This window comes from Stegostoma tigrinum, chromosome 20, assembly GCF_030684315.1.
Source record: "Stegostoma tigrinum isolate sSteTig4 chromosome 20, sSteTig4.hap1, whole genome shotgun sequence".
NCBI lineage: Eukaryota > Metazoa > Chordata > Chondrichthyes > Orectolobiformes > Stegostomatidae > Stegostoma > Stegostoma tigrinum.
In genome coordinates this window covers 43,481,975-43,542,922 of record NC_081373.1, presented here as the reverse complement: position 1 = coordinate 43,542,922, position 60,948 = coordinate 43,481,975, and the positions used below count along the sequence as shown (strand labels likewise).

Below are 60,948 nucleotides of genomic sequence, written 5' to 3'. Positions count from 1 at the left end.
CCAGAGAAGCCGAGTTCATGTTTGAAGTCGATGACTTTTTGTCCTTCCGTGATGTTTTTTGGAAAGAAAGCCTATCGCCATTGCGCCTTGCAGCAATTCAAAATGTTTCACAAAAAAAATTAAAGAAGGTTTTCTGGATGTCACAAAGAATGCTGCAATCTGATTTCTTCAAAATGCAGAGTTACATTTGGTCCAGGACGAGGCCCAGATGGTGTAAGATGTCCCCACCGAATGAATTGGCCTCAGTTCCCAACTGCAGTGTATACCTGCGTTTTGCGGTTCAAGTGCAGCCTATGGTATTTGCATCGATTCAGTAGCAGATGTTCAGATGGATAGCTACTGACGGTGGCAGCTCCGGTGTAGGCAGGGAGTGGTCAGGCTGGGCGAGGGGACACCTTGCCACATTTCCCGCTTCGTGGCAGGTCCTGTTCAGTCCTAACGGTGCCACAGTGACACCTCTCCAACACAACACTGCCCTCGCGGTTCAGCTGAGCTGCGGACCCTGGCGCTACAGGGACCAGCAATAGACCCTTTCCAATAGGACACTGAGCACAAACACAGAACGTGTAATGGACAGGGGCGAAATATAATTGAACAAATGAGTCTTCACACCCCGCCCCCACACTCCAGCTCATCTCAGTTATTCTTAACCCGTGAGGAGTCAGACTCTCCAGCCCCTCCGACACTCTCCCTCACAGTCAGTGCTCCTGCGCATCTTAATGCAAGCGGCACAATTCAAAAGTGGTTTCTCTCACTTTAATGTTGTGTCTTACAGGGTCGAGTTAAAAAAATACAAAGCAACAAACAAGTTATTAAAATGTTAAATTAACAGAGATAGCGTTCACAGTGTTTCACTCGACAGTGTGAGTCTATTTAGTACGTAAAAAAAAATCAGTTCTAATTCAGCAGTGGTTCTGTTTAGTATTAAAGGAGATCTCAGTTACAGAGGCGGGAAGGAAGAAGGGGTGGGGGGAGGGCGGTGCTGGATGGATGTACCTAAGACTATCTCGCTATGGTGTCAGAGAAAGCCTCCAACTAGCCATTCCACAGCCCGACGAAGAAGGAGCAGAGGGAATGCCATTTCCGGGCGCAATAAACCTGAGAGAGGTCTCCTTGCAAATCGGGATGGTCATTATTCATCTCGCTCAGTGAGCTCGGCTCCTCGCCCCTGACAGAATCCGACGCTTTGGATTTGCTGCTGGTCTTTTTCCGGGTTTTCAGAGTGGGCTCAGGCTGGCCCAGTCCTGCCCTCTGCTCCTTCAGGCGCCCGGTCCCTCTGAAACGAGCCTTTTCCTTTCTCCTGCCAGGCTCGGGGCTCTTGCCCTTCAGTTTCAGCTGCGATTCTGGCGGCCCCTGCTTGCAGACCCTCGCTTTTAAGGTGGCATCTCCTTGACAGGCGTGCTTTTTCCTCTTGACTTTACTGAGGACCTGTTTCCAGTACTGGGCCGCCCTGCTGCTGTAGGCGAGGCAGCTGCGTGGCGTGCCGTTGTACTGACACACATAACTGTTGCCTTGGTCCGTGCAGTTCAGCTGGAGGGTGGACTCTTCCTGCCCCTGCACCTCCCAGGAACACTCATGGCCCTCCCTGGTGGTCAGAACTCCTTTGTTCGGCAACATTTTCCCCTTCCCCTTCCTCCTGGGACGGCTGGCTTGTTCGTTCCCATCTCTGCCTTTCGCCCCTTCCCCGGGACAGCAGATAAGATAGGACACCAAAAGAAACCGAGTGAGTTCCCAAAAGCACCTCATCTCCTCAACACGAACTTCACTTCTCCTCTCAAAAAGGAAAAATCGAGACTTCACCCTGAAATATAAAGATTGAATCGTTAATCTAATGCAGATTTCATTTAGCTTCACTTCATTCAGTTCCAATCCAGCTCATCTAATCTATCTCCAAATGGAGTTGGGAATTATTTGGAAAGGGAATGATTTACTGTCTGGGAGGCGTGGGATGACAAAACAGAAACTGAGAAATAGCTGGAGAAACTCAGCAAGCCTGCCGCATCTCTGCAAAGAGAGAGAGAGAGAAAGCAGAGTTAACGTTTCGAGTCCAGAACTGGTAGTAGCTAGGGAGAGGACAAATTCTGTTCAAACTACAGCCCGCTGCAACTGGGGCAAGGTGCAGAAAATCCACATGCACACCACTTAGAAACAAGTTAACTGCGCTGGGGACGACAGTCTCTCTTCCCAGCGCCTAAGCTGTCCGGAAAGTTCAACCAGAAAGCATTCCATCGAAAGGGCTGCAGTGAAAACAGATCAGTTCTTCACGGGAAACCGATTTCGGGAGGATGGAGGTATACACTCCACTAATGATGCCGAAAAGTAACTGAGTGGGAATTTGCCGAAGAAAGTTTTGCCTGTGATAATCAGGCACACATCAGGAAATGGGGTGACTCACTTTTTGACCCCGGCGATGCAACGAGACGGCGAGAAGAGCTGAAACCAAAAGCTTGCGGACGTCAAGCTGGAAAGAAAGCCCTTGCAAAAGAGGCTTTTTTCGGTGTGTACTTACTTACCGGTTGTGTAGGAGGTGAATGGGACTGTCAGCCGCGATCCCACTGGCACTCACTGGAGGCGGTATCACAGCTGATCCTCAATGCGTCGCTGAGAGGGCAACTTTCCAGTTCAAACCCAGCCCCCTCACCCCCAAAACCCACACCCCCTTAGCCAAAGCCGTGAAACTCCACACTTAGCTCGACATGGAAGAGTCAACGCTTTTCCTAAAGGAATGTTCGCACTTTCCTGGGACGGTTGGTTTGATTTAACCGCAGTCAAGCTGTTTATTTACCCTGAGAGTTGTGAGCATTTTAAAGAATTCAGTTCGAAGTGGTCTCTCTCTCTCTCATTCTGTCGGTAGAGACGGTGTCATTCATGAATTGCCCTCGCTGCTGAAGATGTATAAAAATGATCGTTTGTCAAATGCAGGAGTAAAATATTAAAAGTAAATTTACCGTTAGCGAGTGAAATGTTAAGGACAAAATGGTTTGCAGGTGAACACACTTTCACATCTGGTGTAAACATATAATCACACACCGGCAGATCCCAGTGAACAGCAGAGTGAGAGCCGAATGGCCTCTTTGCACTCACTATGTTAGTGCAGAATTACTGGCTTACTCCGAAGCAACACACTCAAGTGTTGTTTCAGAGATAATGGGAACTGCAGATGCTGGAGAATCTGAGATAGCATAGGTGTGGAGCTGGATGAACACAGCAGCATCAGGGGAGCAGGAAAGCTGACGTTTCGGGCCTAGGCCCGAAGTGTTGTATTTGTCAGCGCTTTGAAAGCATCCCAGCAGAATGTAAATCGGGGAGTCGTAGTTGTAACTAAATTGCAAAACATCAAGAGCTTATTTATTATTTCACTTACAGAACAAAATTTCCCCGTTTGTCTTCGCAGCCTCGAGCACCGGTACACTGTGTCAAGTTCTGTAATAGTTTGTTGACACTCTGTGGTAAAATGCACCTTAAACCCTCCCCATAATGGAACACCCTGAAAGTCATGATAAGATCCCATTGATCAGATTAACCCGGCCTTTCAGTCTTTATGTGGACTGACGCATAATGGCGCAGAGTCTGGTGCCTGAGAAAGTTTTCTGTATAAAAGAGCCAGTCCCCATTAACTGGTGTTAATTTGCAGAATGTAAATCCTGGGGTGCCACTGCTGTCCCGTATATCTGCCCGCAATAAAAGGCGCACTAACCCACACCCTAACACGAATTTATGGCACAAATTAACTAAGAGTCAAAGTGCTGGAGGGACCTCTAAAGGAACGTGATCGCTTCTCCTGAAATGTGCCCCCTCCGTTTTCTCAAGTGCACGTTGGGGTGGTCCTTCCCGGAGTCTGCGGAAAGCATTTTGTCTCCTGGAAATTTACCATGTTGTCATCTTTCTAACACCTTTCATCTCTGTAGGGCGTGTGTAATTTTATAAGCGAGTAAATACAATGGGAGCCATTGTACTGGTGGTCACGTTTACACTCCACTGAAAACATTCAAAGATGAACAAAAAACTTGACAGCTGATTTGAAATATTCACTTTAGGCTCGGTGCTACGGTGCAAACTTGTCTCAGAGTGTTTTGAGTCTGCAAACAAACCTCTAAACCGACTTTTAAAATAATCACAAACAACTGCGGATGCTGGAAAATCAGAAATAGAAATTGCTGGGAGAACTCAGCAGCATCTGTAGAGAGAAATCAGTTAACATTTCGGGTCCTTAAAGAAGGGTCACTGGCCCGAAAGGTTAAGTGCGTTCTGTCTCCACGAATGCTGCCAGAGCTGCTGAGTTTTCTCAGCATTCTCTGCTTTTTTTAAAAAACAAACCCCTAATTTTGGATAGACCCTTTCAGCTTCCCTTGCCTACCACAGGCTGCCCAGCTTATACAGTACACTCAACAGATGGGACGCAGGGTATTTGTTGCTAATCATTGAAAAACTAAACTGATCCTCGTTAACTGAGGTACATTCAGTATCCCTCTGTCTATAGATTTAAATATCCCTTACCAGAAATTGGAATTTCTTCACAGATGTTGAATTCCTGAAAGCTGCCTGCCCAGCTGAAAGTCCTTGTAAGTAGTAGTGTCGATGTGAGGATGGTTAGAGGGCATATCAGCGTAAGTGACAGAAGAACTGCAGAGTTTATTCAAACTTGTGGCATTGTTTGTAGAATCCATAGACACAACTCAATGCAGCTATCTAAGCTTTTTTTTGTGGATGGTAGAAATATTTGGGAAGAATGCGTCTTAAAATATGGAGCAACCTGAATAAAATGTACAGCCCTTGAATTTTCCTGCTCCATTCATCACACCATATTTCTCCAACATGGTTGAATTATAGCAGAGGTTTTGGGTCCAGTATATTTTACATCCTTAAAACACTTCTGAAGTGCACTGTCCATTTAAAGGTTTATCATATTATTTGTAGAAACTCTGCAACTTTTCTGCACAAAGCTCAAAGCTGTTACATTCAGTTCAGCAGAGTCAGCCCTCCTCTCCTGTTTAGCACTTCAACCTGGGTAGGCTAGGAATCCCAACACTGGGAGCTGCTGGGAATGAGCAGGGGCTTTTGTCAGTAACTGCACTGTTGCAGAAAGGTCACCGTGGATTCCTAGATAGAAGTGAGTTTAGGCATATTGGAGGCTGAGGGAGGGGTGTCAAAAGAGAGTGGAGCATGGGTCTATGAAGGCATGGCAGCATCTTCTTGTGGAGTTTGTCTCTGTAATGCAGGGTCCCTCACTTGGGCTCAGAGTACCCATATCTGGTAGGACTGCTGCAAGCTTTCCTTCCCTGTGCTTGGTTGAAGGGAGGCCATTGGTTTTTTTACCTTGCAACCTCTCAAACGCTGATGATCAAACCTGCCCCAACCTCCATCCTTGGAATCTGCCTAATGGGATGGTGATGGGAGGGGGGAGTGGGATTCCATTCCACCCTATCATTCCATAAAATTCCAACAACTTTCTCAGCTGTCAAATTTTTCAAGCAAGAACATAAGCATCAAAATACCACAATTCTAAAAGTGAAGACTAAGAAAGCTGTTTAAGATGCCTCTTTGTAGGTTACGTGGAACAGTCCCTCTTCCGCACCTACACAGGCCCCAAACCCCACCTCTTCCTCCGGTACATTGATGACTGTATCGGCGCCGCCTCTTGCTCCCCAGAGGAGCTCGAACAGTTCATCCACTTCACCAACACCTTCCACCCCAACCTTCAGTTCACCTGGTCCATCTCCAGCACATCCCTCACCTTCCTGGATCTCTCAGTCTCCATCTCAGGCAACCAGCTTGTAACTGATGTCCATTTCAAGCCCACCGACTCCCACAGCTACTTAGAATACACCTCCTCCCACCCACCCTCCTGCAAAAATTCCATCCCCTATTCCCAATTCCTCCGCCTCCGCCGCATCTGCTCCCACGATAAGACATTCCACTCCCGCACATCCCAGATGTCCAAGTTCTTTAAGGACCGCAACTTTCCCCCCACAGTGATCGAGAACGCCCTTGACCGCGTCTCCCGTATTTCCTGCAACACATCCCTCACACCCCGCCCCCGCCACAACCGCCCTAAGAGGATCCCCCTCGTTCTCACACACCACCCTACCAACCTCCGGATACAACGCATCATCCTCCGACACTTCCGCCATTTACAATCCGACCCCACCACCATAGACATTTTTCCATCCCCACCCCTGTCTGCTTTCCGGAGAGACCACTCTCTCCGTGACTCCCTTGTTCGCTCCACACTGCCCTCCAACCCCACCACACCCGGCACCTTCCCCTGCAACCGCAGGAAATGCTACACTTGCCCCCACACCTCCTCCCTCACCCCTATCCCAGGCCCCAAGATGACATTCCACATTAAGCAGAGGTTCACCTACACATCTGCCAATGTGGTATACTGCATCCACTGTACCCGGTGCGGCTTCCTCTACATTGGGGAAACCAAGCGGAGGTTTGGGGACCGCTTTGCAGAACACCTCCGCTCAGTTTGCAACAAACAACTGCACCTCCCAGTCGCAAACCATTTCCACTCCCCCTCCCATTCTCTAGATGACATGTCCATCATGGGCCTCCTGCACTGCCACAATGATGCCACCCGAAGGTTGCAGGAACAGCAACTCATATTCCGCCTGGGAACCCTGCAGCATAATGGTATCAATGTGGACTTCACCAGTTTCAAAATCTCCCCTTCCCCTACTGCATCCCTAAACCAGCCCAGTTCGTCCCCTCCCCCCACTGCACCACACAACCAGCCCAGCTCTTCCCCCCCACCCACTGCATCCCAAAACCAGTCCAACCTGTCTCTGCCTCCCTAACCGGTTCTTCCTCTCACCCATCCCTTCCTCCCACCCCAAGCCGCACCCCCATCTACCTACTAACCTCATCCCACCTCCTTGACCTGTCCGTCTTCCCTGGACTGACCTATCCCCTCCCTACCTCCCCACCTATACTCTCTCCACCTATCTTCTTTACTCTCCATCTTCAGTCCGCCTCCCCCTCTCTCCCTATTTATTCCAGTTCCCTCTCCCCATCCCCCTCTCTGATGAAGGGTCTAGGCCCGACACGTCAGCTTTTGTGCTCCTGAGATGCTGCTTGGCCTGCTGTGTTCATCCAGCCTCACATTTTATTATCTTGTTTAAGATGCTTCTTCCTTTATCCTCATCTTATTTTATTCTGCTTGGTGATTGCTACTCTATAACTGGTGACTAGGTGTAATATTTTGAAAATCTATTATAAGCAATTATCAGTTCTTAACATGCTGCTTCAGGCTTCCAGAAATGTGCAGTGCCTTCCATCCCTTTGCTGTAGTTCACATTACGTTGCCACTGTGACATTTTCGCTGAAGGTAACAGTACGCTTTTCATGCTGTAATGGCCTAGGTTTCATGTTTCCTGCATCTGTGGAGGTAGAGATTGAGGTTAATAGGGGTCACCATGAAAAGGAGTGGATAGGAGGTGAAATGAGAAGCTGTAAATCAAGAGAAGATTTACAGTCAGAGTTCAGCTTCCTTTTTGTTGAGGCATTAGCTGGGGCCTACCTGGTAATCAACATGAGATATGCCTTGTAACCCTTGAAGTTGTAGAGAAAGACCAGAAATGGCAGCTGCAGAAGTTCCCCCAAGTACCCCCAACAACAACATGAACTGCCCGATCTGTGGACATCTGTATTGATCCCGTTTCAGACTCTGATGAGACCCACAGAAATATTTGCTCACTTGGTCATGCTTGAATAATAAGGTGTCTACCACCATAGATCAAGCTCAGTAGCCTAGGGTTTGGTACAAAGGATAAGGACCACCAAAATTCTCCAATGTGTCACCAGTACAAATGGTTAGTAATGTAAAATGAATCAGAAAAGCTTCTTAATACTGCTGCCAGAAGTAAGAGGGGAGGGCCTTATAGCTTGGGTAGTAGCACTCCTGTCTCTAAAATAGAATGTTTCAGCTTCAGGTCTCATGCCAGGAATTAGTTGGCCATGAAAGAACCAGCTACTGGTAAAACAGGCCACTGTATATATTGGTTCCCAGCCCTATTTAAAGGGTGAAGCTTAGTGACAGGAAAGGCACCTGTTTGTAAAACACTGAGCATCATCCAAGACATAATGTTTGGTGAAGGAGGTTGGTCAAACAGCATGAACAAGACCCAATGGGTGATGGTAAAAGCTTAAAGAGGAAGAAAAATCACCAAAACTGAGAGTTTTCAGCTATCAGGAAGAATTAAAATTGAAAGTTCTTTTCTCTAGAAAAGGAAAGACTAAGATGTGGTCACTGATTGTGCTTAGGAGCTGAATAGTCTGGATACCACAAAAGGCCTTCCACTTGTCAGCATCTCAGAATAAGACTGGCAGAAAATGATATAGTCACCAACTGGTCCAATATAATATTTGGGAGAAATTCCAAACAATGTGATGTGAATATGGAACTCACTGGCACATGGAGGAGTTGAAGTAGCTGGTATTGATGCATTAGGGGAGGGCTGGATATATTTACGAGGCTGAAGGAAATAGAGATAATGGAATAGGGTTAGAGGAGGTGCCTTTGGAGTCTGGACACCTGATATAGATTTGATGAACTGAATGATCTGATTGAGTGCTTCGAGTTGATGGCTGGATTCTTACAGAGCTGAAAAGATCCAATGGAGCTTCAATCGGCAGGCAGGGCCTGGATATAGGATGACTGCCTATATTTCTGATATATGCCACTTTTCCTGGGAGGGGGAAGGACATGAATTACAGGGAATCTGAACTTAGCTGGGCTACAGGAAATTAGCACTGAGTTCAAACAAATCCACTTTGACTGTTTGAAGAGTGATTCCTGACAATGGGCGTGATTATGAATTGATGGGGTAGAGATGCAGCTACTTTTGAAGGCTGGCTAATGTCTGATTCGGTGTACGATCTGAAATCTTTGTCATTGAATCGCCAGTCTCTTTAACATGAGCAATCAGCTGAAGCTATCAGTTTAAAGGACACCCTCTGCTGGATTCTTCAATTAACAGATCATCTGGTGTAAATAGAAAGAAAAGTACATTGCTCCTCCGATTTCAATTGAGCTCTTTGTAAGCATTTTCTGAAGGCTATTTATAATTGAAATGATTATGAATGTTTCACCACATTTCAAAATCTTAGTGGGGAAAGGCTAAGTGCATAAACAAGATCTGTATTACATTTTCAGAAGTTTAATTATTGTTTTCAGTTTTCTTACCTTAAGGACATGAATGAGTCACTTCGGATCCTCCAAAAATCAACAACAATTTAATGGTCATCATTAGATTCCCTATTCCAGATTTTTATTGAGTTCAAAATGCACTACCTGCCATGGTGCTATTCAAACTCGGACCTGGGTCTCTGGATTAATTATCTAGTGATAACATCCCTAAGCCATAGCCATGCCTAATGAGAGGCTATAGAGTTAGTGTGTGGGGGTATGAGGTGGCATGGGGGGAGAGAACATGAATGGACTTGGAAGGTTTATGGAGGGCGTAGAAGAGCCAGTGGGTGGGAGAATGCGGGATGATGGCTAAAGGGCATGAAAGCTTCAAAAACAACTGTGACAAAGTCCTAGAGAACAAAATCTTAAAACCAGTTCATTTGGCCATCTGTATTCTGCTCCTGGGAAGCCCAACTTTGTGCTGTGCACTCACTTCCCAAGAGTTAACATTGGGCATAAAGGCGGTCTTTTAAATGGGGTTATTATGCTGCGTTAACAAATGTCCCAAATTGAACAACATGCCTCAGTAGAGGTTACTCCTATTCACTTGCAAGAGAAATGTTAGATACACGGTACAATTGTGGCTTCAGATTATACCATAAACATGTTTCAAATATCCTTTAAAAGTCAATGTACTGTTTAGCTGGAAATCAGCGTTTAATTCAATTTCAGTCGTTCTAAATGCAGATAAGACATTTATATTTTTGAGCATCTTACAGTGAGATTGGGGCACATTAACTTCCATTTTCACACTTAACATTAGAATGACTTTTCATATGCAAAGTTTCACTGACTGATTAATGTATGCAAATGAGGGAGTAAAAATAGCACAAATCCAACACAAAGTTGAGATACTTCCTCCTAATGTAAAATATTACGTAAATTTCTTCGTGGAGCTGTTGCTCGACCAGGAAGATAGCGCCACCAAGTGACTATGTCACATATTACAGTTAGCACGGTGTGAAACTGGATGAACGCAGCAGGCCAAGCAGCATCAGAGGAGCCGGAAAGTTTGAAGTTTCGGGTCGAGACCCTTCCGAAATTATTACAGATGTTTGTTTTGCATCTATTGTTTCTAATTTCGCTGGTATCCTGCACCACCAGCCTCACCTTGTTCCATGATTTGTTCCTCAGCTGAAAAAAACATAACTTGCAGCACATCACACTGTCTTAAAGTGGTATTGTCTTAATGCTGTTGGAGAATCAATTTGAGACATTTATTCACTAAAATGCAATAAATAAGTAAAAGAATATAATATTAAAATCTACAATTTATTTCAAGAAACCATAACATTTTTCTGTAAAACAGAAGTTTTCTTGTTATGTGATGCCACCACACATTGGACCAAGTACCCAAATATGAAAGATATTTCTCCTCATCAGGAGACAAACAGATACAGAGAAACCCAAAGTTAACGAAGGTGCAGGTTGACAATGCTATGGGAAACACGGGTTACTTTTCCAGAAGGTATAGTTTTCATTGATAAATCTCAAACACAAAAAGTAGTAAAGGAAGACTCAGAAGTAGGTGGAGTATGGAAGGAGTAAAATACAGTCTTTGAATAAGCTCATGGATATAATTTACTGACACGGTCTAATAAGGTTTCAAAAAAGTCTTAAAAGCAACTGATGTATGCTAAAAACCTGATTTGTGGTCTCCATATAAAATTTAAAAAAAATTTCTGCTGTAATTAGTTTTCAAAGTTCGTTGAACTGATCAGAAGAAATGTGCTTCTCGGATTTTTCTTTGTCATTTTTTCTCTTCACAAAACAATTGTATGGGAAGGTAAATGATACCTAGATCACAACCAATCTGCAATGTACAAAAAAAACACTGAATGAAAGTGGTACAAAGCAATGTTTCTGATTTCCTTTCCATATAGAAAAGGCTTTAAATTTTCCAGAAGCTTGACTGAGATGAGGCCTGTATCATGTGGGTTAGCCCATACACATCCTGAGGTACGATGCACAAGGACATTCAATGCTATGTTAGTACATTGCCAAATTTTATTTCTGAAGTGAAAAACACTTTGCCAGCTTTGGCCTTTGGAGTTGTTAAAGCATCAGACTCTGTGGCCTGGATTTTAACCGTCCAACATGCTCAGAGCAGGGCAACTACTTTACTCATGAGAAGCCATTTAATTCGGCCAATACATTTACACCTGACGTCCTAGCTTCACAAAAAATTAATTGGAGCAGCACAAAAACAATCCTTTTCAGTACAGTTATTATCCTGATCGGATAAAATTCGAACGATTGTACAGGTGCTTAAACAGCAGCTGCTTTCTGCCATGGCCTTACGCAATTACAAAGCAGAGCCTTGCTTCATTGCTGTCTCCCTGGTGATAATGCTCAGCTGTAAAGGACTACAGGCAGATTCTGTTGCCTGCTGGCAGAAGAAAGAATCCTGCCGTGGAGGACAAGTCAGAGTTTGCAATTCCCAAGGAAATGACCATCAGAATGTGGCGCTAAGCCTTTGAGACTCTGTTGGAAGAGTTTCCCCGATGAGGGAAAGTTAATGACACAGTAAAGTATAGCTTGATGCATACCTAACCTGACTTTCCCCCTCCCCCAACTCCACTCATGCAGCATTCTCAACCTACTCCTGCAAGATCATTTCTTGTACAAACTTACAATGGTGTCATGCCTGTTGCTCGTTATCTCAGTGTTTTCTCACATCTCTTTGATGAACATGCAATTGTTTGGTCTACTTTTCCTTTTCTCCCTCATTTTTGCCAGCAGCCAATGATCTTTTCCATTATGAATGATGATAAAACCAGATTTAATATTCAGCTGCATCAATGAGTAATGCCAATGAAGAGCAGCTGCACAGAAAATTGCGGTTTCCTCCCACAGTCCAAAGATGTGCAGGTTAGATGGATTGGCCTTGGTAAATTTCCCATAGTGTCTAGGAATGAGCAGGCTAGGTGGGTTAGCCATGGGAATTACAGGGTAGGGGAGCAGATGTGAGGGGGATGCTTTTTGGAGGGTTGATGGGCTGAATAGCCTGTTTCGACACCATAGGGATTCTATGATGATGAAGGCTGAAGAAGGGTCCCAATCCAAAATGTCACTTCCCTGCTCCTCTGATGCTGCCTAGCCTTCTGCGTTCCTTCAGTTCCACACTGTGTTATCTCTGTCAGTAAACTCTGTTTTGAGGGATTCAGCTGTGTGAACTGAAGCTCTATACTCTCAAAATTAACATACCTCATTTATGAAAATAACAATCCTGAACAGTCAAGAGACAACGTAGGGGAAAAAAAATCACCAGAAAGATGCTCTTCCATTTCAGTGACAGCTGGAGGTGAGCTTGATGCCAGCTGGGAGGGGTGACATTACTCTTTGTGCCATCTCATTGTCAGGGTCATTGACCACCCGACTCAACAAATATTAAAGGAAAATCACAGGGGAACCTGTAATGTTACTGTTCCCATTCTTACAATGAGAACATTCTCCTGAAGAAGACCTCAACATATATTCACTATCCTTAATAGCATTATTCAAAAGGTGCATACTTGCTTCTTCATATCTTCCTCACCACCTTTACTCTGTCCTGCAGGGAAAGGAAGTTAACTTCCTATTTTCAAGAGAATGCATAGGCTGCTGTTTGATTTTGTGAAGGTTACAACTGTAGGTTACGCATTCAAATTTCTCACCAATTTAAGGCTGAGTCAAAGGTTTGAGACCTTCAGAGACCCTTCGGATGCATTGCATTCATTTCTGTTCACCGCAGCTCAGGAAGGATGGATTGGCACAGCTTCATCGGAATGATTGAAGGATTGCAAGGATTGGTTACATGGACTGCAGTTCTCCAGCAGCAGTCTGTGGATCTCTGAGGGTCCATGAATACTTTCAACAGGGTCTGCGAAATCTTTGAACGGCGGCAAGATTTGGGCTTGCCATGCGCCAGACAGCAAACATGGCGGCAGTACTGAGTGGGCTAGCTGTCTTACCTAGGGCACATGGAGCCATACTGAGACTGTCAGAGAGATTGCCAGGCAGGAGAGCTGTTGTTACCAAGCCTAGTGGTGGACATCACGTGAGTTCAGGTTGTTGAAGAGGGGCATTTATTTTAAATATGCAAGCAGAACATACTATATGGTAAAAAACAGATACCTTATCACGTCATATCTGTAATTAAATACCTGTTTTCTGAAAAACATTAGTAGAACACTCTTGCCATGCAGCACATTTTTTATTATCAGTGAACAGTCACAGCACAGAAGTGGGTCATTCAGCCTCCTGGCTCTCAGCTATAGCAATTTACGTAATGATTATTTGAATTTCATTGGGAGGGATTATTTCCAGCATTACTGGTCAATTTATATGGGGATCCTTCAACCAAAAATATTTGAAGATTACAGTCTTAGTCCATAGTTCTTAAATCTGTTTACATTCAGTAATTGGCAGTAGGTGGTACTGATTGCTAGTGACAAAATATTCATAAAACAGCTTTATCATGTTACATATTAATAACCTGAACGTAAAAGATAGATAAGGCACCGGCATGAATTTGAAAACATGGATGACCAGGTTGTCAATATTAAATCTTCAGTGGTGTTGCTCTAGATATTCCAGGGTTTGGAGTGGAATTTTGATGTTTACCAAGGGCCTCCTGCAGCTCAAATGTGCCATTAGTTTTGACTATCAATAAAACAAACTACATATGTTATTGGCACTAATATAATTTACCAATCAATGCAAAACTTAACTTTCCCAAAATTCCAATCCTATTAACACTCTAATTAAGTCAACACAGACTCCAATTTAGCCCAGATAATTGTCAGCCTATTTATGTGTTATATCTTATTTTTGATAATGGAAAATGATTCAATGGTGATCATTTTGGTGGCAGAGATTAAACTTTATTAGCAGAGATGAAATTTAATATATTCCAGTATCTGAACAGGAGTTTCGAAGATATACTTGAAAGTTATTTTACTCTGTTTATGGCTTAGGCAAAAAGTCACAGTAACAAGCCCCTCCAACACTTGACCCAAATCCCTAACTCACCATCCACCTGCCGCTTGAAATCTTTTTCACCACTGGACTCCGAATTGTGCCATTTTTTTAAAATCACGTACACAAAATTCTGACTTTGCTTCAGTTTGTTCAAGACTCTGATATATCATTTTTTCCTTCAGTGTCGGATTTATTATTAGTGCAGCTGTAGCAAAACATGGAGGCTTTTTTTTAATTGGCCATGGCCGTCAGATACACTGGGACACAATGTCCAGCCCCTCCAATCATGTTCCGAGTCAAAATGTAGCCTGCCAATATTGGACAAGCATATGGACATTCATGGAATAGTGTAGGTTAGATGGGCTTGAGATCGGTATGACAGGTCGGCACAACATCAAGGGCCGAAGGGCCTGTACTGTGCTGTAATGTTCTATGTTCTATGTTCTATATTCTAATACACATCCTCTGTTGTTAGTCACTAACAGTCCCCATTAACAACTATTCCCCCTCCCAGCCCAATCGTTAGCAACTCCTTAGTCTGTCCAACTGTCTTTCTCTCCCTTTGGGCTCTATCCTATCATTTACTCCCCACCCCATCCACCTCCCTATCTTCTGCATATAAACAGACATTTTCCCAGCCACCATCAGTATTGAGGAAGGGTCACCGGACCCAAAGCATTAACTCTGTTTTTTCCTCCACAGATGCTCCCAGACCTGCTGAGTTTTTCCAGCAACTTTGTTGTTGTTCATTGTTTATGTCCCAAGTCAAAGCAGGCTCCTCTCTTATACCATGTTGCATTCCGATTAAACTGCCCAATCTGTATTCCCATAGAAACTGCATCTGTTCTTTTATTTCTGCTGTTCTTTCAATTTAATTAGCTGTATTACCCATTGACTCTTTTAATTGTCCTGTAACACCTACCACCTTCATTTCCCTCATGCTATCGGCACCTGCAAAGCATAACTGTCTTTGGTTCATATAGAATGAAAAGAAAAGTAGAAATCGTGTATAGAAATCTTTGGCTTTGATTGGTAGCGGTACAGCATTTTAACAGAAACATGCTGTAATTAAGCACTTACCTGAACAAGCGTCTAACGAATATAATGGAGGCTCCAAAACACTCTAACACTTCACATGGTGGTTTTGCAGCTATCAGCAATATAACAATGTTTAGTGAGGTTTCATTGAATGTTGAGTCTCCAAGTCAGTACAAACCAGATATTTATTCACTATGGTTCAGGTTTGGCTGCTTAACTGGCTGTAGTTATTGTGTCTAAATCCATCATCAAAATACTGCATAAATATCCTCATCTGGTCTCGGCACAATTGCACAAAGAAATTCTTATCTAAAAAATTCTGATGGCTCAGAACTTTTCTTTAATTCCCGAAGTGCATAAAATATACAATACTTCCCCGACACATTATGTCTCAGCTGTGGTTTGAGAGTTTTGCTTGGGTTATCGTGAGACAAAGAGGTTCTCACAATACACTCTGGTTTCCTTAAGAAGAGATTTTAAACGATGAGCCTCATAGTGTAGATAATAAAATGTGAGGCTGGATGAACACAGCAGGCCAAGCAGCATCTCAGGAGCACCAAAGCTGACGTTTCGGGCCTAGACCCTTCATCAGAGAGGGGGATGGGGGGAGGGAACTGGAATAAATAGGGAGAGAGGGGGAGGCGGACCGAAGATGGAGAGTAAAGAAGATAGGTGGAGAGGGTGTAGGTGGGGAGGTAGGGAGGGGATAGGTCAGTCCAGGGAAGACGGACAGGTCAAGGAGGTGGGATGAGGTTAGTAGGTAGCTGGGGGTGCGGCTTGGGGTGGGAGGAAGGGATGGGTGAGAGGAAGAACCGGTTAGGGAGGCAGAGACAGGTTGGACTGGTTTTGGGATGCAGTGGGTAGAGGGGAAGAGCTGGGCTGGTTGTGTGGTGCAGTGGGGGGAGGGGATGAACTGGGCTGGTTGAGGGATGCAGTGGGGGAAGGGGAGATTTTGAAACTGGTGAAGTCCACATTGATACCATATGGCTGATACCATACGGCAACTGATGTCCATTACAAGCCCACCGACTCCCACAGCTACCTAGAATACACCTCCTCCCACCCACCCTCCTGCAAAAATTCCATCCCCTATTCCCAATTCCTCCGCCTCCGCCGCATCTGCTCCCACGATAAGACATTCCACTCCCGCACATCCCAGATGTCCAAGTTCTTTAAGGACCGCAACTTCCCCCCCACGGTGATTGAGAACGCCCTTGACCGCGTCTCCCGCATTTCCCGCGACACATCCCTCACACCCCGCCCCCGCCACAACCGCCCCAAGAGGATCCCCCTCGTTCTCACACACCACCCTACCAACCTCCGGATACAACGCATTATCCTCCGACACTTCCGCCATTTACAATCCGACCCCACCACCCAAGACATTTTTCCATCCCCACCCCTGTCTGCTTTCCGGAGAGACCACTCTCTCCGTGATTCCCTTGTTCGCTCCACACTGCCCTCCAACCCCACCACACCCGGCACCTTCCCCTGCAACCGCAGGAAATGCTACACTTGTCCCCACACCTCCTCCCTCACCCCCATCCCAGGCCCCAAGATGACATTCCACATTAAGCAGAGGTTCACCTGCACATCTGCCAATGTGGTATACTGCATCCACTGTACCCGGTGCGGCTTTCTCTACATTGGGGAAACCAAGCGGAGGCTTGGGGACCGCTTTGCAGAACACCTCCGCTCAGTTCGCAACAAACAACTGCACCTCCCAGTCGCAAACCATTTCCACTCCCCCTCCCATTCTCTTGATGACATGTCCATCATGGGCCTCCTGCACTGCCACAATGATGCCACCCGAAGGTTGCAGGAACAGCAACTCATATTCCGCCTGGGAACCCTGCAGCCATATGGTATCAATGTGGACTTCACCAGTTTCAAAATCTCCCCTTCCCCCACTGCATCCCTCAACCAGCCCAGTTCATCCCCTCCCCCCACTGCACCACACAACCAGCCCAGCTCTTCCCCTCTACCCACTGCATCCCAAAACCAGTCCAACCTGTCTCTGCCTCCCTAACCGGTTCTTCCTCTCACCCATCCCTTCCTCCCACCCCAAGCCGCACCCCCAGCTACCTACTAACCTCATCCCACCTCCTTGACCTGTCCGTCTTCCCTGGACTGACCTATCCCCTCCCTACCTCCCCACCTACACCCTCTCCACCTATCTTCTTTACTCTCCATCTTCGGTCCGCCTCCCCCTCTCTCCCTATTTATTCCAGTTCCCTCCCCCCATCCCCCTCTCTGATGAAGGGTCTAGGCCCGAAACGTCAGCTTTGGTGCTCCTGAGATGCTGCTTGGCCTGCTGTGTTCATCCAGCCTCACATTTTATTATCTTGGAATCTCCAGCATCTGCAGTTCCCATTATCTCTGATACTATTTCAGCCTCATAGTGTAACTTGTTATGATCCCAGACTAGACGACCAAACTTATTTTACAATCTGCCTAGGAACCATTTAACTTGTATAAAAACAGACAAAATGTCATGTCCATGGATATGCTAAGAGAGTGAAGCCACAAGATTGCAGATTTTTGAATAAACAATAATAATGTATATAGTATGATGCTAGAACAGTAATACAATCTACAATACCTAGACAATTTATACACTACCGCACAAAACTAACGTGGTAAACACAGGTTATAAACTGTGATTTTTTAAAAAATGGTTCATGTCATGTAGGCATCACAGGCTGGCCAGTATTTATTGCCTGTCCTATTTGTCCTTGAGAAGATGGTGGCGAGCTGCTTTCTTGAACCCCTGAAGTAGTCCATTTGGTGTAGGTATACTCATGATGTCATTAGGAAGGGACTTCCAGGATTTTTACCTAGTGACAATGAAGAAATATTGATAGATTTCCAAAACAGGATGATATGAGGTTTGGGAGGTAGTGCTGGTGGCATCTGAACCCTTGACCTTCTGAATAGCGATGGTCATGAGTTTGGAAAGTTCTGTCTAATGAACTTTGGACAATTTCTGCAGTGCATCTTATGGACAGTCCACACTGCAGTGATAAGTGAAGTGTACGTTTCTGGATGTGATACCAATCAAGCAGGCTGTTTTGTCCTGAATAGTGATTGTTGTTGGATCTGCACTCATTCAGGCAATTGGCAGTATTCCATCATATTCTTGGCTACTGCCATGCAAATAATGGACAGGGTCTAGGAGGTGAGTAAATCCTATGCAGGATTCCTAGTCTCTGACCTGCTCTTGTACCCATGATTTTTATTAGCTGGCAAGTCCAGTTCAATTTCTGGTCAAAGGCAACCTCCAGGAAGTTGACATTCAGAGATTCAGACTTAATAATGTTATTGAATATTGAGGGGCAATAGTTAGATTCAGTCTTGTTGGAGAATGACATTACCTGGCATTTGTTTAGTGCAAATGTCACTTGCCACTTGTCAGCCAAAACCTGGATATTGTCCAGACTTTGCTGCATCTGGACGTGGAGAATTTCAGCATGTAAGCCGTTGCGAATGGTGCTAAACATTGTGCAATCATACGTGAACACCCCCACTTCTGATTTGAACATGTAGGGAAGGTTTTTGATGAAGCCGCTGGTTGACCCTTGGACTTTATACTAAGAAACTCATAGTAGTGACCTGGAGCTGAGATGACTGACCTTCAATAACCACAGTCATCTTTCTTTGTGCTAAGTATGACTCCAATCCCTTTGAACTCTCCACAGCACACAGAAAAGTAGAAAGTGACATCAGGACAAATCACACAGATTTCTCAGCAACAACCCCCTCTCCACAAACTCCCCAAACCACTCCCCCCAACACTTCCCTGATGTTAATGACACAGTGGATCATTAAATCTTATTAAATATCAGAAGGAATTACAACTTTAACTTTTGCCAATCTGGTCTTGAAAATTCCTCTCAAAAACTATTCATCGCCCTCAACAAATACTCCCACTCTGTAGATTTCCTTGCCTGAATTACCATTCCCCTGAACCGTTTACATAAAGATTCATCACAATCCTATTTATGAGATGTTAGTTCAAGTGTGTAGGAAAATATTTTAAAATCTATTTCTACTGTTAAATAGGCATTTTTGGGGTGTGGTTAAAGACATTGTTGTCTTGATTAATTGGATTTTTTGTGTTTATAATGTTGCACATTTCAATTTTACTAAACTGAAACAATACAAAGAAATTATGTTTGAATGTACTTATACATGATTGACAAGAATGAAAAGTTCAAAATAACATTAAATTCACATTCAGTAAGTACATACGGAACTGATTACTACGCTCTTTTAATAATTTCTAAACTGATCATGAATAATTCTGAATCAGCCAGCTCCTGATAGATTAATGTTTTACCACGAGAAACAAGATTTTACTCACAGCTTCATTTTTTTCAAACAGATAACACCAAAAGTCTGAGATAACAAGGTGTAGAGCTGGATGAACACAGCAGGCCAAGCAGCATCAGAGGAGCAGGAAGGCTGACGTTTTAGGCCTAGGCACTTCTTTTCTGAAGAAGGGTCTAGGCCTGAAACTTCAGCCTTCCTGCTCCTCTGATGCTGCTTGGCCTGCTGTGTTCATCCAGCTCTACACCTTGTTATCTCAGATTCTCCAGCATCTGCAGTTCCTAATGCATCTGACACTAAAAGTCTGCGAAGAATTGTTGAAGTCCGGTTTGACACTATACTCTTGTATAATCCATAAGATGCTGAAATCAAGCCCTTGTTTTAGGGTCTCAGTGATTTACAGTGATTTATGAGTGATTTTTATATTCATTGTTGTTTCCATCTCATTTATTACTTTGCAGAAAACAGATGCCAAATTGAAAACAAACAACAGTTGCTCAGTTTGTCACTCTCAAATGGAAGCAAGTTGTTTGCCTTTTAAAGGTTAGACACACTACTCTGCTTTTAAAAGCTAGACACACAGTTCCATGGCTAGTATTTTGCCCTCTCTAGCTACTTGTCTCACCTTCCAAGATGGCAGGTCATTAAGAATGTGGCAAGTTTGAGGTCTGAATTGACAATTTATTAACGTCTTACAAGTCTTAATTAGTGGTAGGTTGAAAATGTCAAAAACATTCTCGGCCGGAATTTAATTGATCAGGTGGTGAAAGGGAGGCAAATATCTCTCCGGGGCCAGCTCTCCCAATTGTTTCCTGACCAGGTAACCAGGCTGAGCTGCCTGTTGGTTTGGGGGCAATCAGAGGCACAGATGATGGGCAAAGGAATGGCCTCTAACTCCTTGTCTCCCCTTTCCCTGTGACTCCCATTGTAAACATTCCAATGATAGTGTCTATCCAAGAAAGGGAAAGCATGCTGCCCCAGGCACTAAGTCTCTAATATCAGGGAATGATTGTTTTATCTGCCCTTTTGCTTCACGTATGGCATTCTCCTAAGTTGTTTATCTGAGAGTTCTCCCAAAGCAGGCTGCCTGTTTTCACAATACACTTGATTTCTTTACCTTCTCACAATTCCCAAGTATTTGATGTGAAAAATATTTGGTCAGTGAAGGCAAAAACTGAATTTCCCGTCAAGGACCTTTCATTTGCTTTTCCGCAGATGTGTTTTAAGCAGGAGTAATATGGTTCAGTATAAGATCCATTCTAGCAATGACATTATTGATGCAGTCATCATAGAGTTATACAGCACAGAAAGAGACACTTCAGTCCAACCAGTCTGTGCCAACCATAATCCCAAACTAAACTGCTGCCACCTGCCTATTCATGGCCCATATACCTCCAAACCTTTCCTATTCATGTACTTATCCAAATGTCTTTTAAACATTGTAGTTGTGCCCACATCCCCCACTTCCTCAGGAAGTTCTTCCCACATGCCAGATACCCTCTACGTAAAACATTTGCCCCTCATGTCTTTTTTAAACCTGACCTCTCTTAAAAGTGTGCCCCCTAGTCTTGAATTTCCAATCATCGGGAAAAGACACTTATCATTAGCCCTATCTATACCCATCATGGTTTTTAAAATCTTTATAAAGTCACCTTTCGACCTCCAGTGAAAAATGTCTGAGCCTATCCAGCCTTTCTTTATAACTCAAGTGTTTCCTAACTCAGCAATGTCCTGGTAAATCTCTTCTGCACCCTCTCCATCTTAACGATATCCTTTCTATAAGAGGGTGAGCAGAACTGAACATAGTACTCCAGAAAGGGCTTCAACAATGTCTTGTACAACCTCAACATGACTTCCCAATTCCTATACTCAAAGGACTGAGCAATGAAGGCAAACATGCTAAACACCTTTTCAACTACCCTGTCAATACGTGACACAAACTTTAAAGAATTATGTACCTGCACTCCTTGGTCCCCCTGTTCTGCAACACTACCCAAGGCCTGACCATTTATCGTATTCATGCTAGTTTTAATTAACTGGTGAGTGCAATCCTGGATTCTTAGGATTTTCAAAACATGAATGCCAAAATTAAAAGTAACTTTTATTTATCAGTTAGACATTTACACAGAAGCAGAAAGCACTCTCCAAAGGTGTATTTAATTGCTTCTCAGCTGACAACTCCCAGAATCAAGAGCCATGCAATGAAGGTCCTGTCCACTGAAGACTGTCAGCCAATAGATAGATGGACACGTGTTGCAGACATGATATCTACCCAAAGCCCAAGATTGTCAATTGACCCCAGACCAAAGGTGGCTGGTGATCAGAGGGGAGGAAGTTGAAAGGAATGGAGTAAGGGGATATGGGTCAGCAGTAAGGGAAGATGAGATAACAAGGTGTAGATCTGGATGAACACAGCAGACCTAGCAGCATCAGAGGAGCAGGAAAGCTGGCATTTCAGGCCTAGACCCTTCTTCAGAAAAAGGTGTTTGGCTCACAGAGGGTGACAACATCTTGATGCAGGGTCCCTCTGTCAGTCGTTGGGGGCCTTTGAATGAGGAACCGTTGCCCCCACCTCTCAGGGCACCACAAGTAACACCATGTGGGTTTGCTTGTGAACTTCCCAATGTGAGCCCCACCCTGCACCTCTGGGTCAATACCAGTGATAAAAACATGTGGTCTTTAAATGGGGCAAAATCTGGCAAGACAAGGATCTGAAGTAGTGACATGTGGGAAGGATGATGATCGGTCCTTCAACCATAGAACTAATTGAAGTGGAGGCAAGAAGAGGACACCATGCAAAATTCTCCTGTGCCACCGTCAATCTTGCCACAGGGAGGAGCATTTAAGTTCCACCCAACATACCTAGTTTTGCAGTATATACAGTATAATATGATACTGGCATCGTATCTAAGCTGTTCTACAACAAATCTACAGGGTCAAAAGCTTTGGTGCAATTTACATAATCTTTCAACTGAGTCTTTCATATGAACAACACCTTCAGCAGTGATGTTCTTCACAATCTCACATGCAATGGTCAATGCCATTCTAGCAGCAAACTAATACAAGGTTGTGACCCTGTGAAATTCTTGCCAGTTCTTTCAAGTCCAGCAAGTACTCGTGGAGAGTAAACATCTTCTCACTAGTTGGATCTTCACTCATTTAACGGCTGGCTACAGATGTAGTGTTGATTTGAGTCTGGTACTGCCGTTGTATTGGTCCATTCTATCTGCCCCAATGTCTCATCTCCTGCAATTTATCAATCTGTCTTAGGGAAGGCGCCTCCAGTTATTCCAGTTGACCCATTCATAGGCAAATTGGTAACTGAAGCGGGCTGGCTAGCCTTTGTGAAGTTGACTACACCTGCAGTACTCAGTGGGAGCAATATGTCAAGTGGACAGTATGACCTGCTATTCCAAAACTTTTCTCCCTGTCCTGTTTTTAGCCTGCTGATTTGACAAGAGTGTGAAAATCCAAACCTCCTGTGAGCATAGATCAAATAATTTGTGCTGTAGTTTTGAAACTCCAGCACTGTATTGGATGTCCCTTTAACTGTGACTCTTGGCCAGAGTGCAACATTTATTGTTTTACCCATGTATCTTAGTTACAGTTGTGTGAATTTTATTTCATTGCTGTTTCCTAATACACGATAAAGTAACTGTGCAAATCAATATTGTAGTGACTGGAACCAAGCAGATCTAATTGGCTATGAGATCTTTGATTGGGGTTGTTAACCTGGCCCAATCAGGGAGCCCTAGCTGACAGATATAATCAGGGGATTGATAATATCTCCTTCCATCAGGGAGAGACTCCGAGCTGGCTGATCACAGCCAGTGTACTGTGCACATATAAATAAAGGGGTGCTTGGTGTTGGGATACTGGCCTCTGTGGAATTATTTCAAATATAAAACTTCACATTGCTTAACCTATTCTAAGGTCCAATATGGTTTAGTAAAAATAGCATATTGCTGACATTTTCCTGCTGAAGGCTTGACAGAGTTTTGTCTTAATCAAACTGGGAAAAATCTCATTGCAACAATTTACATTTCTGCACTGCTCTCCCCAGAAAAGAAGGCAACTCAAGTACTTCATATTAAGGAAGAAAAAACTGATGCTAAAGAAGGAAAAAAGAAAATGGAACAGGATATTTTGTTGGAGTTTGAGTTGTTGGCATGGTTAAGGAGAATTTGAGAAGATTTTTGAAGGCAGCAAAAGAGATGCTATGAAGTTGACAAGATGTTCCAGAAGACAGGGCATTGTGGCTGAAAGGGGACTGCCCCAGTGCTAGCTTAATGGAAAAATGGAATAGATTTCAATAGTGTGTGGGACAAGGTGGTAAGCTGATTCTGAAAATGATGACAAGAGTTTTTAAGTCAATTCACTCTTGTAATTTGGAGGGCACTTCGTGAATGAGGTTGTAGTGTGTGATATATTGAATGAGATGCAACATGAAAAAGTTTGTGGCAGGGTAGGTGGCTAAGGCAGTGTTCTAGAATTGACTTTCTAACTAATAAAGGCATGCACTAGGCTGTTCATGTTGTTGCATGCTGGGAGAGCTAATGATGTTTTTAGGTAATGTTGCACGTGGAAGAAAACTATCTTAGTCATTAGGGGAGTACGTCAATAGTTTTTTTCCAGCAGGCACCACGCCTGTTGACCCAGCCAAATGAGGCAAGAACCAAAGGAAGGGCTTTTGATTTTGCTAACACTGAGCTGGAAGAAATATGGGGCCATCATGTAATTATGTTGGATAGTTAGTTGGAGAGCGTAGCAACAGTATTTGTGAATCAATGGAAGAGTAAGAAGCATCTGTATGGTTCAGATGTTTCAGAATCATTTTAATCTATTATTTACACATTGTGATTTCATTCTTTGAACCAAAGGATATTTTATTTTGTAGAATGAATATGGGAAGCCATGATCAATCAGTCCTGATTTCTGCCAGCAGTCTTATTGTCATTGGAAGAAATGCCTTTCATCTTGCATAATGTACAGAGTTGTTTGATCCAATTTTTTTTTAGCTTTTGGGTTTTATTTGGTATTTTTCTATTCGCACTACATTAATGTAAGAAAAACTGACAATCTGATGTTTGAAGCAAAATGGTGACTAACTCTAAGGATCATCTACAGACCAATTAACAATTTGGTGATGCAATGGTTCATTTTATCTATTTGATTGGCCTTCCAGGAGAGCACAGGAAAATATGTTTCAATAAAGGCATGTTCTCCAGTGGGTGGTGTTTCATCAGCACCCATTGGCAATGATGAGACTCTGATTAAGCTGTAAATGTTTGATTCCATCATGCTCTCATATATAATAATAGCTCAGAATTGATGGGGTCTGTGAAGCATAAAAGAGGTTCTGTATTACAACAATGACTATGGATGCCAAGGGAAGGTTTCCATAGCTACAGTTCTCACCTTTCAGAATTTTTTTTATCAATCAATATGAAATAGCTTGGTTTTTAAGTGATGTTAGTTCTTCCTGCACCAAACACTCTTTGTGGAGTCATTGCTAAGATATAAAAATGCATTTGCAGCACTCCATTAACAGAAAGCTTTTCTGAGGCCTCACTCTCCCCCTTCCATTCTGCAGCTACAAATCAAATAATAATGCCTGCTCAGAAAACCTCCTCTGAAACAGCTGCTGCTCTCTGCTGAAGCAATTATTGTGTAAAGGGTAAGGGCTCCATGAAAATTTTTTTTTTGGGAGCAAACTATTTTCTTTGCCAGTCACAAACCAAGAGATAGCTACCTGTAAATCATGTTATCATTCTGAATATTACAGCATATAAAGTAATTTCTGCAAAGGAAAATTTCTTTGTTGACACATTTTTATTTCAGTTGCAATTTGTTACTTTGATATTTTTCCTCAATATAATTGTGACCCAATATTGCTGCTTCAGCATTGGATATTTATTCATACAGAATCATAGAATCATAAAGTAATACAGCATGGAAACAGGCCGTTCAGCCCAAGTTGGTCCATGCTGACCATGGTGCCCATTCAGATAGTTCCAGTTGCCTGCATATACCTCTAAATCCCTCCCATCCATGTACTTATCCAAACAGCTTTTAAATTTGCTATTGTACCTGCCTCTATCACATTGTCCAGCAGCCTATTCCACATACACACCATTCTCTGTGTGAAGAAGTTGCCCCTCAGGTTCTTCCTAAATTTGACCCCAATCACCTTAAACCTATGCCCTCTAGTTTTCAATTCCCCATCCTTAGGAAAAAGACTATATGCATTCATCGTATCTGCGCCCCTCATGATTTTATACACCTTGGTAAGGTCACCCCTCATTTTCCTACCTTTCAAGGAATAAAGTCCTATGCTGGCCAACTTCCCTCAATACCTCAGGGCTACTTGTCTTGGCATCATCCTCGTAAATATTCTTTTCACACTTTTCAGCTTGACTATGTCTCTCCTACAACTGGCTGACTCTAAGTGTGGCCACATACGACTATAAAATAACAACCCAACTCCTATTTTCAATGTCTCAACTGATGAAGGTCAACAGGCTAAATACCTTCTTCACCACCCTGTCTACTTGTGATGTTGATTTCAACAATCTTGGTACTCCTAGGCCCCGCTGTTCCACAACACTCCTCAGGACCTTACCATTTGCTGGATTAATCCTACCTTGATTTCTCTTTCCAAAGTGCAACACCTCACATTGAATTGCATTTGCCAGTCCTCAGCCCATTTCCCTATCTGATCAAGTTCGCTCTAATTTTTGATGATGTTCCTCGCTATCAACGGTACCTTCTAATTTTTTATCGTCCGCAAATTTACTAATCACACCTTGTACATTCAAATCCAGAGCAGATGTTTTACCAACTAAATTGATATTATTTCTTCCAGATGGCTCCAGTTTTCTCCTAGTGCCGATGGAATAACTAAAAGTGCTGTGTCTACACAAGTAGCAATTGCGCAAGGCTTGTACTGTTTCTTTTGTCTTTCATTCACTTTGCCCTTTTTTTCTTGAAGTCCCAACATTTCATTTGTCTCAATTGCTTTCATCTAGTGGAAATTATTCTAACTTGCTAATGCTTGGTTACAGTCTTAGAGGTGAATCAATTCCTCTCTTTTTAATCCTGACTTTGGTTATAACAGAGTTTGAATTTTTTAAAAGGTGCTATTTCTCAATTTACTATGTGCTTGACTATACATAAAGATGCATGAACACACACACACACACACACACACACACACACACACACACACACACACACACACACACACAAAGTTATCAAATGGGGACATGGAATTGGAAAAATGTTAAAGTCCACAAGCAGGAAGAGTTCTAAGCGCCAAGGTTTCTTCAATACATATACAGTTATGAAGTGAATGCAGCCAATGTAAGCTGGTTGTTCCTCTATAGCCAATCTCTTTCCTGCAATCCGTCCTTTCCAGAGTGGGTTCTATGCCACATAAATTCCTTTTAATTTTAAATTCTCTACCTCTCTAATGTATTCCAACTTGAGACAGAGATAGGGTCTGAGCTTAAAAAAAGCTGTTGAGGGACAAAGATGTTATTCCATCCTGCAGCTCTTGATATTATACCCGTTTGCAATCACTAGACAAGCTTATAAACGGAATGTGTCACACAGGGGTCATTTACTAGATATTTATTGGTGCATGACGGGGCCAAGCCATTTTAACTACTGATTCTTAGTCAAAGCTATCAAGATGCCAACAAAACAGATAGTGGAGTCTTCAATACCCTTTCTCATAGTAAGAGTTTTTGGAAAGTTTAACTTGTAGCTGTCTATTGCTGCGGATGAACTTTCATTGTTCATTGGCAGTTTCAGCAATCAGGTTGTAAATAATGAATATTAGTTCCCTAACAAAGTTACTTAAGATTTTATTTTATTGCTGCCTGTGGAGCTTAGTCAGCTTGCAGGCCAACATTTTGCAGCCATTTTAACATTGCCCTGGCATATTTAAAGGTGCTTTATTCCCAATAACATTCTGCAATATGAAATCAGTTGATGGAATTAAAGGTTAATAGTCTATTTATTTTACAATTTCCTGACAGCTTTATTTTTATTTTCAAGTTTTGATATTTGTTTTCTTCTCAGAAAGTAGAAACCATCTTGTTCAGAATTGGACTCTGGTTTGGGGAAAACTAACCCATGCTGTTGAAGACCCTAAAGATTGACATGGTACAGTATAGCCAACTCATATTTTGTTCTGTTTCTGAATTTTCGATTGAGATAACTGCCATATGGTGGACCACTGCATCAGGCTTCTGTATGATGTCAATTTTGCTTCAAACTTAATTGGTATGTTTCTTTGGAACATTATTGATTTCAATAGAATAGAGTCCCTGTATTGTGGAACAAAAGCAAAGTTGCAGGAAAAGACCAGTAGGTATGGCAGCATCTGTGAAGGAAAACACCGAGTTAACGTTTTGGGTCCAGTGACCCTTCCTCAGAACTGTACATTGTGGAAACAGGTCGCTTGGCCCATTGAGTCCGCACTGACCTTCCAAAGAGCATCCCACCCAGACCCAACCCTACCCTATTCCTGCAACCCTGCATTTCCCATGGCTATTCCACCTAGCCTGCACATCCCTGGACACTATGGGCAATTTAGCATGGCCAGTCCACCTAACCTGCACATCTTTGGACTGTGGGAGGAAACCCATGCAGACACGGGGAGAATGTGCAAACTCCACACAGATAGTCACATGAGGCTGGAATCAAACCCAGGTCTATAGTGCTGTGTGGCAGCAGTGCTAATCACTGAACTACTGTGCCGCCCCTTTCTTTCTGCCACCATATAATTTTATATAACGAGAGAAATTTCTGTGACAAGAAGCCCTGTATGGGGTTGGTGCATTCTGCAGGAAATCTAGACCAGGTGCCTACTTGTTCGCTACCTTCTGCTTCATATTGCCATGTTAATTATGAATTTGGTTAATGCATTTGCTATTTATTCCAGGAGCATTCCTTTAGTGACAAACATGGGAATTTGACAAAAGAAAGTTTAAGGAGATGGCAAATTATTTTACATGACGAGAGGTAGTGTTACACCAGGTCATTCATTTCACAGGATGTTCTTAATGTCCGCCAGACCACTTCTTCCCAACAGAGATGGACATAATTAACCAAGGTAAAGTAGGTTGGATTGTTTTTTTCATCGTTCCTGCTGGTTGATTACAACCTGGTATTAGTACTCATGGCTAATAGGGGCCAAATGGCAATTTTAAGAGTATTGAAAAAAGTGAACGTGATGGATGTTTACAAAGTAGTAATGACTCAGCAAACATTTGATCATGATGACCAGTTTGAGTCACCCAACTCCAGACTTCAGTATGCCCTTGGTCAAAACGTTGACAAACCAATTCAATTACAGAGCTAAGACGGGAATGAACATACTTGACATCAAGGCAGCATTAGTCTTAGTGTAGCAATCAGGAACCCTAGTACATTGAAGTCATTGATAGGCCTCCATTGGTTAGAGTAATATCTAGCACCAATGAAGGTGCTTGCAGGTTAGTTGTCTCAGCCCCAGAATATTGCTGCAGGATTCCCCAGGGACTTGCCCTCGGCTCAACCACCTCTATAAATTATTCCCCTCCAACAGGAGGGAACATCCGCAAAAGGAGGCCTACATGATTGGAAACCCACTTGCAATCATAAATATTTACTTCATCCAACACTACTGCAAATCACTAGCAGTGCCTAGTGAATGCAACAATTCACCAAGATTCTTTCTAAACCTTCCAAACCATCAGTATCTACCACTTAGAGAACAAAGGAAGCAGATACATTGAAACACTATCACCTGCAATTCCCCTCAAAGCTACACACTATTCCAACATGGAATACTACTTGCCATTCCTTCAGTGTTGCTGGACCAGGATCCAGGAATTTCCTCCTGAATAGAAGTGTAGGTGTAACTACACCATATAAACTGCAGCAGTTCAAAAAGTCAATTCACCACCACCTTCTCAAGGGTATCTAGAAATTAACAATATATCCTGACCATACCAACAATGTTCACACTGCACAGACGAATCTTTTAAAATGTTCTTATAAAAGAAAACAAGGGAACGATAAAATGGAACAATTCCTTAAAGCAGAAGTTAGTTTTTTAAAAGGCATATGCTTGCTAGCTAGGTAAAAATGATCAACTAGACTTGCACTCTCAAGGTCGAGAACTGAACAACAATTATACAAGGCAATGAAAATAACACTATTGAAAGGAATCTCTTGACAAGTCTGTTGTTCATTTATTTTCCAAAGCACTTTTAATATCCACATTGAGAATCAAAAGTACCAAAGATAGATAACTGAAATTATAGCTTAGGTGAGACAGCCAACAAAATGAAATTGTATCAGATTGCAACATCAAAGTTTGAGATTTCATGCTTTATAAATAACGTAGAAGGATAATATATTTTACTTGATTTGTCAGAGACATTATAAAACATGATTAAAAATCATTAGTGTTCACTATGTCAAACAACTGAGCAGCAGATTATAGTGCTCTAATCCATGTGTTAGATGGTAAGATTTCCTGCATTAAATGGCCAATACTGTTTGGCTTCCATCTTTGGGTCTGAGCACTTAGCAATTTCATGAATGCAACATGCATGAGTTCATGGTTCATCCCTAAAGGGCCATTGTGACTTGTTTCTGGCTGTTGCTCCAATGAATCTGTCTGCTGCTGGCTGTGATGTCAGGGGTATCTTTGAAGATGGTTGATGCGTTCATAACTGCACCTCCAGTTCCACCTCCTTAATATGGAGCTGTCATGGGCAGAATTAGACAACAAATAACACCCAAGTGTTTGAGCATCTTTTGACTGCTCATTATTCTAATACATGGATGAACATTTATTTGAAGAAGGTATTTCTGAATGTACAGTGGATCATACAGTACATCAAATATATGGAACAGAAATAGATCATTAGCCCAACTAGTTTGTGCCGCCATTTGGACTCAACACAAGTATCTTCCCAATTTCTACTTTTCCTCCTACCTAAGGTATTTGTCTCAGTCATTTTCTGCAGTTTCACATTCACACTTGGAATTCCGTATTCTAGTCACTCCCAACAGGATTTCGGAAATTGTAAAATCTGCGAGTGATTCTCTCTGCAGGAGCCTGCATTTCTTCTTTGAGTTGTCCTCTCTCTGTCTCTTTCTTTCTTTCCTCAGCCTTTCTCTCCCCTACCTTCTTATTCTCTTTACCTCACATCTCTCTCTCTCGTTACCATACTAGTCAATTTAAAAAAAGCTCTCTTATAATTTTCAGTCCTAAATTTGGATTCTCCTCTCAGTGAAAATATTATTTCTCCCTACCATATTACAGTTTCAAAAAACTCCCTAAATCTCCTCCAGTTTTCTGAAAACCATCCCAGCGTGTTCAGTCTTTCTCATGTGGTGTAAACTGCCAGTGTAATTTTCAGTTAAAGTGTTCCGTCAAGTTGGATTCACCATTCTACCATAGCTCAGAGTGGCTTTTCTCACGCACCTTCTTCTCTTTACCTCAGTAATTACGTAACTGGACTTTTTAGCGCCAGTCTTGTGCAATTGTGGCGACAGAGAGGCAGATTCCTCATCACTGCTGGCATTTATTGGCTACTGGTGCCATGTTTAAAGCCCACCTCACATCACTTCAGATACTGAGAGTCAGGAACTTTCCTGTAAAATGTGATGGTTGATGATTATCTCAGAGCTTATTGCCCAGAAAGCTTGCCGATGCTTCACAGGCAGGGACCCAGAAGTGCTGTTGAATGGGAAGGTGGAGAAAAGGGCAGTCCTTTTTCCTGCTGACCACCAGAGCTGGCCAAACTGGACCTAGATAGTGGCCTGGGCCATTGGAATGTCCTGGGAGAAGGTTAATGATCAATCATCTTTTCTTTGCTGCCTTATACTCACACACCAGCAGTACTCACTCTAACTGACACGGTGCATGTTTCTCATTCAGGCTCATGGACTGCAACTCTCACAATTGCATGTATCATGAGCACTCAGCTTAGTCACCTCATACTACCAGACCATGACCCCTTCCTGCCTTCCGTGCTTCCTACTATCTCACTGGGGACAAACATCACACTCTACTCATACAGTATAAAGATACTGTTCTCACTTACATTGGTATTCTTTTGAATTGTCCTGGTGAATGCAAGTAGAAAAGCTTCAAAAAGTGTATCTTTTATTTCAGCAATAAGCAGGTTCTGTCCAATCTAATGAAATATTTTTATGTATTTTTAAAATCCTTTGAATTCATTATTACCATAAATGGGAATGAAATGGAATTGACCCTGATATTTAGAAACAATTACTTTTTGCATTTTCTTTCAAAGAAACATTGACAGAACACAATCTTGTGGTTTGAACTTTTTGCCTTTAAACTAAGGAACATCATCAATAATTGAAAACAGAACATGTCACTTTCAATTTTCACAAGCTGTAGCAATTCACTCATAAAATGAATTACTAATAATCCTTTTACCTCCAGCACTTGATGAATCCTGTTTAAACTGATGGGATGAAAGTTATCAGTTGCAATCCATTTCCTATTGGATCATAAATTGATTGCAAATGACTCCTTAACTGGCAAGAAATTTGTGTTAAATATCAAGGCTGTTAATGAAAAGTTGACATAGGATGCAGAGGCTGCAGGGGCATTAAGGCACATTGCTGATGTCCCTGTAGGCAATGAATGCAGACTTTGGTCACACAAAAGGGCAGTACGCTCATAAACCTGTTCATCTGGTAGAAATGTCCAGAGTATAGAGTTAACGTTAGAAATGTATTGTTCAGGGGTAAATCAGGAAGGGCTTCATTACATAATGATAGTTTAAATTGCAACACTTTCTTTCAAAAAGCTGCTGTGATTTGAAAGCTCAATATCTGAGGTGAACAGGCTATTATTTAAATTAAAGAATATGAAACAATACGTGTAATGATTGTTTATGATCTAACTGAATAGTCAACAGGTTTGAGGGGATAAAGGATCTACTTCTGTTCAAAGGGATTTTACTAAGACACCATGTGATGCATTCGTAATAAAGGTTAGTGCAAGTGGAGTGAGGAGGCCAATGGCTAATTGAAAGAGAATTGACTGAAAAGTATAAAGCAAAAGGTTAGGATTAAAGGTAGTTATTCAGATTAGAGGAAAGTAGAGAGCAATGGCTCCAAGTGTATTGTACACTTTGTTACTTATAATGAGTATTAATGGTATAGATTTAGGTTAGTTTCAAAATTTATAATAGGCAATAATAAACTGGCTATCATTAAAGTGCAAGATAAGCTGGCATGGTGGCTAAGTGATTAGCACAGCTGCTTCCCAGGGATCCGGGTTCAATTCCAGCCTCAGGCAACTGTCAATGTGGAATTTGCTCATTCTCCCTCTGTCTGTGTAGGTTTCCTCCGGGTGCTCTGGTTTCCGCCTACAGTCCAAAGATGTGCAGGGTAGGGTGGATTGGCCATGCTAAGTTGTCCATTGTGCCCAGGGGTGTGCTGACTGGATGGATTAGCCTTGGGAAGTTCAGAGTTAAAGTGATAGGTTAGGAGGGTGAGTCTGGGTGGATGCTGTTCAGAGGGTCTGCGTGGAAACGATGGGAGAAATGGCCTGCTTCCGCCTTGTAGGAATTCTATGAACACTGAGAAAGAAAGTAACAAAAACTTATAAATGACCATTGAGTTGAAAATGAACTTCACCGAACCATGGATAAATATAAGGTGATAACTTCTGGTGGGAACAATGGATGGTCATCTACATCTTCAGTGAATATCTAATTGAATGGGTAAAAGGACAAAGGGAACTAGAGGTACAGGTGAAAAATCACTAAAGGCAGGTCAGTGAAGTAATCAAAATGCTATCAAAGCATTGGGATTTATTTCTTGGGAGTACAAAATCGAAAAGTGGTGAAGTTATGTTAAAACTTTCTAGGACTCAGTGCATCATTCAGGTCTCTGCACTACGAAGAGGATATGGAAGCTCTCTGAAAGTGCAAAAGAGATTTTCAACATCCGTACCAGAAGTGAACTTTCTTGTTGTGGGCAATCATGAGAAAGTCATGAAGATATTGTGAGATGAAAGAAATCTGAATTCTGACATTGAGAATTTTTTTTCTCTGATTTTCCCTTTAAGCTTTAAATGGTGTTTTTAGCATCTTGTTATTGAGTGACAATTATCCAATGTATTTACATCTCATTAAAGCCTTACTCACTTCCTTTATACACCACTTGCAACTCTCCTCTCCTTCCCCAAGAAACTGGATGGAACAGATTCCTGAACTGTAGTTCAAAGTATCTGGCAGCTTCACCTTTCTGAATGCTTGCCCTGGCCATCATCCAACTGTGTTGACACTACAAGATCCCTGCAAGGGCACCATCCACCGTGACCCTTCATCCATGCAAGTCAGCAGCTGCAAACCACCAGCCTCACCAGGCAAATTGATTCTGATTAGTGTGATAACACTACAAGACACATGGGGAATCACTATTTAATGTTGTTGAGTATGAGCTTCCTTGATTACGGGCTATGGAACTCATTACCTGAGCCATTTATGAAGCAAACTCAGGCGTGGATTGGCAAACTCTCTGTCCTGGGCTGCAACTAGCCTATGTGTGTCACAAATAGTCACTCTATTTCGGTATTCAACAATAAACGATGTTCCTTTCCAGTCAGGCTTCCTGAGTTATTGTATTGGTAATGCAAATATGCTGTTTGGGAAACTGGAAACTTATGATGTTGGTGTGGGGATTTGGCACCAATACACTGAAAGAATGAGACACTTCTCTGAGAAAATGTGATCAAAGGGCCCACAGACAAAACATCATTCACCTAATCCGTTGTGGGGCCCTGACTGTCAGCATCATAACTGACCTGGCCACCTCAGAATCAAAATCTTTTTGACAAACTGATAGATATAGTAGTGAACCACTAAAATCTCAAACCATGTGTTATTTTGCAGCTTTATGTCTTACACAACGAATAGGCTTCCTGGGGAACTGTTATTGAATTCTTGATGAGATTGCGGAAGTTGACGAAACACTGGATGGCCAACACCTTGGGAAATATTAAGAGATTGCTTAGTTTATAGAATTAATAATACAACACAACAGAAGCTGTTGATTGAACCAAAACTGAACCTTGAGAGAGCCACAGTGCTTGCCCTTTTCCATGAAAATGTGGAAAAAAGAATTGGGAGCTTCAGGGATCCAAAGATGGGCAGGGTAGGGTGGATTGGCCATGCTAAGTTGTCCATAGTGCCCAGAGGTGTGCTGGCTGGATGGATAAGCCTTGGGAAATTCCGAGTTAAAGGGATAGGTTAGGAGGGTGAGTCAGGGGTTGTGCAATGTTACCACATAGCCTGCCATTACACACCTACTGTTGTTAGTCACTAACAGTCTCCATTGACAACTATTCACCCTCCCAGCCTGATCGGTAGCAACTCCTTAGTCTGTCCAACTGTCTTTCTTTCTCTTTGGGCTCTGTCCTATCGTTTACTCCCTACCCCACCCACCTCCCTATTTTCTGCATATAAACCGATGTTTTCCCAGCCACCATCAGTTCTGAGGAAGGGTCACCGAACCTGAAACATTAACTCTCTGCTTTTTCCTTCACAGATGCTGCCAGACCTGCTGAGTTTTCCCAGCAACTTTGTTTTTGGGCCTAGTGGTATTACTGCTGGACTGCTAATCTACAGACCCAGGGAAAGTCCCAGCCATCCAGGTTCAAATCCCACCATGACAGACGCTGGAATTTAGATTTGATTAAAATCAAGAATTAAGAGTCTAATGATGACAATGAATCTATTGCTAATTGTTGGAAAAACTCATCTCGTTCACCAATGCCCTTCAGGGAAGGAAACTGCTGCTCTTACCACCCGTGGCTCCCGGCCAACAGCAATGTGGTTGACTCTTAATTGCTTTCCGGGCAATTAGCAATGGGCAATAAATGCTGCCTAGCCAGGAACACCCTCGTCCTGTGAATGAATAAAAATAAATAAACAGGAGTGTAGGAGGTTCTGTTTGCTTTGAGAGCTGGCTCTGAGGGAGTTGGATCAGCATCAAGGACTCTCCACATGTAAATAAAGGGTGACTTAGTGACTGAATACTGCCATCTCTGAAATATTTCATTTTGAGCAGGATGAAATAATGGCTATTTCATTGTCATATTTGCAGTCTTTTAATTGGCTAATATTAAACCTATTTTACATATATTTTCCCTATTTGTGGTATTCAGGATTTGAGGCAGGTTTTGTGAGAGCCGCTATTGCATTCTTAACAAAACAGCCTTTGTGATTTTATGAAACTACATCATCAAAAATACACAAGTGAGATTCATGAATCGTTTATATCGCTACTTTTATAAAATGTTGCAATTCTGCACAATCAGGTCACAGGTGAGCTATATTATTTCTTACATTTTAGCTTGCGACCAGCTGCTAATGATCCCATGCTGTGTAACTAGCATTCACATGCTACCCTCATCTCAGGCAACACACAATTTGTCCAAAGTAAAATGTATGATGAAATTCAAGCTGGAATTTGGGAACTTGAGCATTTGATTCGGTTGTTCAGCCTGAAACTTTAGTGTGTGTGTGATTGAAAGGATAAAAAGAGAAGTGGCTGTTAAAAAAAAAGCTGGTTTATTAGAAATCAATACTGAGGAGCGTAAATATTGGATGAAAACAAGAGAAACTCAGTAAGTCTGGCAGCATTTGTGGACGGGGAATAAAGTTAATACTTTGTGCCCATTATGCTCAGAGGGGAACTTGCAGTTCGTGGTTTTCCCATGCACCTGCTGCCTTTTTCTTTTCTGGTGGTAGACGTCACAGGTTTGGCTGGAAAATGGACATTGCTGAAGACCATCTTGATAAAGAACACACTGCTTCCTCAGTGTATCAGTGGTGGAGGAATTGAATGTTTAAGGTAGCGAATGGCCAGCTAAACAAACTGGCTGCTTCCTTTTGGACGGTATGAAGCTTCTTGAGTTTTGTTGGAGTGGCATGCATCTTGAATCTGACTACCAAATGGATTCACAACTTCAGCCTCCTCTGTGCTAGAATGAGGCCAGCCCACGTATCCAGACAGATTTGCGTACAACTATCAGTGTTCTTATTCCTTTTCCTCTTCCACTGTAAATTCATTCCCCCGCAGTTCCAGTCCTCACTGCTGTGCTGTGCTTGCACCCCCAAGGGTGTCCTGAGATCTGATGAGACACTTAAAGCATACCTCAGCATCTCAATTATTTGCATGTTGACAGCTCTAATGATCAGCCAGAATTAATGGTGATCTGATGTACTGGAGGACCTCTGCTGATTTCTTCTCACTTTGCTGTCTTGTGCTTTCAGCATGTGTTTGCTCACAGAAGGCTTCCACTTTAAGTTTAAATTATTTAACTTCATCGTTCAAGGGTTTGGGGAGGGATGGGTTTGGGTCCTCGGCAGGTGCCAGGTCAATATCTAGAGGGTATCCATATTCTGGGGCTGTTGTAGTGTGGGGGGGGTGGTGTGTGAGGTGAGCATGGGATCAGTTTAATCAGATTACTCAATAGTTAGCCTGTGTATTTAATAATATAATATCTCCTGAGTAACTATTTTACTTACTTTAATCAGAACTCTTTGAACTCTCCATCATGGTGTAAAATAATTATCCAGCGGAAAATTAAATATCCCCGTCGATTCCTTCAGAGTGTGCTAGCATTGGGATTCTACAGGGTCCTATTTATGCAACTCTTTTTTATACCAGAATAACAACTGCCTGGCCAGCAGAAAATCTGTGCCCAAATACTTTGTTGGCCCTATTATTTATCTTATTCCTTTGAATTGTGGCACCTCGGTGAGGAAGCAGGACTGAGGACTGAGTATTTGCATGATTTAGAGTCATAGAGCTATACAGCATGGAAACAGACCTTTTGGTCCAACTCTTCCATACCAACCAGATATCCTAAACTAATCTAGTCCCAATTGCCAGCATTTGGCCCAAATCCCTCTAAACCCTTCCTATTCATGTACCCATCCAGGTGCCTTTTAAATGTTGTAATTGTACCAGCCTCCGCCACTTCCTCAGTCTATACATGCACCACTCTCTGTGTTAAAAAGTTTCCCCTTAGGTGCCTTTTAAGTATTTTCCCTCTCACCTTAAACCAATGCCCTTAAGCTTTGGACTCCTCCACCCTGGGGAACAGACCTTGTCTATTTACCCTATCCATAGTCCCTCATGATTTTATAAATCTCTATAAGGTCACCCCTCAGCTTCTGATGCTCCAGGGAAAATAGCCCCAGCCTATTCAGCCTCTCCCTATAACTCAAACCCTCCAAAACTGGCAACATCCTTATAAATCTTTTCCAAACCATTTCAAGTTTCACAACATCCTTACTACAGCTGGGAGACTAGAAATGCACGCAGTATTCCAATAATGGCCTAACCAATGCCCCGTACAGCCACAACATGACCCCTGAACTTTTTTACTCAATGTATTGACTAATAAAGGCAATCATACCAAACGCCTTCCTCACTATCCTATCCACCCGTGGCTCTACTTTCAAGGAGCTGTGAACCTGCACTCCAAAGTCTCTTTGTTCAGCAACTCTCCCCAGGGCCTTACCTTTCTTGTGTGTCATTTGGTCACTCACCTCATTTCCCAATACATTTCAACTTACTTCACTTGTAAGTTCTCAGAAGTCCAGGAAACGCACACACTCGTAAGTTAAAACAGCTGACAATTTTATTATATATTGTAATTGGGCAGATTCTTCTCCTGAGCGTTTTTCCCTCGGGCAGCAAATTGTGCTGAAGGTGAAGTTGGCAATCACTGGGATGTTGCTAGCTTCCTGATGTGCCATCAAATTGGCATTTTTCACCAGCATTCCATTCACTTTACCGGCCAACCTCCCCATTGTATGCATTTATATGCACATATTGGGTTAAATTACTGATTGAATAACTAATTGAAACAAAATCATTTTCTTTTATAAATTCTACTCTGTTATTAGTGTACATCTTTCATGTTGAACTTAATTCAATTTATAATAGTTAACTCTCTATTTCAAACTATAATTTACTCCTTCTCCAATAATACAAGTCACATTATTACCTCTGCTGAGAGGGTTATTTGAGATGTCATGATAACCTCAGAACTGTTCATTAATATAAACAAAAAACTAAATAATGTTGTCACCATCATATTCAGTCAATATTATCTTTTTGAAATTCTCCATGTTTTGCTGATAATTCAACCAACACTTTGGAATTTATAACAGCCTTGAAATCTGAATTTGTTATGTCTGTAGTGTTTCATGCTGATCTGCCACGTGATTGAGTCTCATATGTGATTGCTTCATTTCTCCACAATGCATACTCCCCCATTGTTAAGTGTTTGGCTCACTGCTTGTAACAAACTTATTCTGCATTCGGAAATTGCATCTTAACACCCAGCTAAAGCATTGAGTTATAATTCATTGTAATATCTAACATAGTTGATCCTCAACCTAAAGATATAATTACAAATAAGAACATGAAATGCTGGAAATATTGAGCATGTCACGTAGCATCGGATAAACATGTCGAATTTGCACTTCAGACTGATGCCATTTTGCTGGAGATAATTACAGCTGTCTTGCAGATTCAACAAAAATATGTCACAGAACATCATGAACTATCTGCAACACAGACATAGACATTGGGTCTATTGTTTATGATTTGCTCATACACTAAATTGTTAACGCTTGTAGATACAGGCTAGCAATATGAAGCTCGACAAATCTATTCTTCTGTGTATTTACAGTTACTTTGTGACTCCCTGCACTCAGTGGGGATCCTCACCAACTTGCACATGTAGAAATGTGGGTATCACTAAGCATTAATTTCCAAACATTCTTTTAAAGGATCAAATAGACCACATGCAGTGCTCACTTACACTTCCAGTATGCCCTCCAGAGGTCAGGATTCACTTCAGTATGACTACGAAGCCATTTTGCATTTTTGCTGTGGCTTTACAGAAGCTGTTGCAAATTCTCAAGGGCTGATGGGTGGCTTCAGTTCATTTCCAGAACCGATTCAAAATGTGCCTCAAAGGGTAACAAAAGAAAACTAATTTTACTGATATATATTTGAATAATTGTTCGCTGCACCAACTGCAGACTCATTGTTCTAACTAAGATTGGGAGGAGACTGAAATTATGTGCAAATAAAACATAAAGGGACGGGGAGTTTTGCTAATTTCACCTGGAAGGAAGAGAAAATTTTGAACAGCCTCAAATAATACTTAATCCAACAACAGTCTTTTATGGCAGCTAAAGGGTAGGCATTTAAGAAAAGTTTCTCAAATTGAAATGCAAAGGAATTGAAACATTAAGTGCAGGCACCAGTCTGCAGACAAATGAGAGAACCGGTGCCCTAGCACCTGTGTAATAGCTGTTGAAAACAAGCTTTCTGCTGTGTGAAGAGCTTCAAAAGAAAATTGTTATATTCTCCATTCCATAGTAGCTAATTCTTTTGTTTACTTCATCCATAAGCCTGTTTCCGCACTGTAAAGATTTTATGATTCCATGAAACATACTTCAAAGCTCACCTCCACACTCAGGGTCCACATGGGGAAGTGGTAATGAGGAAGCTGAACAATGCTGTCTCTGATAAAATCAAAGATCTAAATAAAAAGCCAGCTTCCACAAGATGGATTAAATCATGTTTTGTGTTAGTCTCTGCTAAATCTGTATCATGATTTGTGGTCATGGTTTGAGATGTTCTTTTATCAGCAAAGGTTTAAAACTAGCTATAGTTTAAAACTAGTTCCTTTGAATTGTTCAGTCTTGAGAGCAATTATTCAGGGCACATTGTTGTAAATTGACAATGTGCCACTTAAGAAAAGCTTAAAGTTGTATGGCTGAAGCAATTGAATTGAAACCATGAGGGTACCAGTGCAGAGTCCAGCAGTAACTTCTCACAAGCTCGCTGTAAGCAATAGTCAACTGCCCAGCATTCAGTGACAACAATTTCCAAACAGTGATTGCAAGCCAGAATGCTTCATGTCCAGAATACTCGCAACCAGTGGAAACATCTACCGGTGTCAATCCAGAGCAGTCAATGCCAACTGGTCCTAATAATTGTTCATTTCCCTATCAGCCACCTGGTTAAACTGTGTTTATTTTCTTCTGAGATGGTATCATCTTATGGCAAGCGGTATTGTTCTATATCTCATAGTAGATACCAAGAATGCATGCCCTACTGTTATTCCCAGGGAGAAATGTCTACAACTGTGGAAATGAATATCTAAGTAGTGGCAGCCAATTAAACAGCAGCCTGTCACGTCTTCTTTCATGGAGTACAATACGATTTACAAACCAATTGTTGAGATGCCTCTGAAAAAAATTTTGGAACTTCATGTTTGATCAGATGTGTGAATTTCATGTTTGTACATAAAAGCATCCATCATTTGATCTATCCTGGGTGAGAGGAGTCTTCATCAGTATTCATACCAAAATATTTAATGTCAGGCAGTTTTTAAAAAATTCATAGGATATGGGCATCTCTGCCTGGGCCAGCATTTATTACCCATCCCTAACTGCCCAGAGGGCAGTTAAGAGTTAACTACATTGCTGTGGGTCTGGAGTCACATGTAGGCCATATCAGGTAAGGATGGAAATGTCCTTCCCTAATCCCATAATGTCCAGGGGTGCGCGGGCTAGGTGAGTTAGCAATGGGAAATGCAGGGTTATGGGAATAGGGTGGAGGGGGAGAGTGCGGGTCTGGGTTGGCTGCTATTTGTAGGGATTTTATGATTCTAAACAGACCAAATTATTTCAAAAACACCATTCTGAAACTATTGAAAACATTCTAAGTAATAACATAAAGTGGCTATTTTCTTCTCAGTTATTAAGTGAAACAAAGTTCAGTTAAAATACAGTAGATTTCAAGGAAAGTTGGCTGTGTGCTTTGAGTTTAACATATTCTCATATGTAAGCACTTTCATCTTCACATAAACCCACCAAGTCAGGTTTTCTCATGGTTACAAAATTTATCTGGCTCTCATTTGAAGATTGTGGTTTTCGCCCTTGATTTCCCCATCAGAGGAAATCATTTCTCAGTCCCTGGACAAAGCAAGGTTTTTCTTTATCATTTTACACAATTTAATCATTCTTCAGCCTTCTAAATTCAAGTGAATACCAGATGAGTTCATGCAAACTGTCCGTATCACTGATTAAGCCCGGTTTCATTCTGCTACTTCTGACTTTACCCTTATGTGGTAACAGTAATAAGAGATTTGCATCAAAGGCAGGTCAATAGTTTTAACATATAGATCTTCTGTGATTTAACTGAATAATAGAACAGGTTTGAGGGCCTGACTAATACGGTCCAGTTCTTATCTACATCTGCTGGTGTGTGCAGCAACATAGTTGATTTAGTGCTCTGGTGAATATGGGCCAGTTTGGTGATCCCGAGCAAACTCAATTATTTGCACTTTTTCAAGGAGTTGCGTAGTGTTACATTGGTCCTCAAACTATTCAACTGGTTACAACATAGCTACTCTAGGAGAAGCATCCCAACATGTCTCCCACCCATATAGGAGAGATCATATCATACAGTATTTTACAAGTACATGTCTTCCTTGTGAAGTAATTTGCATTGCAGCAGAAGTTAGACCAGATACATAATAAAACATCATGCTGACCAATGATTTGCTATTAGACCATGCTATCTCCAGTGATTTATCAATGACCTTCACTCTATCTTAACTTATCACAGCTATAATTGTGCAATTACAATGCAGTGTTCAGCTTCATTCTTAATTCCTAAGATAATGAAGCAATCCAAGCCTTCATGGACATTTAGGCTTGGCCTGGTAAGTGACAGGTAATAATGATTTCACGTAAGCTCCACATGATGACCATCTCAAACAAGAGATATAACGTGTTGGAAAATTAAGCAATTAACAGGAGAAGGAGGATGCTCCAATTATATTCACACACTCAACAGGGAAGATTCAATTTGTTAGTTCAAAAGATAAGGCTAAAGCATTTGCAACTATTTTCAGCCTGACGTGCAAGTGGTTGATGCATCTTGACCTCCTTCTATCAACAGAGATGCCAATCTTCAAACAATTTGATTCAGTCCATGTGTTATCGCTCAGTTTTCTGTTTTGTTTGCAGCTTGGTATCCATAATAGCACTTAAATATCTGAAAATAGAAAATAAGAGCAGGAGTAGGCCATTCAGCCCTTTGAGACTGTTCCAGCATGCAATATGATCATGACCGATCATTGAACTCAGTACACTGTTCCTGCTTTCTGTCCATACCCTTTGATCCTTTTAGTCTTAAGAAATGTTGACTTTACACTTTGTGACTCCAATCATAAGTTTGCCAGATTATACGTTATCAAAAGCTTTCGAAAATCAAAATATATTACATCTACTGCATTACTCTTATCTATCCTTTCTGTTACTTCTTCAAATGAGTCAATAGGATTAGTAGAACATGACCTTTCCATTTGAAATTAGTATTTATTAGATTTTCTAACATTTTTCTAATGCTGTTTGATGGAAGATATAATATGTCTTGCCACTGACATTAAGTTAATTAATTAATAGTTCACAGTTCTATGTAAGTATATTGAATTGGGTAGCAGGCTTGATGCTCTATATGATCTACTTGCTCATTTTTTATTCTGTTATGCTATTATTGTTAAATCTCCTTTTTCGTCCTATGGCAATATTCCCCTTTCTGACACTTCCTCTGTATTTCTTTCCTGATTTCTTTCAATGCTCATGGTCACAATCCATCTAAACCAGAGATGTGTCTGCCCAACGTTTTATTGATTTATCTCTTCTCTTTCTATCTCAAATATTTTTATGTATTTTCTGAATTCTTATTCCAACGTTATGTCCACCATGTTAAGTCTCACTGGTAAATATGAGGTGAAGAATTATTTATTGGTTGAGCCATTTTATTATCATTACCTGTCAGTTTATTGTGGTGATCCCTTAGGGGTCTCATTCCAATCCTTATTTTTACTCTGTATTGACATTCCTATAGAATACTTTACAATGTCCTTTTGTATTTCCTAAAGTATGTTGTAGTTTCTCATTGCTGACCGAATTATTTACTGAATTCTTTCCTTATCTTTTACCTTTTTACATTTTATTTTGTCATAATTTTCTTTATTAGCCATGTACTTAGGATATGATTTTCTTCAGTTTCAATGTTGCACTTATTTATTCATTCATGGCTTGCCATTACTGTCTAGTTTGAGTTTTAGTGGGATGTAGTTCTCCTGGGTGCTACTAATCAATAATTTCAATGTTTCCAACTCTTTTCTATTTCTTTTTCAAACAATTGTTGCATTTGTTTTCCCTAGTCTCATTTTCATGCCCTTAAAATTAGCTTTTTCCATTTTTCTCTGTTATTTCATGGGATGTGGGGGTTATTGGCATGACAAGGAACCATCTTTATTTGCCCTTGAAAATGGTTCACAGGGCATTTCTGAATCAACCTGTGTGTCTGGAGTCACATGTAGACCAGACCAAGTAAGGATGGCAGATTTCCTTCTGTAAAGAACATTAGATTAATTATTCTCATCTTTGTCCTTGTAATACCCTTCACAAACTTAATCTTTAACCTTACTTTGTTTGTGACACCACCATTGCAATATCATTCACGTGCAAGTTATCTAAAAACTACACAGAATTCTGAAAGACTTTTTGACAAGGTCTCACATTTTGACTGGTTAAGAAGGTAAGTACACATGGGATCTAGGGCAATTTGACAAATTGGGTCCAAAATTGACTGAGTGACAGGAAGCAAAGGGTAGTGGTCCAAGGCTGTTTGTGTGATTTGATACCTGTGTTAAGTGGGGCATACTACAGGGTGTATGATGCTAGGATCCTCATTTTTCGCCATGTAATTAATGATCTAGATGTAAGTAAGGAGGTTATGATTATTAAGTTTGCAGATGACACAAAATTTGACGTTGTGGTAAAGTAGGCAGGAGAAAAGCTTTACACTATAGAATGATTTAGATGGGCGAGTTAGATAGCAAGAGCAGAGACAAATGGAATTTAATGCTGAAAAGTGTGAGGTGATACATTTTGGGAGGATAACAAGACAAAGGAATGATCAAATGGTAGAGCCGAGGAGGTGCAAAAGACCAGAGGGACCTTGATGTGTATGTCTGTAGATCCTCAAAGGCAGCAGGGTGGGTAGGTCAGGTGATTAAGAAGGCAAATGGAATACTTATCTTTATTAAACAAGGCATACAGTACCAAGGATGTTGTGATGGAGCTCATATAGCGTTAATTAGGCCACACCTAGAGTACCGTGCGCGTTCCTGGTCACCATACTATATGCAGTATGTAATTGTATGAGAGAAGGTGCAGAAGAGATTCACTGGAATGTTGCCTGTGCTGGAAAAATTCAGCTAGAAAGTGAGATTAGATAGGTTGAGATTGTTTTCGTAAGAACAGAGAAGACATAACAGGGAATCTGATTGAGGTGTGCAAAGTTCTGAGGAGCATTGACAAGGTATGCAGGGAAAGCATTTTGGGGGGTCAACAACCAAGGGGCGCAGTTTTATGATAAGGAGCAGGAGGTTAGAGGGGATTTGAGAAAAAAAGTTTGTCACACAGAGGGTTGTGGGCATCTGGAACTCCTTGCCTAAAAAGGTCTTAGAGGCAGAAATGCTCCAGATGTTTTAGAACTACTTAGATAAACACATAAAATGCCATAGCATACTAGGCTACAGGTCAAGTGCTGGAAAATGAAATTACAATGGATGAATGCTTGATGAATACAATGGGCTGGAGGGCCTCTTGCTGCTAAAAATTATAGACTGTATATATTGGCACAAAAGGTTTGGAAGATTTTCAACTTCTCTAAAGTAGATGTCATTTCAAGAAAGTAAACATCTGAAGTGTTTCTGAGAAAAAAAATCATGCTTACAAATCCAAATAAAATGATCCAATATCAATTTCACCGGAAGAATACCTGAGGCCAAAAGCTATGAACAAGGAATTTGAAAGCTATCTTTCTGAATATGTAATCATTTAATTTGAAGCAGATTAATTTTATTCATTATCTTAAGCATTTGTAGTGGATCCAGATTTTTCCCAAATGTAGATTAAATTTCTCATTTCAAAATGATTGCATACCGTTTTGTTTTCAGTGAGTATTCATTGCATATCATTTATTTCCAGATGGCAGATTGTATTGTCGATTTTAAAATGGTTCCGTAAATATAAATCTGATTCGTAGAGTCATAGAGTCATAGTCATAGAATCATACAGACCCTTCGATCCAACCAGTCCATGCCGAACATGATCCCAAACTAAACTAGTCCCATGTTCCTAGCCCATATCCCTCCAAACCTTTCCTATTCATGTACCTATCCAAATGCCTTTTAAATGTTGTAATTGTACCCACATCCACCACTTTCTCAGGAAGTTTATTCCATACGTGAACTACCCTCTGTGTAAAACTTTTGCCTCTCATGTCTTTCTTAAATGACTCTCCTGTCACCTTAAAAATGGGTCATGAAATCCCCCGTCCTAAGGAAAAGACAATCACTACTAACTCCATCTACACCTCTCATTATTTCATAAACTTCTATCAGGTCACCTCTCAACCTTCTTTGTTCAGGTGAAAGAAGTCCCAGTCTTCTTTATCACTCAAATTTGATTCAATAAAACTCAGTTATCACAAAACCACTAAAACATGTCATCATATATAACCTATACTGGATAAATGATTATTAATTTTCATTTCACATAAGTCAGAGGAGAAGATAATGCCTTGATTTTTGGAGACTAGCTGATAATTCTGCTATATTCTCTCTGATTTAGATTCATGCCAAAGCAGTTGCACAATATCATCAATCTATCCTCACAAATATAGTTCTAAGAAAATTTTGAGTGAGATGGGAATGATCAGTCCCTCAGGTTTCTTCTGCAAACTGTTCTATCCTGGTATCTAAGTGAATGTTAGATTTGAGCCTTGCAGTTTCTCTTAGTTGGTTAGAAGGAAAATATTCACAAAGCTTTATGTGTTGAGTCCAGTAATGTGATTAAGGAGAAAAGCTTCAAGGAAATTCACCTTCAACCCCCAAGGTAGCTCAACAAATCTCTAAGACATCAACGTAACATTATAAGCTAGGTATTTCACCTTCAACCCCCAAGGTAGCTCAACAAATCTCTAAGACATCAACGTAACATTATAAGCTAGGTATGGGATGTCAATCTATAATTTCAGCTCTTAATCATCATTGTATAATAGATCTTTACTATTTGCTGTTTGCAATAGCCAGCATTAGCTCATTAAACAACTAATGGATATAGAAAGAGAGACTGATATTACTGCAAATGGATGGTTATTAAACAATACAGTTGCATTTCTAGTCAGATTTTCTTTGCCATCTTAGATAAATGATGAGTCTTCTTCGATAGTTACTGGTTCTATTTTCTTTTCTTTTATTCATTCATGGGGTATAGGAATCACTGGCAAGACCAGCATTTGTTGCCCATCCTACCTGTTCTTAAAACGGAATGATTTGTCAAGCCTTTTCAGAAGATCCAAGACATTAATGTGGGTCTAGAGTCACATGTAAACCAGACTGAATGAGGGTGGCAGATTTCCTTCCCAAAAGAACATTCATGATGGATTTACAACAAGCAATGATCGCTTTGTGATAACCTATACTGAGACTAGATTTATAGTCTAGATTTTTAAAATTGAGTTTAAGATCCATTGGTTGGATATGTGGGATTTATTTCTCTTGAGTATTAGCCTGGGCTTCCAGGATTACTAGTGACATTGCTGATGTGATTTCTTGGGGTCAAGCACCACTGTCAATATGATATGATGTAATGCTTCCCTACGAAGATTAGTTCATTTTGAGGTGGATGTCTTGCAGTTAATGAACAACAGTAATGAGTTACACAGTTTTAAGATCTCAAATTCATTAATCAACTGTGTTTTATGCCTAATGAAGATATGGTTACACTACATTGACTCTAACACGATGCATGGATGGCTGACTGATTGCACACTGCAATGATTCAATTGCAGTATGCTGCTGAAAGTAAGGCAAATACCTTTTTATGGAATATAACAACATAAGACATCACCAAACTGTCATAAAGGTGGACTTCCTTCCAGGGATCTGTACAATTATACTGTACAACAATTGCTATTATGTTACCAACTATCCTGGACTGCATTTAATTATTATATATGCTTTTATGGACTAGAACAGACCCCCTTAAAATTCATTAAGATGTCAGCCTTGACTCTAACTGTTTCTTATTTTAAAGGTAAATGTGATGTGCTATGTTCCGGATGCAATTCAATCGGTCAAACTACTTGTGTTATGCAAGACACAATTTATTCAATCACTAAGTTAAAACACAACTAAAGAAAGAGGAACTTGGAATAACTTAACTCTATTGGATTATTTTGCTACTTATCAGAAACTGTTCCAATGTAGTAATATCCTACAAACACACTCTTTGCAAAAGGCAAATTCAAAAAATAGATTATCTCATATACTCTCCTTTAATCCAGAGGAAAGATCATCCGAAGACAATTTTGTGAGAAAACTTAGAGAAAGAGTATAGCAGCTAGGAGAGATTCGCTGCCTTCCAACCATGCTTGAGATCTCAGTCTGGGCTGCAACTCATAGGGCATTGTTTAGATTTTGTATTGTATCTCACTCTTTGACGTGATCTTTCTGAAATTCCTCACACCCTTGATCAGCCTTGAGACTGGGTCTAATCCATCCATAAATTTTCCAGTCAGTCACTGAATTGTGTTCTCAGCCGTCTCTGGATGGTATGTCATTTTCTTAGAGATGAACAAACTGTCTTACCTAAAGGTTAAAAATATCTGTAAATGTGTTATGTGATGCCTAAAGGAATGGTAGAAGCAGATTCAATAGTACCTTTCAAAAAGTAATTGGATAAATTCTTGAAGGAAAGTAATTCAATGACTAAGAGTAAGAGCAGAAGAATGAAGCAAGTAACTCTTCCAAAGAGATAGTAAAGGCAAAAAAGTTGAATAATGGCTTTTGTTCTGTGTAATTCTTTCACTTCAGGTTGGGTACAGGAGCGGAAAGGCATATAAAGATGTTAATGGTACAAATGCAAGATAAGAATACCAATTTGTATTTATAAAGCTCCTTTAGTGCAATAAAATATTAAAAATGAGTTTTCTGAAGCAAATCTTGTCATTGAGCCATGTAGGGATGACAAATAGGTTTTGAGGGTTGTTTTAAAGAAGGAAGCAGTTAGACATCTGGAAAGACTTAAACAGAGAATTTCAAAGTGTAGGGCCTAGGCAGCTGCTTGTTTGCAAAATATAAGACTTTATAGTTCACTGGACAGTACATTAAGAATCCAAAATTGGCAAAATAAAATGCAGAATACAGATGGTAGTAGTGAGTGGTGTTTTTTCAGATTAGAAGATATACAATGGTGTTTCCTGGGGGTCAATATTAGGGCCATTACTGTAAAGCAGTTAATTATAAAATATGATTTATAAAATAGTAAGGCCCAGAGGGTTAGGGGTGGCAGTGTGTATCGAAATTTAAACCTTCATTAAAACTGCTTGCCATAGGTCATCGACACCACATCTCAAGAACAGTGAGCCTTGGACCATGGAGGTCAGGTGCCAATGTCCAAAATCAAACTGAATGTTAAATATGGAGAAGATCCACAGTTTGTACTGGAGATCCAGGACAGCCGTTAAACAGTCCTTTAGGCACAGTTGAAGAAAACATCCGTATTCCATACGAATGAGTAATTAGCTGATACCCAAGTTATAAGGTTTTGACATTGTGGGTCAAAACGCTCTTGTCCTTTCAATTATTTCAGCTGTGAAGTGTTATGTGCAAGGTCAGGTACTTTGGCACATGCCACCAGTTGGAATCTGTCTGACTGATATGGTTTAGAATCTTCAAATAAAATAACCAACGCTCTCCAAAAACTGATAATGTAATTAGCAACCATTATCTAAACTTATACATCATGTGAAGTTTAACGGGATGAAAGTGACAAAATTTTCCAGAGCCCAAAAATAATTGAGGAGACTGCAGTCTGGCATTGTTGTTTTCCACGCAGGCAGCGTGGCATTATTTCACCTGTTAAGTTGCATCATTCCCAGAAACAGCCAGTGCTAATGCACTATTGAGTCATTGCCTAGGTCAGCAGGGGCCTCAAGTTTGTGAAGGTTAGCTTCTCTTACAGAGGAAGCACCATCTGGCTGGAGAAGATGCTGGGATATTTTTGTGAAAGAGAGTCTGAAGAGAAAGAAGACCAGGGGAGACAATGTGCTCCAGAGCTCTCAAATGGGGCCTTAGTTGATGAGGAGCAGTCATATGACCATGAAACAAGAGACCAACAAACGTCCAGACAAATTTTAACACTGTGGGACAATATAACTGTGGTAACCAATGCCCTGAGAAGCTGTATGTACTTCCACAAAACTCTCAAAGATGTCTCTGAGTGAAAAAAAGGCTGTAAATGTATCAGCAAATTCCATATCCCACCAATGACACCACTACCCTCACATACTGTTTATCGCATCAACCCTCCTGCATTTATGTAGGACCAATCTCAATCAAATGCAGTAAATACCCAATACTCAGCCCCACAGAGTTAGCAATGCTGCAAGTTTTATACCCATATCACACAGCTATTCAACCATGACAGGTATTCAACCCAACTACACTGCACTGCACTTACTGATATGCTCCCCTTGTACTTACAGAACACAGTGATGTATAACTAGAAACAAGATCGCACCAGTAAGATTGGCTGTCAGGTAGATGAACAGCTTGGGTGGTGTGAACATTTGTGAGAAACAATTAGGTCCCCACAAGGACAGGAGCTGCCTCCTTTTGCAGCTGTAGAAACCACCTTAAGCGTGAAATAAACCAGTTTACTTTTTCCTCAGAAGTTGGAAGATCAGACTTATACCATTCATACCAGCTTGTTGCCAAGCAAACTCAGTCTTGGTGCCATCGGGGCTTTGAATACCCATGTTCAAAGAGGATTGCAGAGTACCATAACATTCCACAAACTGGTCCTCCGACAAATTATTTGTGGAGTGACATACCAAGAGACTGGCACCAACTCCGCAGAGCATGAAATTGTTGTCTTCTCCCAGAATGACTGCATTTGTTTTATCTCTCACTATGCTGACAAGTAGACCTGTCCTGTTGAACAGCTGGTAATGGGTCTAAAGCTATTGAGAGGTGGATATGAGATTGGCAATGTGAAGTAGGTATGGGTGAAGTAAAGGTGAGGTGATGGTCGTGATTGAAAAATTACTGTTAAGTAATTGAAACTGGTGAGTTGAGCAGTGTGAGGCTATTAGTTCAACTGTAGATATGAAAATTGAAGCGGCATTTATTGACGAAGACCATTCACTGGAGGTCATTGAACTTGTTATTACATTGCATTTGGGTCCTTGAGGCTATGTTACAGGGATTATCTGAGATGGTTATTTTCTCCCAAGCATTGGCAGGGTCTGCTTAGAGGACCTCCTGGTCAATCAAATGCATTTGATTGATTTTTTTTTATGTTTTGAGCATCCTAAGTGATATTTTATTCAGGAAAGTTATGACAATTTATATATATAGTTCACTTGTTTGTCATTTTGTTTTAGATTAGATTCCCTACAGTGTGGAAACAGGCCCTTCAGCCCAACAAGTCCACACCGCCTCTTGAAGCATCCCACTCAGACCCCTCCCCCTATAACCCACACACCCCTGAACACTGCGGGAAATTTAGCATGGCTAATCCGCCTAACCTGCACATCTTTGGACTGTGGGAGGAAACCGGAGCACCTGGAGGAAACCCAGGCAGACACGGGGAGAATGTGCAAACTCCACACAGACAGACGCCTGAGGCGGGAATCGAACCCGGGTCCCTGGCGCTGTGAGGCTGCAGTGCTAACCACTGAGCCACCGTGCTGCCCCAAGTTGATAACTGTGCTTTATGCCTTCTGCTTTATTAAAGGACGTCTATTTGTTTTCAAAGACTAAATAGAAATGTTTTTGGTCCATTGGATTGTGCACTGCATAATATCAATTATCAAATTATATTTCATGTTGTTTGTCCTGGATGCACTGCTGCAAAATTTACTGAAGCTTCAGGCTAAGAGAGACATCCAAAATCTTGCTAACTTGGGTCATATATGAGAGGGTAGTCAATGGAACCTAAACATGGCAGGATGAAAAGGTTTGGAAGGAACCCAAACCATGACAACAGCAAAGTCTTAGCAGTTGCAGAATAAGGAAGAAAAAGTAACATTCTCATTGGCCAAAAGCAGGCCAAATGCAGTGACATCAAAGCTTGGACTTGGATGCTCCCTAATGAGATGTACCAGGTTGATGTAATTCAAGTCCAGCTGCCTCACTATTGAACCGATTAAATGGGATAGTGACTCCACAGGGCAGCTTTGATATAGACTTACTTAAAATTAGATTTCTGGAAATACACACTGGGCACATAAAGTACTTAATATTCATAGAAGCTATACTGAGACTTCAATTAAGAAATCCTGACATAGTAATCTGAATAATTAAAAATGTTCGCAATCAATCTTGGCATACCACCGTATAATTGGTGGCATAATTATATTAGCATGTGAATACATTCCAGCATTCCATTAATTCTTTAATTTCCCTACACCTGATGTACAATAGTCTATAACTTTCTCCTAATATTTCTTTTCAGCCCCATCTAACATCTTGGTGTATTGTTTCCCACGAACAATTAGCCCTGAAAATACTTACTGCCACAATGCCTATCCTTAGACCTGTGAAAATGTAAATGGATGCATGCCTGAGCCAATGTTTGAATTTTGTGGAGTGTTGCTTGTTGGGAAGATATCTTCGTGTGAATGTCATTATTTCAAATACAGAAAATTATAATGAATTTCTTTTCTTCCACAGCACCACTTTAGGGGCAGCACAGTGGCTCAGTGGCTAGCACTGCAGCCAAACGGCGCCAGGGACCCAGGTTCGAATCCAGCCTCAGGCAACTGTCTGTTTGGGGTTTGTACATTCTCCCCGTGTCTGCATGGGATTCCTCCGGGTGCTCTGGTTTCCTCCCACAGTCCAAAGATGTGCAGGTTAGGTGGATCGGCCATGCTAAATTTCCCGCAGTGTTCGGGGCTGTGTGGGTTATAGGGGGAGGGGTCTGAGTGGGATGCTTCAAGAGGCAGTGTGGACTTGTTGGGCTGAAGGGCCTGTTTCCACACTGTAGGGAATCTAATCTAATCTACTTTTAAAACTAAAAAAAATGTGCTTCACTCTTCTTGTGATTTTTATTCTTTTACAGCACTCTTTGATAGTTAGATATCCTCTTTGATTTTAGAATCATAGAGTCATATAGCATGGAAATAGACCATACAGTCCAACTAGTTCATTGCTGAACATGTTCTCAAACTAAACTATTCCCATCTGCCAGTGTTTGGCCTATATCCCTCCAAACCTTTCCTATCCATGTACTTATCCAAATGTCTTTTAAACATTGTAACTGCACCTGCATCCACCACTTCCTCTGGCAGCTCATTCCACACACTAACCACTCTCTGTGTAAAAATGTTGACCTTCATGTCCTTTTTAAATCTTTCTCCTGTCATCATAAAAATATGTCCCATAGTTTTGAAGTCCCCTACCCTAGGAAAAGACCAAACTGTTCGCCTTATCTGTGCCCTGCATAGTTTTATAAAGTGACAGTCCTGAAGAAGGGTAATACCGGAAACATTGGCTGCTCCTTTCCTCTAGGTGCTGCCTGGTTTGCTGTGTTCTTACGGCCTCCATTTTGTCTACCTTGGATTGCAGCATCTGCAGTTTATTTGTCTCTCTCTCTCAGCCTATCCAACCTATTTTTATAACTCAAACACTCCATTCCTGGTAACATCTGGGTAAATCTTTTCTGAACCAGAACTGCACACAGGACTTCAGAATAGGCCTCACCGACACCCTGTACAACCTCAACATGACTTCCGGACTCCTATACTCAAAGGTCTGAGCAATGAAAGCAAGCGTGCTAAATGCCTCCTAAATGCACCCAAAGTCTCTCTGTTCTACAACAATACCCAGGCCCTTCCCATTAGCTATATAAATCCTGCCCTTATTTGTTTTACCAAAATCCAATGCCTCTCATTTATCCAAAACTTGTTTTGCCTTTCCTCAGCTCATTGACCCAATTGATCAGCATCTCTTTGCATTCTTAGATAACCTCTTTCACTGTCCACTATACCACCGTTTTTGTTATCATCTGCAAACTTGCTAACATGCCCCCCTATATTCTCATCCAAATCATTTATATTGTTTGTTTTCCTCACATCAAGTCTCTTTATGTTGCTCCCCCCCCTCACTCTCTCTCTTTATCATCTCATATTGACTGTTACCATCCTCTCAGGAATTATATAACACCACTCCCATTGGTTTTATTTTCTGTAGTTTGAGATTTTGTTACTGCTCATCTTTGTTTCCTGCTTCATTTCAGTAAATTTCTAATATTGCTGCTGTGTTTTCTTTAATGCCATGTGATTTAATTTTATCCACGAGACACTGGTGTGGTACCTCAACAAAATCTTTTTGAAAATCCATTTACTCAAGAAAGGTCTCACTGCCTTTATCAAAAGACACCATTGTCTGATCAGAAAACACTATTATAACTTGACCCACACAAATACACCCTGGCCATTGTTGATTAATGCTTGCTTTTGTAACTGAGGAATAATTTTAGCTGGTTTCACAGTCTCTAAAAGCTTCCCACTACTGACATTAAGCCAGCTGATATACAGAGATTTCCAAAATGAAATTGAATTCTGCAAATCCCAACATTATTCATTGTTAGAGATTTGTCAGGCACAGAAATAGCAACTCATTGATGATGATAAGCTATGAACACAATTTGAAAACATGTGGTGTAGGAATTACAAATAAACCCTGGTACATCTTTTAACCCTAAACCACCAACATGGCCATGTGCTGAAATCAGCAGTTTTCGGGGATTTCTAAGATAAAGGGGGCAAGGAAGAATTATGGTAAGTAAACTAAAGGAAAATCCAAAGTTAGTTTACCAGTTCATTAAGAATATTGAGTGAAAGAGTCGGGTCCATTAAAGACTACATTGATAATTTATACATGGAACCAGAGGACATAGATAAGGTTCTAGATGAATTGTGTCAATTCACTTTTGTGTCAGTTTTCACTAGTGAAACAGACATTGTGGGTAGAGTTTAAGAGCAGGGATGTTATGCTAGAACAAATAAAAATGAAATTTGTCAAACCTAACTCTAATCCTAACCCAACAATTTCTGTTTTTATTTCCTTCAGATTTCCAGCATTTACTGTGCTTTGTGATATATTAGGTTATGCTGGAACTGCCTTAAACATTGGTTAGGCCCCTGCTAGAGGATTGTGTACAGTTCTGGAATCCACGTTATAGGACGGATATGATTTCACTGGAGATGGTGCAGAGGAGATTTGCCAGGACATTGCCTGGGCTGGAGAGTGTTAGTTATGAAGAGAGATTGGATAGACTCATTTCCCAAGAAGAGTCACCAGTCCCAAACATTTATTTTGCTTCTTCTCCACACATGCTGCCAGATCCGCTGAGCTTTTCCATCAATTTCTTGTTTTGATTTGTTTTCAGATAGACTGATGTTGTTTGCATTGAAGCAGTGGAGACTGAGAAGAGACATGATTGAAATGTATAAAATTATGAGGGGCGTAGACTAGATAGATAGAAAGAAACTTCCCCTGGAACAACTCAGCAGGTCTGACAGCATCTGTGGAGAGAAAACAGAGTTGTGATTTCTGAAGAGGAGTCACTGGCCTCAAAAGGCTAACTCTGTTTTCTCTTGACAGATGCTGACTTAACTGTTGAGTTTCTTTAGCAATTTCTGTTTTTGTTTCAAAGTTCTAGCATCCACAGTTCTTTGTTTTATTCAAGAAATATTTCCCCTTAGCAGAGGTATCAATGTTTAGGGTTACAGATTTAAGGTAAAGAGGGGATGTGAAGAAATATTTTCTTCACCCAGACGGTGGTGGGAATCTGAAACTCACTGCACAGGCAGAAACCATCATAATATTTATGATGCCTCCAAGGCTATAGACTAAGTATGGAAAGTGGGATCAGAATAGTTTGGGGCTTGTCTTTGACTGGCACAGACTCAATGGGCTGACAGGTCTTTTTCTGTGCTGTAGACCTTTAGGACTCTATGATTCTATAATACAATTCTGTTATAGAACATAGAACATAGAACATAGAACAGTACAGCACAGAACAGGACCTTCAGCCCACAACACCATTTAAAGCTTAAAGGGAAAATCAGAGAAAAAAAATTCTCAATGTCAGAATTCAGATTTCTTTCATCTCACAATATCTTCATGACTTTCTCATGATTGCCCACAACAAGAAAGTTCACTTCTGGTACGGATGTTGAAAATCTCTTTTGCACTTTCAGAGAGCTTCCATATCCTCTTCGTAGTGCAGAGACCCGAATGATGCACTGAGTCCTAGAAAGTTTTAACATAACTTCACCACTTTTCGATTTTGTACTCCCAAGAAATAAATCCCAATGCTTTGGTAGCATTTTGATTACTTCACTGACCTGCCTTTAATGATTTTTCACCTGTACCTCTAGTTCCATAGAACATAGAACAGTAGAACATAGAACTACAGCACAGAACAGGCCCTTCAGCCCACAATGTTGTGCCGACCATTGATCCTCATGTATGCACCCTCAAATTTCTGTGACCATATGCATGTCCAGCAGTCTCTTAAATGACCCCAATGACCTTGCTTCCACAACTGCTGCTAGCAACGCATTCCATGCTCTCACAACTCTCTGTGTAAGGAACCCGCCTCTGACATCCCCTCTATACTTTCCACCAACCAGCTTAAAACTATGACCCCTCGTGCTAGCCATTTCTGCCCTGGGAAATAGTCTCTGGCAATCAACTCTATCTATGCCTCTCATTATCTTGTATACCTCAATTAGGTCCCCTCTCCTCCTCCTTTTCTCCAATGAAAAGAGACCGAGCTCAGTCAACCTCTCTTCATAAGATAAGCCCTCCAGTCCAGGCAGCATCCTGGTAAACCTCCTCTGAACCCTCTCCAAAGCATCCACATCTTTCCTATAATAGGGCGACCAGAACTGGACGCAGTATTCCAAGTGCGGTCTAACCAAAGTTTTATAGAGCTGCAACAAGATCTCACGACTCTTAAAATCAATCCCCCTGTTAATGAAAGCCAAAACACCATATGCTTTCTTAATAACCCTGTCCACTTGGGTGGCCATTTTAAGGGATCTATGTATCTGCACACCAAGATCCCTCTGTTCTTCCACACTGCCAAGAATCCTATCCTTAATCCTGTACTCAGCTTTCAAATTCGACTTTCCAAAATGCATCACCTCGCATTTATCCAGGTTGAACTCCATCTGCCACCTCTCAGCCCATCTCTGCATCCTGTCAATGTCCCGCTGCAGCCTACAACTGCCCTCTATACTGTCAACGACACCTCCGACCTTTGTGTCGTCTGCAAACTTGCTGACCCATCCTTCAATCCCCTCATCCAAGTCATTAATAAAAATTACAAACAGTAGAGGCCCAAGGACAGAGCCCTGTGGAACCCCACTCACCACTTATCTGGCTGAATAATGGAGATGTGGGAATCAATTTTAAAAATCTGGTGCTTTGCTCAATTAGCTATGGGAAATCAAACAGTACTGTACAGAAATCTCTCTTCAGCGATTACGTGGGATAATCACAGGGATGGAAGAGGATTTAATTGGTCTGTGCAGGAGCTGAGCTAAAAAAGTTAAATTAACATTTCTGGTCCCACATTTTACACATTCATTTTTATTAGGTCTATTTACTGTTGTTGGAGAAATTACTCATCATTATGCAGGGAAGTTTGGAGTCATTTTATTTCCATATTTAGAGTTGATGGGATGTGGTGCCATTGACTGTGAGCACGGATATCGATGTCCTCCATTCAAAGCAAGCTAACTACCTTTCATTCTCTCCCAACAGAGATCAGCAGGCAGCACAAGCACTCAGCCTTCTAGGTTTACCAGTTTCCCAATGGGGCAAAGTGCCGCCAACTACACGGGCATCATTTTTGGGCATTACAAGTCAACTCTAAACTGAATCTAAAAGGGATTCTATTCCCTCAATGCCAGTATCTAGTGAGTCATGTGAGGTCAATGCCTGAAAGCCTGACAGTGATCATGCTGGCTTCATTCTGTGACAGTCCACTATTGTACTACATTCAAATCACCCCATTAAATGAAATGGTGGATTCTGAGCAACAACTATCCACTGATGACTCCAGTGCATAATGCAGGTGGTAGACAATGAAATCCATTGTTGCCAGTTGCAGTGAGAAAGAGCTGAAGCACATCTTCTGTTGCCCTCATGGCTTTGGTGGAACCCTGCAGTACTCAGCAGAGTACGTGACACAACTCGGCATGATGAAGAAACAGTGCACAACCCCAGCTGCAAGGTGAGCAGCAATGGAGCAGAGGCATGAAGGAAAAGAAGAGGAAGTGGAAGGCAGGAAATAACCTAGACAGCCCTATTTCAGCTGGTTTGTTAGAAACCCCGTCTGTGTTTGATACCAATAATTACAAGCCCAATTCTCCATTCACCAACTGTTTCAAATTTACCTTCTGGCTGTCAATGACTACCAGAGTCCCCTTAGCTACATTGAAAATATACAAGTCCCTCCAAGGTAAATATTTTAAACGATTAAATCCAATAATTCCATATTGTATGAATGCTATGCACTCTTTCAGTGCTTGTCATGGGTGTATTTGCGTGTGTCATAGTTTTCCTACACTGTATGATCCCAGTGACTGCAGCATAGCTGATGGTTGCTTGATGATGTTCAGTGGGAGAGTCTGCAGATGGCCCTGGTGGATGACATTGAGCAGCTCTACCTTCAAGGCCTAGCTAAGGACTGCTTCAGCATGGGTTCCCACAGCCTGGGTCACTGGCTAACAGGTAACAACACGGGCCTGACTTGTGGCAAGGGCACAGGGAGATGAATGCTGCCTTCTTCGGAGAGTCAACAGGTTAGTGAGTGCCCTATGGAACTACTGCCATACTCTGGGCAGAACGTGCACAGTCCTCGCAGTCTGTTAGAGGATAGGCTGCTGAAATCTCTGCAAGCCCGTTTGCACACGGTAATACACAGACAAGGCAGATTTTATGGCAGCAAGCTGACCTTGCACAGCTTCAACCTGTGTTGCACTGAAAAATCATACAGTAGATTCATTTTATTATTTTGTTATCACATTTTATTATCCACCACCTGCTGTGGCAGGATTCAAACATTATCTGGGTCTCTGGATTAATAGTCCAGAGGTAATACCACTAGGCCATCGTGTCCCCCAAAAATTTCTGTAAGTTTTGAAAATTCAGGAAATTTTTCTGAATAAGGGTCCCGATTCCTGCTCGTCTGATGCTGCCTGGTCTGCTGTATTTCTCCAGCTCCACACTGTGTCATCTCTGACTCCAGCACTGGCTGTTCTTACTACCTCAAAGAGACTGTGGACTGCAGTGTCACAGTTTCTTGAAAGTGGTATCACTGGTAGATAGGAAAATGAAGAAGACATCTGGTACGCTTGCCTTTATTGGTCAGTATATCGAGTATAGGAATTGGGAGGTCATGTTGCACATTAGTTAGGCCACTTTTGGAATACTGAATGCAAATCTGGTCTCCCAGCTATAGAAAAGATGTTGTGAAACAGAAAGGGCTCAGAAAAGATATACAAGGATTTTGCCAAGGTTGGAGGGTTTGATCGGTAGGGCAAGGCTGAATAGGCTGGGGCTACATTTCCTGGAGCATCAGAGGCTGTGGGGTGACCGCAGAAGTTTATAAAATCATGAGGGGTATGGATTGGGTGAGTAGACAAGATCTTTTTCCAAGGGGAGGGGAGTCCAACACCAGAGGGCATAGATCTAAGGTGAGAAGGGAAAGATTTAAAAGGAGCCAGGGTGGCGTGTGTATGAACTGCCAGAGGAGGTGATGGAGGTGGATACAAAAAATACAACATTTAAAAAGCATCTGGATGGGTATATGAGTGGGAAGGGCTTACAGGGATATGGTCTAAATGCAGACAAATGGGACTAGATAAATTCAGGATACCTGGTCGCATGGACAAGTTGGACTGAAGGGTCTGTTTTCATGCTGTACATCTCTATGACTCTATGACTCTATTCTGCAACATGGTTGGATCCACAATTGCACACAAGTGTTGAAAAAATTGGGCTTTTTGTAAAATCCTCTGTTAATTGATCCTACACTTCTCCATGTCCCTTGACATGGAGCACAGATATTCTGTCAAGCCTGGCTGTGCACCTGACCATATTACTCCGCCTGCACCAAAGCCTTTCTCTGTATGACCAGCCATGGAAGTGCTCCGATGAGTTACTTGTAGCAGAAATCGTTCACCCTCCAGCGAATTGGCATTGGCACTGACATTGATCAAGCGACAGCGCTGTGCTCGAACATCTTCACCCTCTGTTTGCTGTTCCCCCAGGCCCTGGCCAGACTGTGTTCCTCAGCCATTTGAAAGGAGAAGGGCACATGGGTAAGCTTAGGGGACATCAAAAAGTGAACAGATGACAGCCCTCCGTGGCAAGAACCTTCCTGCGGAGTCTTTTAATGTGAGGAAGCTGTCAAAACTCCAATTAACTAATTTACACAGCTTGACAACTGATTTTATCTTGTATTTAACTATTTATGAACAGACAGATAGAAAATAGGTGCATGAGTAGGCCATTTAGCCCTTTGAGCCTGAGCCGCCATTCAATATGATCATGGCTGATCAGCCACGGGGACTATTATCAGCTCCTTCTTGAATATATCTAATGAACTACTCCCAACAGCTTCCTGTGGGAGAGGATTCCACAGGTTCTCAACTCTCTGAGTGAGGAAATTCTTCCTCATCTCAGTCATAAATAGCTTACCCCTTATTCTTAGGCAGTGACCACTTGTTCTGGACTTCTCCAACATTGGGAACATTTTTCCAACATCTAGCCTGTCTGGTCCCATCAGGATTTTGTATGTTTCTGTGAAATCCCCTCTCATTCTTCTAAATTACCATGAATACAAGCCTAGCCGATCCTGTCTTTGCTCATATGTCAATCCTGCCATCCTGGGAATCAGTCCGGTGGACCTTTGCTGGATGCCCTCAATAGCAAGAATGCCCTTGCTCAGGCTAGGAGACAAAAACTTCACACAATACTAAAGTAATGGCCTCACCAAGACCCTGTTTAACTGCAGCAAAACATCTTTACTCCAATACTCAAATGGTCTCGCTATGAAGAAGAGTACGCCTTTAGCTTTCCTCACTGCCTGCTGCACCTGCATGTCAATCTTCAGTAACTGTTCCACCATGGCACCCATGTCCCGTCGTACCTCACT

General features: G+C 41.6%; 1 protein-coding gene across 4 annotated transcripts; it reads right to left on the bottom strand.

Moving 5' to 3' along the window:
• Positions 1–740: 740 nt before the first annotated feature.
• Positions 741–39,493, bottom strand: LOC125461935 (fibroblast growth factor-binding protein 3-like). Of its 4 annotated transcripts, none has more exons than XM_059652924.1 (2): positions 39,420–39,493; positions 741–1,801 (listed from the first exon to the last, which is right to left on the bottom strand). In XM_059652924.1, exon 2 carries the CDS (start codon positions 1,744–1,746, stop codon positions 1,036–1,038), a length of 711 nt encoding a protein of 236 aa, XP_059508907.1. In that variant the 5' UTR covers positions 1,747–1,801; positions 39,420–39,493; the 3' UTR covers positions 741–1,035. The 4 variants fall into 4 exon arrangements, with proteins under 4 accessions (XP_059508907.1, XP_059508905.1, XP_048407275.1 ...); XM_059652922.1 differs by lacking the exon at positions 39,420–39,493 and adding an exon at positions 3,365–3,441; XM_048551318.1 differs by lacking the exon at positions 39,420–39,493 and adding an exon at positions 2,514–2,577.
• Between the last annotated feature and the right edge of the window lie 21,455 nt (positions 39,494–60,948).

Coding starts and splice junctions, on each gene's coding strand:
- LOC125461935 (XM_059652924.1), bottom strand. CDS start 1,746: ATGAGGTGCTTTTGGGAACTCACTCGGTTTCTTTTGGTGTCCTATCTT.